This window comes from Triticum aestivum, chromosome 2A (assembly GCF_018294505.1).
Source record: "Triticum aestivum cultivar Chinese Spring chromosome 2A, IWGSC CS RefSeq v2.1, whole genome shotgun sequence".
In the NCBI taxonomy this organism is placed as follows: Eukaryota; Viridiplantae; Streptophyta; class Magnoliopsida; order Poales; family Poaceae; genus Triticum; species Triticum aestivum.
In genome coordinates, this window is record NC_057797.1 from 329524734 (window position 1) to 329596822 (window position 72089).

A 72089-nucleotide genomic window follows, 5' to 3' on the forward strand; every position below is an offset into this window, starting at 1 on the left:
TTAAAAGTCAAGCTAAACTGAATCGTAGACATGCTAAATGGGTTGAATTCATTGAGACTTTTCCTTATGTCATTAAACACAAGAAGGGAAAAGAAAATGTTATTGCTGATGCATTGTCTCGCCGCTATACTATGCTTTCACAACTTGACTTCAAAATATTTGGTTTGGAGACCATCAAAGATCAATATGTGCATGATGCTGATTTTAAAGATGTAATGCAGAATTGTAAAGAAGGAAGAATGTGGAACAAGTTCGTCGTTAACGATGGATTTGTGCTTCGTGCTAACAAGCTATGCATTCCAGCTAGCTCCGTTTGTCTTTTGTTGTTGCAGGAGGCGCATGGAGGAGGATTAATGGGACACTTTGGTGTGAAGAAGACGGAGGACGTACTTGCTACACATTTCTTTTGGCGAAAGATGAGACGGGATGTTGAGCGTTTTATTGCTCGCTGCACTACATGTCAAAAAGCTAAGTCACGACTCAATCCTCATGGTTTATATATGCCTTTGCCTGTACCTAGTGTTCCTTGGGAGGATATATCTATGGACTTTGTTTTAGGTTTACCTCGAACAAAGAAGGGGAGGGATAGCATATTTGTTGTCGTGGATAGATTCTCGAAAATGGCACACTTTATACCATGTCATAAAAGCGATGATGTTGTTAATGTTGCTGATTTGTTCTTTCGTGAAATTATTCGCTTGCATGGTGTGCCAAATACTATTGTTTCAGATCGTGATACTAAATTTCTTAGCCACTTTTGGAGATGTTTATGGGCTAAGTTGGGGACTAAACTGCTTTTTAGTACTACTTGTCACCCCCAAACTGATGGACAAACTGAAGTAGTCAATAGAACGTTGTCTACTATGCTTAGGGCTGTTTTGAAGAATAATAAGAAAATGTGGGAGGAATGCTTGCCTCATATTGAATTTGCTTATAGTCGTTCATTGCATTCTACTACTAAGATGTGCCCTTTTGAAGTTGTGTATGGTTTCCTACCTCGTGCACCTATTGATTTGTTGCCTCTTCCATCTTCGGAGAAGGTTAATTTTGATGCTAAACAACGTGCTGAATTGATTTTAAAAATGCATGAGTTAACTAAGGAAAACATTGAGCGTATGAATGCTAAATATAAACTTGCAGGAGATAAGGGTAGAAAACATGTTGTGTTTGCACCTAGAGATCTTGTTTGGTTACATTTGCGTAAGGATAGATTTCCTGATTTGCACAAATCAAAGTTAATGCCACGTGCTGATGGTCCCTTTAAGGTGTTAGAGAAAATAAATGATAATGCATATAAACTTGAGCTGCCTACAGATTTTGGGGTTAGTCCCACTTTTAACATTGCAGATTTGAAGCCTTATTTGGGTGAGGAAGATGAACTTCCGTCGAGGACGACTTCGTTTAAAGAAGGGGAGGATGATGAGGACATCAATACAATTGTTACACCCACAGCCCCTGCTGCTGTACATACTGGACCAATTACTAGAGCTCGTGCACGCCAACTAAATTACCAGGTACTTCCGTTTCTTGGTAATGATTCTAATGTTCATGAGAATATGATGCTGCCTAAATTGGATACATTTGTTTTGCTTACAAATGAAGGGCCTAGCTTGGAGAAGGATGAACATTGGAGCAAGAACAAGCATGGAGATGATGGCATGCGCAAGGGGAACAAGAACGGAGTTACAAGTGATGATTTCAGGACTTTGAAGCCACCATAATGGGTGCATGAAGCCTTGGACGAAATATACAAGATGCCACTTCATAAATTTCGTCCCGAGGCTATTTTAGGTGCTGCGTCACCTTATTATTGGGCCAGGCCCATGTAATTTCGAAATACATAAGTATAGGCTATTTTTAGAGTACGTATGTGTGGGGAAACAAGAGATAGGGTTGATTTCGGACTCCTCCACCAAGGGCCACGAAATTCCCCCCCTCTTCCTCCATATATACAGCCCTTAGGGCATCGTTTAGACTTCGGGTTTTGTTTAGATTAAAAGTTCGCCATAGCTGCAACTTCACGTACTTCGTTTGTGTTCAACGACCAGACAAAGGCGTCACAGAACCCCACCTTGATCAATAAAGCTTTCATCTTATATTCGCAATATCCAGATTGCAATCTCAGTTTCTTGCTTGTTCTTCGTTTGCTCGCAGGAAACAGACCCTCGTGGTCAGGTTGATCGTGCTCCGGCGTGGTTAATAACCTCTCGGAGTTGGTTTAGCGATTGCTAAGGCGCGACGTCCTCGCACGTTCGTAGTCGGATCGTCCAAGTCGACTGCCACCAAAGCGATATCCATCATCTCATCGAAAGACGGGACACCTTTGCCTCTATCACAAACTGAGGCTGATTGTTGATCTGCCCTTGACCTTGATTTCCTTGGTTGCCTTGACCTTGGTTGCGCTCTTGCAAGAGTTGCAAAAGCATCTGGGTGTTGGCGTTGGTGGTTACCATGACAGCTTGCCATGCCTCCGGAGGTGGAGGTGGTGGCAGAGGGTTCGCCTGACTCCCATCATTGCGTTTCGGATCCAGACGCGTTGAAGGAGCCATCCTGAAGAGGGTGACATCCGTTAGAATCTTGATAGACAGATAGACAAGCTGAATCAACAGATAGAAGTTGCAACATATAGTCTTCAAAATAAATATCCGAACAGAGTTGAATGAATGAATTCCAAAGTTAACATCACACTTCCATTATGGTGAGAAGCCACTTAGATAAAGGTTGATGAATTAAACAATGTAACATCCCAAAATTCTAAATTTTGGAATGTTATATTAAATAAACAACTTTGATTATTTGTTTGATTGTGAGTGATTGATTGTGTGGAACTGAGTGGAATTTGATACATTTTTGAAAAGTTGAATGAGAGGGAATGGAATGACTTTCCCAGACTTTCACTTTGCAATTTTGATCTCAATGAATTCGAATTTTATTTCACCACAAAACCCTAGAGTGAAGAAAATACGACTTCTTCCATTTAAAATGAAAAGGGTTTCGAAAAGATTTGAATTCCTTTTGGACATATTTCAAATTAAAAAGATTTATGCAACTCAATGATTTTCATGAGAGAAGATAAAATGACTTCTTCAAATTATATGAAATAGAGTTGGAAGTGGTTTGAAATTCAAATTCAAAACCATTTAGGAGTTATTTGACTTTTAATCAAATTATTTTTTCTCCTCAAATTCAATAAATGGAAATAAGGGTAAAATGATTCCCTTTAATGGAAAATTAGGAGAAAATAAATTTGAAATGATGTTGGTATTTTACAAATGATTTTTGTTGGGTTTTAGTGCAATAGTAGCACTGTTTGGTTTATTATTATTTTTTTGAATTTTATTTGTAGATGAAAATATGTTCATCTTTTAGGATTTCTTTTTATGAACATTTTGATATATATATGTCCTATATAAAAATACTATAGGTTTTTCTATATTTAGTTTTTTCCCTCTCTGCTTTAATTCAAAAAAAGGAAAAAAAAGCCCCAACAGGCCCAGCAACGCCGCAGCCCACCAGCGCGCCCGAGCCTGCCAGCCTAGCTCCGCCCAGACGCCCGGAGCCCCTTCGCCTCGGTCGCCCGCTCCCCTCTCGCTCGCCCTTGTGTCGCTGACCGCATGGCCCCACTGCCTGATCGCTCTCGCCCGCGACCTTCTTCCTCCCCACGCTAGAACCACGCCGCCGCCGCCGAATCCCGGATTCCTCGGGATCCTCTCCTCGATCCGCCCCCTCCTCCAAGCACCCTCCTCCTATATATACTCATCTCCCTCGACCGATTCCGCCCCGAAGCCCCCCCTCCGAGAACACCCGCCTCCTTCTCAATTGCTCGCCGGAGCCGAGCGCCACCGCCGCGCCATTACCGCCCCACCGAGCTACTCCGACCCCCTCGCCGCCTCCCGAGACCACCTCGGCACTCCCCTCGCTCATCTGCACCTCCCCGTGCGCTCGCGCGAGCCCGAAACTCACCAGAGCGCCGCCACCGCCGACGCCTGAATGCCACCGCCGCCTCGACCTCGCCGCCGACCGTCTCCGACCACCTCCACCGGCGCCACGACCACCGTTGGACTCGTCGTCGTCTGCTTCATCTCCCTGGCCACCCCACTGACGCCGAAGATCACCGGAGCGACGCCACCGTCGTCGCTCGATGCACTCGCCGTCGACCACCACCGTGGTGAGCTCTCTCTCCCTCCTGGTCCGTCTGATCTAGATTATACGGTCGTGATTAGATTAGATCGAACAGTTAGGTTTTTTTACTAGATCGGTTTAGCTTCGGTTTATTCACGGTTTAGATCTAATCGGTTTAGCCGATCGGTCTTTCTCTTTTGGCCCATACGTGTTTCGGTTATTTTCCGCCCGAGCGCTGTTTAGTTTCAGCTCACACACCCCGTAGTGCCCGTTAGTTTTTTTTTGTTTTTTTTGTTATTTTCGTTTCTGTTTTACAAACAGAATAGTTCTGATTTTATATTGCTTATAACTTTTATGTGTTAGATCCAAATTGATTGATTCTTTTTGCATTAGATTCAAAATTTGTTGAAGTTTCTGTTTGTACCATTGGATTTCAAATTTGAGTACTTTAAAAACGAATTTGATGAAATTTATCCAAATCACTATTTTGGCTGTATCTTTAGTTTTATGAAATATTTTTGATTGATTCTTTTTGCTACTGTTTATTATGGTTTTGTCTATCCAGTAGCTTATAGTTATTTATTTTTAGTTTATTTTAAACTAGGTTTATTGCAGAAACAGTATTGTTTTGCTTATGTAGTTGTTTTAGTTATATAATTAGTGCTTTTAATTATTTTTAGTTAATTCTTTTTGTAATTTTATTATATGTTGTCATTGATTCTGTTATTTAGGAGTAAATTAGTTTGATAATTATTTTAGTATTGTTTACTATTGTCTTGGTGTTTTTCTAGTTGTTATAGTTGTTTTGGTGTTAACTAGTCACTTACAATAGTTTTCGTACTAGTATGCTTTAGTAAATTTTTTTTTGTTGTTTCATTAGAATTATATTTTCTATGTTGTAGAAAAGTTATTAGAGCAATTTAGTTTTAATAAGAAAGTATTGGCTGTTATTGTGTGAGTTGGTTTCTCCCTTGTTTTCGTGAAGTTTTCTTTGGAATTCTATATGGTTTTCCTTGACTTCATTATTGTTTTATCTATGAATTTTTGATTGTCATTTTGATTGCTAGTATTGCTTGCTAGAATTATTGCTTATGTGAGTATAATGTTTGACTATATAGATTTTCTTGGAGTGACGAATAGTTTATCAAAGATTTTCGATAGCGTTATTATCTTCATCAAGTAATACCAGGAAAGTTCACTTTGACCATGTTTTTCATACCAATGTTTTATTTGCATGTAGTAGCACCCTTTCAACAATCCCTCCAATAGTGTTACTGATTCTTGTAGTTGAGTAGAATGCATGAGGTAGAAATCCATCTCCTTGTTACCAAGCCTGGGACCTTATATAGTTTTAATGCAACACTATAGTAGACGGGGTTTGGTATGAGTGCATGAGAGTGGTGTGAAGAAGGAGGTCTCTACGTCAATGGCGACAACTTCATGATGGCACCAGCAAGGACTGCATCTTCAGGACCCCTCAAGATTTCGAGACTCGAGACAAGAATTCAATACACACTACTGGGTGAATGACGGTTGACGGGCACCCTAGAGAAACCAGTGGTTGGCCGGGATGCATGGAGAAGTGCCATGACATCTTGTGGAAAGCTTCACCCAGACTCAAAGAGACGGAAGAATACTTCATGCCCGGAAGCTTGCCTGTGCAACCGCAAGTCACTATGGGCTCTGGCTTGGTTGACCTTAGTTGTGACTCTGGCCGGGACGGTGCTAGCAGATGTAGAACTACGGTAGGATTGGATGAGCACCGGATAGTGGTTAGAGGAACTCTTTAGAAGACCATGTTTCGGTCATCTTGTTCTCAAACACCCTGAAGTGCGAGAATGTAAAGAGAGGGATCGAATCTTGTGGGTAAAGTGTACAAACCTCTGCAGAGGGTTAAAACCTAATCGATTAGCCGTGTCCCCGGTTACGGACAATTTGAGCCTCTGGACTTGGATCTATCTCGGAACTCTCAACACCGGACTGGTAACTTAATTGTGGGCAACTTATGATGATTTGGGCTATGATACATCGATTGGCGGAACCATGTCATGATAGGAAATGCCATAGTACAGACTCTGGTTAGTTCCTTTGATGTAGGGAAAATAAAACCAACTTTTATGCAAGCAAAACTCAGTTACAAAGCCACAAAGCCATATTGCATATAGTATAGTTTATCATTTTTTTTCTCTGATTGTGATCTTTCCGGTACATTCAATGTACTAACCTACACGGCTGCAACATACCATGTTGCAGATATTTCTTCGACGAGTAAGACTTACGATACAGGGTTACGGTCTACACTCAACTTGCCGATGGCGTTGATGGGACTCCACACCCGATTGTTTGTTTCCGCTGAGACTTATGAGGTATATATCTATTTTACATTATTTATACATGTGATTGCACTTTGATATATACATTGATGTACTGTGTGTGCCAGCATACCGATCCAGTGATGGCACAGATACACAGAGGCTTAATCGTCTGAGGTCGGGTCGCTATAGATATGGTATCAGAGCACATGTTGACTGTAGGACGTGACCCTAGAAATCGGAAAGCCTCTAGGACAGGAAATCTCTAAAACTTTATTTTCAACAGAATCTATTACTTCTCATCTTTTCTAATTTTATCAAATATCCTCTATTACCTCAAATAGTTAGAATATACCCCTTTCCCAGTTGACCACACGGAGGATCAACTGAAGCCTTTCCAAGAAGGACAAGATGTCAGACAATCGATGACCATTTCAGAGTAAACAGGATTTGACCATGCAGTAGAAGACCCCGATGACTTGAAGAATCAGAATTATTTGATTGTTAGAGGACCAAACCCCTGTTATACACTTACGTTTGATGCGACGATTTGTGAGCTATCATTTGTTTGATGTTCTTCCGACAAGCACAAAATAAAACTCGTTTCTTCAAAACTATTGTTTGTATTGTGTGTATCCCTCCCCACCTCTCTCCTATCTCACCCTAAAACCCTTGGACCCAGTAGATGATGAATGAAGTTGGACTGGTATTCTCTGGACCAAAAACCAAGCCAGAGGTAGAGCTACGGATTCAGAACATGGAGAATCACTTCGGGAGCAATTTGGTTTCAAGGAAGAATGAAGTATCGTACGCTCTTCAGTACTTTGAAGGAAGTGCTGCAACATGGTGGCAGATGCATCAAGCTATACAGGGCTGGAATGGAGCAAGGACTTGGGAAGAATTCAAGAGGACTTTGACAAGATCCCGTCTTATCCGGAAGCACCATGATACCCCAAGAAATAAACCTTGTGCCTGCAAGATTTGCGGAGAAATAGGACACACCCAGGAGGAACACACAGATGGATGCCCTCATTGTAAGGAGAAACACCCAGCTGAGAAATGCCCAACTAGTCAAGTGACTTGTTTCTTGTGTGAAGGAACCACCCACTACCCAGCTCGGTGTCACATTTACCCCACGGTGCAACAAACTATTCAGAAGTAGGAAGAAGGAATGAAAGAAGCCCTCCGAGAAGTTATGAAAGAACCTGTGATTAAGGAAAGTGTAGAAGACCCTGATGGAGCAAGCCTCAACAGATTTTACTCCAATGCCTGTTATTCATGTGGAGAAGACGTACATTTTTCACAGTATTGCACCAAGGAAAGAAAAGAGTATATGGGATACTTCCCGACAGAAGCAGTGGAGTTTGATCCACAGGGAATAGAATGTTTGATCAGAACGAAGAAAACCAGGAAGGGAAAACAAAGACACCCTCAGAACAACCCAATTTCCGCAAAGAGGGACAAGAGTCATGTTACCCGTTTTGAATGTAAGGACGTCGGGCATTATGCCAATGATTGTCCCGAAAGGAAGCAAGGAACTCAAGGAGTAGGCACGATCACCAAGAAGCCTCGAGACATGCCAGAAGTTATTTGTTTTCGCTGCAAGGAAGCATGACATTTTGCTAGGGATTGTACAAATCATGAGAAAGCTGGAGCTGAGTAAAGGAGATGTTGATATCAGTAATAAGGGTAGTATGGGAAACACTTTTTCATGAGAATGCGGGGTTGAGTTATGTAATAGATTACTCAGAGATTGTAATAATTCACGACTCAATAAAGTTGATATGTCATATGCTGAAAGGCTTTAAGGAGTTGTTATGTTTTATCTTGGAAATTAATACTCTGGGTGAACATGGAAGAAAATGAGTTCTGATGCATAAACTGGACGTTGGAAATTGAGTTTGAAGTTTTGTTTGGATGATATGAATGTGTACCCAAGGAGATATGTACCTTATTATGAGCACCATTTTTTGTTTTACAACTGCAGATGACGACCCTTTATGAGTCTTTCCTTAAAGGCCCGGAAACAATCATGACCCTGACAAGTGATCATGATTACCCGAAGATCCTGAAGGACATGATGAAGCATATTCACCTTGAAGGAGATGCAGTCTACAAAGGCTACCCCTTCATGCAAAAGGGAGTGGAACTTTGGTATGTGGAGGTACACCTCCACCGTATGAAAGGAGTTTGCCCAAAGACGATGGGACAGTACTTTTACATCTCACGTGTACCACAAGCAACTTTCTTCGACGCTGTTCGTGAAGCAGCCATGGAAGCCATACGCCGGATCGGAGAAATACTTGAAGCAAGACTCCGTTATACTCAGGAATACCTAAGAGAAGTGCATGCATAGATGATGGAGATGAAGCTCAAGGCCACCATGATGAAACAGAATACTGAAGATTTCAAGGTACATGTCGCACAATTCTAGTGGGACTGAAGAATCCTCAAGGAGAAAAGATTAATAAACTTGGACGTAATGCCTGATGAGGGAGTCCTGGATTAGGGGGTGTCCGGATGGCCGGACTATACCTTCAGCCAGACTCCTGGACTATGAAGATACAAGATTGAAGACTTCGTCCCGTGTCCGAAAGGGACTTTCCTTGGCGTGGAAGGCAAGCTTGGCGATACGGATATGTAGATCTCCTACCATTGTAACCGACTTTGTGTAACCCTAACCCTCTGCGGTGTCTATATAAATCGGAGGGTTTTAGTCCGTAGGACAACATACACAACAACAATCATACCATAGGCTAGCTTCTAGGGTTTAGCCTCTCTGATCTCGTGGTAGATCTACTCTTGTACTACCCATATCATCAATGTTAATCAAGCAGGACGTAGGGTTTTACCTCCATCAAGAGGGCCCGAACCTGGGTAAAACTTCGTGTCCCTTACCTCCTGTTACCATCCGGCCTAGATGCACAGTTTGGGACCCCCTACCCAAGATCCGCCGGTTTTGACACCGACATTGGTGCTTTCATTGAGAGATCCTCTGTGTCATCGCCATCAGGAAGGATGCCTCGCCCCGTCTTTAAATACGGCATCGTTGCTAAGGGGGCTTTGGCTGTCGGCCAAACCCTCCAGCTAGGTGGTTTTCTTATGACCGCCTGTCCGGCTTCTGCGCCGACGATGACCTCTCGAGCCATAGAAAACAATCTTCATGTCAGCTCGGAACTCTTCGAGCAGTTAGATCCAATGGAGCTCTCCTCCATAAATGAGCTCTTGGATCGCTTCGCCGCCCTGGGAGTCGCTACGCATTACGACTAGATTGGGCCTAAACCCGATCTGAGAGAGATTAACTCTCCCCAAGTCACCCATCACGTTGCCGTGGTAGAGGGACAGTGCGGCGACCCTTCATCTATCTTAAGGACTAGTTACGTCCAGATTCCCGATCCCTCCAAGCCGGATACCCGCGGAGGGGAGGATATCACTCAAGACCTGAACTTAGAGTCAGGCGACGGCCTGGATTCATTGGACAACATCCAGGAATCCAAATTTTCGAGTTCAGAAATTCCTCGGCCTCTGAGCCTCAGATGGGGCGAGGCTTTGGATTTAATTCCGCCCACCCACCCGAACATAAGCGATCTATCCCAAATCAGGCAAGAGCCCGATGAAACAGTACATCATTACTGGGCCAGATTACTCCTGGTTAAGAACAGGGTAAAGGACTGCCGCGAGGAAGACGCAATCTCAATCTTCTGCAATAATTGCACGGACAAGGGAATTCTGAACGCCATAAGTCGCCGTGATATTACACGCTTCGCTGACTTGGCGTCCATTGTACGAAAGTACTGTGCTATGGAAAGCGCCTGGAAAACCGAAATTAAATTTTGGGACGATCCGGCCCTGAATAAAAACCCAGTCCGAAATAAAAGGGTGCATCATCGCGAGACACCCGGGTCAAACACCAAAAAGCAAAAACCCTCTATAGGGCATGGAACCGTACCGGAAGGATGGCTTAATGGACCCTGGAAAATTCACAGTACAGAGGACGCCACACCAACTCACAACCTTAGAGCATGTTGGATACTTCGGCAGGTGGCCAAAATTGGCGAAGATCTCCTAATTCCGGAGGCCACAGAAAGCCGCCCCAGAGACACCAATACGGTATTAACAGTTTTCGAGACTTTTGCATCAAATAATATGCGAAAAAGGACACTCCACAGCCTTGCCGAAGTCTACCAAGTAGCAACAATAAACCCATGGAGTGACACGGCTATTACCTTTAACGCCAGTGATGAACCTAAATTCTGAACAGCCCGAGCACCAGCAGCCTTGGTCCTCAGTCCAATAGTGGACGGCTTTCATCTTACCAAGGTACTCATGGACGACGGCAGCGGATTGAACCTCATTTATGAGGAAACCCTTCAAAAAATGGAAATAGACTGGAACCGCATTGAGCGAAGCAGCACAACCTTTAGAGGAATAATCCCCAGTCGGGAAGGGCGCTGCACAGGAAAAATTACACTAGATGTGGTGTTCGGCACACCGGATAATTACAGGTCCGAAGAGGTCACGTTCCATGTGGCTCCGTTCAGCAGCGGTTATCACGCTCTGCTAGGGCGGGAAGCGTTTACAATCTTCCAAGCAATACCCCATTATGGGTACATGAAGCTCAAGATGCCCGGGCCTAACGGGATCATCACTCTCGCTAGTGATCCGAACATAGCACTCCGCGCCAAAAACAAAACAGCCGCACTGGCCCTCGAGGCACTATCCGAAGTCCTAGCGGCTGAGGAACTGACTGCGCTGCGCTCTACGGTGAATAGGGACAATGTGGTACTCGACAAAAGATCTAAGTCCACCTCCTTTAAACCGGCGAACGAAATAGTCAAACTCCAAGTCCATCCAACGGACCCCAATAAAACAGCTTCCATCGGGGCACAGTTAAACCCTGATGTAGACGCCGCACTACGAGAGTTCCTACGTGAGAACTAGGACGTTTTCGCCTGGCACCCGTCAGACATGCCAGGAATCCCACGCAGGCTGGCCGAGCACATCTTAAATATCCAAACAGGATTCAAACCTGTCAAACAGGCTCTTCGGCATTTTTCCGAACCTAAGAGACAGGCCATGGGAGAGGAGCTAGCAAAGCTATTGGAGGCCAGATTCATCAGAGATATAAAACATCTGGACTGGCTAGCAAATCTGGTGATGGTACCAAAGAAGGACAAATCATGGCGCCTGTGCGTTGATTTTAAAGACCTTAACAAGGCTTGCCCAAAGGATCCCTTCCCCCTCCCCCACATCGATCAAATTATCGACGCCACCGTAGGACACGATTCGTTGTGTTTCCTCGACGCATATTCCGGCTACCATCAAATCAAGATGGCAGAATCAGATCAAGCCGCAACGGCATTCATCACACCATACGGCCCATTCTGCTTCAACATAATGCCCTTCGGGCTCAAAAACACCGGCGCAACATATCAGCGCATGATTCAGACATGTTTGGCAAACCAGATCGGCAAAACAGTGGAGGCATATGTAGATGATGTGGTCGACAAAACAAGACATGTCGAATCTCTAGTAGACGACCTGAGGCTCACATTTGATAACCTCCAAACATACGACATCAAGCTCAACCCGGAAAACTGCGTTTTCGGTGTTCCAGCCGGAAAGCTCTTGGGCTTCATTGTATCTGGTAGAGGAATTGAAGCAAACCCAGCCAAGATCCAAGCTCTGTCACAACTGGATATCCCAAAGGACCTCAAACAAATACAAAAGTTACCCGGATGCGTGGCGGCTCTAAGCCGCTTTATCTCCCGCTTGGGAGAAAAGGACCTACCCCTTTACCGCCTCCTTCGGCGCACCAAACACTTCGAATGGACGGATGCAGCCACAGCCGGACTCGACGAAATAAAAGCCATATTGGCAACAAACCCAGTCATGGCCACGCCAAACATTGGCAAACCAATGCTATTATACATTGCAGCAACACATCAGGTTGTAAGCGCATTGCTCGTCGTCGAACAAGAAACGAGCGGACACAAATTCCCCTTCAAAAGACGGTCTATTATGTGTCCACTGTCCTCACTCCGTGCAAATCACGGTACCTGCATTATCAAAAGATTGCGTACGCGGTATTCATGGCATCCCGGAAGCTACGACACTACTTTCAAGAGTGTTCAATGACAGTAGCCTCGAAAGTACCACTTAACGACATTATAAACAACCGTGATGCAATAGGCCAGATTGCAAAATGGGCCATCGAGCTCCTCCTGTTCGACATAGCTTATAAGCCATGGTGAGCCATCAAGTCGCAAGTCTTGGCCGACTTCGTCGCGGAATGGACGGAGGCCGAACTCCCTAAAGAGTACGGCACATATTCAAATTGGATCATGCATTTCGACGGCTCCAAGATGTTGGCCGGACTGGGGGCTGGCTTCGTTTTGACGTCCCCCACAGGAGACACAATTCAATACGTACTCCAGATTATGTACACGGACTCCAACAATGCAGCCGAATATGAGGCCCTTTTACATGGTCTCCGGATGGCAGTATCCATGGGTATTCAACGCCTAGAGGTGTGCGGGGACTCGAACCTTGCAATATCCCAAATAAATGGAGACTTCGATGCCAAGTATCCAAAAATGGCAGCTTACTGCAACATCGTCCTAAAATGTCAGCTCGGTTCTACGAGCTTGAATTCCACCATATAGCCCGGGAAAATAATCAGGCGGCAGATGTCCTGGCATGCATCGGCGCAAAATGCGATGTAGTCTCCCCCAACATCTTGTTTGAAAGGTTGTTCAAGCCATCCATAGTATGGGAAGGGGAGCCGAACAACAACAGCCTGGACCCAACCGCACTACCCGACACCGAACATTCTGACACAATCGGCGGCTCTGCCAATGAAATAACACCCTCAGCCCACGTAATAATGGCCGTCATCGCCCCGTGGACCAAAATGAGGACCAAAATGAGGCACGCTGCATAGTGCGGCGATCTAAAGCCTACAAAGTCCATGAAGGAGAGCTCTACCAGAAAAGCACTACGGGAGTCCTTCAAAGGTGCATCTCCGAAGAGGAAGGGCGAGACCTCCTGGCTGAAATTCATGCCAGACTCGGTAGTCATCACGCTGCAGCTCGGTCCCTTGTAAGCAAGGCCTTCCATACAGGCTTTTATTGGCTGACAGCCCGGGCAGATGCCCAGGACCTAGTCCAAAAATGCACCGGTTGCCAGCTCTTTGCAAACCAAAGCCATATGCCACCCACTGCCCTCCAAACTATCCCCATCACTTGGCCCTTCGCGGTCTGTGGACTTGACATGGTTGGACCCCTTAAAGGCGGAACCCACAAGCAAAAATACTTACTGGTCATGGTGGATAAGTTCACAAAATGGATAGAAGCCAAGCCCGTTAAGACGGCCGAATCCGGACTGGTGATAGACTTTATATCCGGGGTTGTACACTGTTACGCCGTCCCCCACAGCATCATCACTGATAACGGCACGAACTTTACTGCCGACGAGGTAAAACTCTGGTGCAAAAACATGGGCATCAAGCCCGACTATGCTTCCGTCTATCACCCACAAACTAACGGCCAGGTCGAACGTGCAAATGGTCATATCATGAGCAGCATCAAACCCAGATTAGTGTGGTCCCTCATGGAATCTAACATGCACTGGGTAGAGGAGCTCGACTCCGTACTCTAGGAGCTGCGGACCACGCCGAATCGCACCACCAGATACACACCATTCTTTATGGTGTACGGCGCAGAGGCAGTCTTGCCTTGCGACATAATTCATGACTCACCTCGAGTGCGCATGTACAAAGAAAGAGAAGCCGAGCTCGATCGGCAGGACAATTTGGACGCATTGGAGGAGGAGCGTGACCTGGCAAAAGCCCGTTCCGCATTTTATCAATAGCAGGCTCGAAGATACCAAAGCAGAGAAGTACGGGCCAAAAATTACAACGTTGGCGAATTAGTTCTACGCCTGCCGGACAAGAAAAAGGACAAACTCAAGCCCAAGTGGGAAGGTCCCTTCATAATCGACCAAGTCCTGACTAGTGGAGCGTACCGCCTGCGAGATGCATCGGATAACCGACTCGAGCCGAACCCATGGAACGCAACCCGTCTCCGAAGATTCTATGCCTAGCACTGGACTCTGTGTTCGTCTCCTTCCTCTGTCCATTTTTTATATACTGTCTGTCTTACATTTCTCTCCTTCTCCCTTTCCTTTCTCTTATAGCCCTTAAAGGCTCATCAAATGGCGTGCTATTCGCACTCATTAAACCTGGGGGCTTCTTTTAACAGAAGCTTATTTATACGGGCTTCATGCCCAACACATGTGTTACACTTCCGTATGTACCATTATATGCATCGATATGACTTAAGTTTTGGCAAGCTGGGTTGCCTGGCTCCTGTGCTTACCCCTACGTTCCCGATTGTTCGGCTAGGCGGTAAAGGGAGCACCTCTGCGATTGCTACTGCCGGATAAGCCGGATGTGTACCTCAGACTGGGTGAAGCCGAAAGCTAGCGTTCTTAAGGGAATATTCGGTCGGTGACCTAAAAGATGATATTTTTTATGTGCCCCCAGATGCTTTTTTGTGTCTTTTTCGCGGAATGGGCATGCACTTTAGGGCATGCCTCCCAGGGAAAGGAACCCCTGACGGAACTATTCTCCCTGGAGGATGTTTCTTACTAACCATGTAATATAACATAACTAGTCGGGCACTTGTCTGTTCACTTACTAATGACCCCTACGCCTGGTCTCCATGCATTCCCCGGTTCTTATATAACCGCATGGGAATTCGGAGACACTCCGGACCGTCAGGTCCCGAGGCTGAAGTGAAAAGGTCGGCCATGACAAACGATCTACAATCCGGCTAGAAGGCATTCTAAATGTCAATTACATTACATAGTCATTTTGACTGATTGTATTCCTCTTCAATACCATCTAACAGGTTGTCTAATTTACAGTCCTGCTGGGAATACTTTGCGGCCAATTCTACTTGGCCGTACACTAAGCTTACAGGGATCTCCTTCCCATCGGGCCCCACAGGACCGACATCGTCCATGTGATTGGGGTCAACCTTTGTGTACCGCGTCTTCACCATGGCCCAGGCCTCCCTAGCGCCTTGACGGCATGCCGATATCTTCCACAATCGAAAGCGCTGCCGTGCTCCCCTTAGCTTCTCCGCAAGCTCTCCAAGACCCTCGGGCATGGAGATGGATGGCCACAGGGCCTGGGCGACGCCTTGCATCGTCTGCCGAACTCGATTGAGCAGTTGCGAGAGCTCGAGAAGAAGGTCACCTGTAGAACCGGGCATCTCCTCTGCAGGACGACCTGTTAGCACACCTACAGACATTGCTCTATTAGTCGACTTCCCCGCCGAACTTTCCTTCAAAGGTTCGTTCAAGCACTTACTAAAAATGTCGCGCCGAAGCCGCTGATTCTCCTTAACGGAGTCTGACAACTGGGCACGAACATCTTTCAGCTCGACCCCCAGCTTGGTGTTGGCATCTTGGAGATCGTTCTTCTCCCGCCTCACCTTTGTCAGCACCTTCTCACCAGCCTTTAGCTGGCATAGGAGGTGTTGTTGTTCCGGATTCAATCCGGCGCCATCTGCAATTTCATTTGTCAGATTCGCACCCATGCCACGCTTCGCAAAATACTTATCTTTCGAAGTGTATATTACCAGAGGGGGTCTCCTTGGGCTCCCCCGCCGCGGCTAGTGCGGCCTCAAGTTGGGCTTTGCACTCTTCCAGCTCCTTGGACAGTAGGGAATTCTTTTCTGTAAGAACCTGAATAACAAATGATCCTTAAATCAGTTATTCTAACTGTTTCAAGTCTCATGGGCTACTGGTATATATATACATAATTACCAAAATTTTCTTACCCATATGTCTTTTACATATTGCTCCGTGGCTCTGGCTAGACCATTTTCAGCGGCACGTAGGTACGCATCTCCCGAATTAAAGGCATCTCATGCCTCTTGGGAGAAACAAGCGTCGCGGAGAATTGTCCGGCGACGCCTGTGGTTCATGGCACTCTCCACCTCAGAGTTGGTGGCAGACAACATGTCCACATCCTCCATCGGAGGAGCGTCCGGTGCACGCCTTGTGTTCGCCCCCGCCTCCGGACCAGGCTTTGGAGCCTGGCTGGTGGAGGCGCGGTTGGCAGCCTCTCCGGGTATAGTCCGGCGAGGTCTTTTTGTCCTGAAAAGAGCACGAGTGTTAATATGCCTCGCAGGTGTAACACCTGGGATAAGGGGGCGCGCCATACCTTTGCGCTGACGCCTCAGTCCGGACTGCACCTCTTTTCTGCCCACGGGGCCCGGCGGCCCCTCGTTGGCTTGACGCCGCAGGTTCGGCCTCCCGTCTCAAAAACCTCCCCTGCAAAGCTCGGTTGTAATCAAGAAACTGAGAACACTAGAGGGCGGACACCTATTTGGGGTACTGGGACTTCGATGTCAGTTACCTGGGAGGCCGGGATTAGCCCTGGATAATCGGCCGTGATGGCCACCAAGGCGTTGTCCTTGCTCAATTGATGGAACACTCCATCGATCAGCTCCACAGATATGTCCGGATCCTCTTGAGAGGCCGGGTCGAAGGACCTTCCTAGGTCCTCCACTACTAGGAAAAGGGCTATATATGGAAATGACACTAATGGCGCGCCAGACATGTGGTGCGCCATTACTATATACTAATGGCGCACCATCCGTTGGAGCGCCATTAGTGTGGAAGACACTAATGGCGCACCAGGCACACGGTGCGCCACTAGTAACAAAATGTTTTTTTTATTTTTTCAAACATACTAATGGCACATCTGGGCAGAGTGCGGCATTAGTAGTTAGAACTACAAATGGCGCACCAGCCATAGAGTGCGCCACTACTGTATTTTTTTTTTACTTTTTTGCAAAACTACTAATGGCGCACCGTTGCATAGTGCGCCATTACTAGTTTAAACTAGTAATGGCGCACTTTGCCATGGTGCGCCATTAGTATAAAAATTATTTTTTTTTACTTTTTTGCAAAATTACTAATGGCGCATGTCTGTGTGGTGCGCCATTAGTATGGTGGGTTACTAATGGTGCATGTCTCTGTGGTGCACCATTAGTAACCTGGGACCAGCTAGATATTTTTGGACAGCCACACCTACACACTCACTTTCCCCACTTCATTCCCCCCACCTTCTTCTCTAAGCTTGTCGGCTGCCTCATCCTCCTCACCTCATTTGCACCACATATTCATCAAAATTAAGTGTTGAAATTACCTTTTTTGATAAGGTAAGTAAGGGGAAAGCTATCTTCATGTTGTAGATCTACTTTTTTTTCTCCCTAGCTCGCTCCAACAACGTGCACATGCACTTTTTGTGGCCTAGCTAGATCTATGTATGTTTGTGGTGTTGCATATATGTTTGTGTTTGCAGGTACCGGTATTTGAAATGCGATAGTTGCCAATATTTTGCCGGAATGTTGATAAATTTCCGTTTCGGCAAGAATTTTGGCACTATGCATTCTTTTTGGTCCTATTTTTAGGGAAAGTCATGCCAAATTTTTTCTTGGTTCTAAAATATCGTTTTGCTCTACCCTGCAGGCGACCATGGTCCGCACGATGACCGAAGGCATCGTGAATAGGTTTTTGAGCTCCGCGAAGGCCGAGATGCTTTAAAAGAATGAGACGGAGATAAGATGTCTGTGTCGAAGATGGAAGCTGAAGAGCCTTATTGCGGACCCAGATTCCGGGCAGGTGCGGGACCACCTGCTCTTGCGTGGTTTCATGGATGGCTATTGGTGGCAAGGTGATGAAGATGACTATGAATTCGTCCATGGGGGCCGGGCAAGAAATGAGGAAGGGCAGCAAGACAACCACCGCGGCTCAGGCGGGCGAGAAGAAGAAGAATCTCCAGGACATGATCACGACGGTGATGCTGTACATAGTCATCATGTAGAAGATGTCGGACATGATGATGAGGAAGATGCCGGAGCAAACGAAGGGCATGATCATGAAGATCTAGATGTCAGAGGAGCATACGACGATGGACCATCGATGGGCTGGGTGCAGGACCCTCATATTCAAGAGCTGCTTCTCAAGCAGACAGATAACGCAAGAGCTGCCGCCTGAGAGAAAGCCAAGCTGGATCAACTGAAGATAGACGTGGTTACTCCATTGTATGAAGGATGCAGACCCGAGGATACCCGCCTGAAAGTAACGCTCATGGATTTGGAGATGAAGGTAAAACACAAAATGACCGACGCATGCTTCGATGAGAACATGTCATTCTGGCACGAACGTCTTCCCAAGGGGAACAAGTGCCCGACCAGTTTCGAGGAGGCAAAGAAAGTCGTGTGTCCTCTGGATTTACCGCACGTGAAATACCATGTGTGCATGAACAATTGCATCATTTATCGGGGCGAGCACGCGGAGTCTACCATATGTCTGGTGTGCGGCGTCACTCGATACAAGAAGAGGAAGAAAGCTCCTCGAAAAGTGGTGTGGTACTTTCCGATCACTCCTTGTCTGCAGTGGTATTTCGCGGACCCTAAGGTAGCAAAGCTCCTGAATTGGCACACGGATAGGGAGGAGAAGAAGCGAGAAGATGACGCAAATGATCCGGAGATAAATAAAAAAGACAAGATGCTAAGTCACCCTAAGGATGGGAGCCAGAGGCAAGCGTTGAACTTCGAACACCCAGAATTTGGGAAGGATCCAAGGAACATCATGCTGGGCGCGAGCACCTATGGAGTCAATCCGTTTGGCAGCCAGAGAAGCACACATAGCACCTAGCCTGTGTTTGTGTGGATGTACAACCTTCCCCCCTGGTTGTGCATGAAGAGGAAGTACATTCACATGAGTATGCTAATTGAAGGGCCGAAACAACCAGGGAACGACATCAATCTATATCTGGGGCTGCTGAAAGAGGAGCTAGACACGCTGTGGAAAATGCCAGCCAATACGTGGGACACCGCAGAGAAAGACTGCTCACGACGGTGCACGACTATCTCGGTTACGGATATCTCACGGGGCAGGTGGTCCATGGATTTTCTGGATGCGTTAGGTGCATGGATGACACAACGTATCGCCAGCTAGATAGAGACCCCGGGTCTTCGAAAACCATGTTCATGGGACATCGAAGGTGGCTTCGCGATGATGACCCGTGGAGGAAACGCAAGGATCTGTTCGATGATGAAACCGAACTCCGAAGACGCCCGTGTACGAGGAGCGGCGAGGAAATAGACGGGGTGTTGAAAAATTGGAAAGATTGCCCACTGCCAGGAAAGAAGCAAAAGGCGCCAGAGCCAGGAAAGAAGCGAAAGGCGCCAGAGCCGCTGCTGAAGGTATGGAAAACGAGGTCTGTTTTCTGGGACTTGCCGTACTGGAAGATCCACCGTGTGCCTCACAACCTGATGCCATGCATATCACGAAGAATGTGTGCGAGAGTCTGCTTGGTACCCTGCTCAACATGCCAAAGAGGACCAAAGATGGGCGGGCCGAAAGAAAGGGCAGACTTGAAATCAATGGGCATCAGGCAGGAGCTTCACGCTAATGATGATGATGATGATGATGATGAGGCGAAGCAGGACACAGAAAGTCGTCGCAAAGGAAAAAAGGCCAAGAAGACCGGAAATGACTACCCTCCCGCGTGCTTCACTCTAAGTCAGGAGGAGATCAAGCAGTTTTTCACCTGCCTCGTAGGAGTAAAACTTCCTTACGGTTACGCGGGGAAGATAAGCAGATACCTAGACCCAATGAAGCAGAAGTTCAGCGGGATGAAGTCTCACGACTGTCACGTGTTGATGACGCAGATACTTCTAGTTGCAATCCGTGGGATCATGGACGCGCACGTCCGTGAAATGCTATTTGGCCTATGCAAGTTTTTCGACGTCATCTCTCGGAAGTCGGTTGGCGTGAGGCAACTCAGAAGGCTACAGGAAGAGATCGTGGTGATACTATGCGAGCTTGAGATGTACTTCCTGCCCGCATTCTTCGACGTTATGGTGCATCTGCTGGTCCATATCGTGGAGGATATCATCTAACTCGGACCGACGTTCCTGCACAGCATGATGCCGTTCGAAAGGATGAATGGTGTCATCAAAGGATACGTTCGCAACATGTCACGTCCAGAGGGAAGTATAGCCAGGGGCTTTCTGACCGAAGAATGCATCTCCTACTGCACGAATTATCTAGGCATCGAGAACCCCATTGGTCTGCCCGTCAACAGGCACCTCGGCAGGCTCGCTGGATGGGGTCACCGTGAGGGTCGCCGCGAAATGCATGTCGACTTCGAGGGTCGACTCGCCGACTTTGAAAGAGCAAACCTAGTCGTGCTACAACACATAGACGTGGTCGATCCTTGGGTGGTAGAGCACACAACCTTTATTGAGAAGACGTACAATGACCAAGGCCAACAGAGGACGGACGGAGATATAATCAAAGAGCACAACTCATGTTTCACGCGTTCATTCAAGCTGAAGCTTCTGTTGTACCCTTTACATGAGGATTCTTCCGCGGAAGAACAACTCATATTCGCCTTGTCACAGGGCGCCGAGCACAACCTGATGACCTATGAGGCGTATGATATCAACGGCTACACATCCTACACCGAGGACAAGGACATGAAGAGCGATGGTTATCAGAACTCCGGGGTAACGATGGAATCCTACACCGGTAACAACAAGGACAGATACTATGGAAGGATCGAGGAGATCTGGGAGCTGAGCTACGCTGGAGAGAAGGTCCCGATGTTCCGTGTCAGATGGGCCAAGAGCGTCCTAAAAGAAGACCGGTATTCACCACCATGGTTATACCTGAAGCCAAATCCAAGACCTCGAGCGCAAATGTCACCGCGAAAAATGAGCCATGGGTATTGGCTTCCCAGGTGGACCAATGCTTCTTTATTACCGACCTGTCAAAGCCCAGTCGTGTTGTCGTGAGGAGAGGCAAAAGGAAGATCATCGGAATGGATGGAGTAGCCAATGAGCAAGACTTTGATAAGTACAGTGACCCGAAGATCGAACATGACGACGACGATGAAGTAGCAGCATACACCACAAGAAGAAGCAGGATCACCCTACCTAAAGGACGTCCATTCCATAGAAGAACTCCATTTGCGAAAAAGAAGGGCAAGAAGATTATGAACAGATAGCTAGCTAACATCGACTGTATTTAAATCGTAGTCTTCATTTCTCGGTTGTATTTCACGGGCACTTTTTGATATCATGAATATTTTTAAATTTCATGGGCACTTTTTGAATTCATGAATATTTTTTCAAATTTGATGATATTTTTTCATATTCAATATGATAAATATTGAATATTCATGAGGACACTCGATCTCGATCCCCTCCATCTCGATCTCGATTCCCCCTCCATCTCGATCTCGATCCCACCTACCCCCTCCCTGCTAGCTCCACCGCCGCTGACGACCCACCACACACTCCCCCACTCCACCACCACCGCCGACGACCCCCCGCACCCTCCCCCGCTCCACCATCGCCGACGAGCACCCCCCGCACCCTCCCCCACTCCACCACCACCGACGAGCACCCCCCGCACCCTCCCCCGCTCCTCGGTGAGCTCCGCCTCCTCTCCCCTCTTCATTTAAAAAATAATAATAATAAAAAAGTGTAGACTACAATTGTTGTTAAACAACAATTATTACTGTTTTTATAAAAAAATATTACTGTTTCTTATTCATATTCATTTTCTAAAAAATTATTACATGCAACAAAAAAAATTACTTATGCGCACCTCTGCCTGGTGCGTCATTGCTATATATATAAAAAAGATTACTAATGGCGCACCTCTTCCTGGTGCGCCATTGCTATGTAAAAAAAATATTACTAATGGCGCACCTCTGCCTTGTGCGCCATTGCTATGTAAAAAAAAGATTACTAATGGCGCACCGACTGCGGGTGCGCCATTAGTAAGATTCCCCCCTAGCTAATTCCCTCCCTCTCGCCAGATCCCCTTCGCCCCTCTCCCTCGCCCCCTAGCTAATTCCCCCCACTACCCGACCCACACCGCCGTCGCCCCCGCGCCTCCGTCTCCGTTGCCGCCCCCACACCGCCGCCGCCCCCGCGCCTCCTCGAGCCGAGCACCGCCTCCCTCGCCGTCCCCCCTCTGCCCGCGCTCGCGCCCTCGACGTCCTCCTGCCCAAGCGTCCCCTCCCTCCGCGGCCCCACCTGCGTCAACCTCGTGGTCGTTGTCCAACACCGCGCGGCCTGCCCAGGAGGACCGCCGTTGTCTTCCTCTTCGACTACGAGGACCCGGACGAGCTCGGACGCCCTCGGACGCCCGCCGATTTCCTCCGCCTTGGCCACCATCGCCACCGCTCGACGCCGAATTCACGCCGCCTCGACTAGCTCTGGCTACCCCGAGTCGCCCTCGACCTCCCAAGTGAGCACCCGAGCCGCTTCCCCCTCTCCCCCCTCTTGATTTCCTTCTGATGTGTTCTAGGGTTAGGGGTTGGAGAATTTTGGACAAGAAAAGGGGTTGGAGAATTAAGTAGCTAAGGAGATTATGTTTAGAGCATCAATGATGGGTATTGATATACCTCTGGATAATTTTGATTTTGTTCATGTTCTCAAGGAATTGGAATTATCCAGGGAACAAATTAGTAAGAAAATTGAACACTGTTTAGATATTCATGACTCAAATGGAAATGTCGCCTCCCTGTGTCTAAGTTGGCATGATACTGTAGTGGAAGAGGAGGAGAAATTTACTGTTGTTTCTAGAAGAAAGAAAAAGTCTCCTGCTAAGAGAAATGTCACTATTTCTTCTCTTACCTCCTCTTCTATACCTTGTACTAGAGGTCAGCAAAAGAATATCAGTTCTACTTTGCCCCCTAGTAGATCTGGATACTATTTCTGTTAGGAGATGGTGTTATATTAAGATGCATATATTGTTATGTTACGCAAATTGTATCATCTTGCCACTTAAGTCAGCCTTCCCTTTAAGCAGAAAATTCAGTTTGGAGCTACTATTAGGAGCTACTATCAAAAACTTGAGCTACTGTCAAAAAATTCAGTTAGGTACAGTTAGGAGCTACTGTCAAAAACTTGAGCTACTGTCAAAAAAATCAGTTAGGTACAGTTAGCATCATGTAAGAAAATGGCCATAATGTGCCCTGATAATGATGTATTTTGTCATAAAAATATATAGTGGACTGCCATGATAATGACATGCTGCTAGTAGTTACTTCCACCATGAGTTTCATTAACAGCAAGTCAGTTTCGTTTATAGTTGAAAGTAAGTGTGTGGTTTGAAAATCAAACAGAAATGTTTTCTTAACTCAGAAGCCTGTTACTGCACCTGTACTGCACATTACAAAGTCTCCTAGTACTTAACCCACCCAAGCTATGAGGCAAAAATTTCAGTTAACTATTATGGACAATTGTCAATTTTTTGTAATGATGATGGAACATTATAAAGCATTGTACTCCAGTGTATATGAAGGATACAAAAAATTTAGCAACTTCTCTGATTTTATAAAGTTGTTCTTATATGGGTGAAACTTCACTTGTTTTTAGGCTAGTGCAGGGTGTTGCTTTATTCTGTCATCATTTGTAACTATGTCACAAATAAATTGTTCCTTCTTCTGTATTTGAAGTAATGACTGTTCATAAGCTGAGGCATGGATTAAGTTGTTTCTTTGCTGTACCATTATATCTGGATGATTTTTTGTTGGAACAATTGTATTGGTGCCCCTAGTTGGGTCACACTCGACTGATTTGCCCCTAGTTTTTCAATAATTGCGGTTTTGCCCAGCTCACTTCACTCGCCTTGTGTTTTTGCCCTTCCGGGGTGGTTCCGACCAATGAGCAGTCGACACGTGGCGAACCGTGATTGGTTGGAACCGTCCTGGAAGGGCAAAAACATAAGGCGAGTGAAGTGAGTTGGGCAAAACCGCAATTGTTGAAAAACTAGGGGCAAATCAGTCGAGTGTGACCCAACTAGGGGCACGAATGCAAAAATCCCTTTTTTGTTTGGTGACCTATTATATCTAGAATGGAAGCTCACATAAGTTGAGATGATTTTTTTCCATATGAAAGTAGAGGACCATATGGTCTGTGGCTGGGTTTTGTCTCCGACCATTGTGTCGTGATGAATTTGCAGGTACCCTGAGAGGCCCTTGAGTTTGCTGGAATGTCGATTAACTTCCGTTCCGGCAAATTCGGGTACTCCATATGTCCTATTTTCAGCAAAGGTCATGCTGAAATTTTCCGTGAATTTTAGCATGACTTTGCTAAAAATAGGACATATGGGGTACTTGCGACTAATGCATGGGTCGGGGTATCGTAGTACTTAGTTAAGTAGGATCAACTGCCCCGCCATTCTTGCTGCATTAAACCATAGGTGGCAATAGAGCCAAGTGATTAGGCCCAACTTAGAATTCTCCTTAGCATCGATAAACCCTAGATGATAAACCCAACATAGGTGGCAATAGAGCCAAGTGATTAGTGCCAAGTGATTAGGCCCAACCTAGGGTGCCTCGGCATCGATAAACCCTAAATGATGAAAACTTAACTTGGCTTCTATAGGGTGCCTCGGTGTCGATGAGAACCTAAATGGTGTACGCTTAGGCTTTTAGGGTGCCTCGGCGTCGACAAAACCTAAATGATGAAAGCTTAGGCTTTTAGGGTGCCTCGACGTCGACAAACCCTAAATGATAAAAGCTTGGCTTTTAGGGTGCCTCAGTGTCGATAAGAACCTAAATGATGAAAGCTTAGGCTTTTAGGGTGCCTCAGCGTCGACAAACCCTAAATGATAAAAGCTTAGCTTTTAGGATGCCTCGATGTCGACAAACCCTAAATGATGTAGTTTTGAATTCTGAACATAGGATATGTCGTCATCATCATCGGACGACGAAAGTCTCCCGGCGGAGTGCGACTGGTGCCACGACGATCGAGGTCTGTGCGACATGCCTCACCTGGACGATGATCGACGCTTCAGCATTAAGCTCGAGGAGACCTTCGAAGTTGAAACGGTACACAACGGCGACAAGTGTTATTTTCATAATTAAGCATGACTTCAACTATTTCAACGTGTAATTTTCATCTTTTACAATTCGAGTATAGCTTATCCCATGCCATGCAAGACGCTATGTCTTGGAGAGGATGGATTTTGAAGACCATGAAATTTCTGAAACAAAGAAAATTCACCTAAGGACTCATCATGATGTGGACTTTGAAGTAAATCTATATAATTCTGAGAGCATAACCCATTTTGGTTGCAAAAATTGGGAAGCATTTTGCAAGATGTATGGTTTTTATGAGGGTATGCTTATCACCATGGATCTTGGTAATCCTGACATCAACCAAGACAATATGGACATTTGGGTCCTTGTTGATACGCCTCCAGTTCTACCGCTATGTGAGTTTCTCAAACATAGTTATTAGCTAATTTATATTGTTTATTTCAAAATAGTTGACAGCTTATTTCCATTGATAGCTTATTTTTATTGTTCAAAGAATGTGCGGGAGATGGTAGACAAAACCCACTACACCGATGGCTCTGAATTAACAACTTACAAGGAGAAAAATCATCTGGTCGGATTTTGTACTGACGTTGAGAATTACATTATCCACAATCAAACTCCTCAACATTATGGTAAATACGTGCCACTAGTGCATGTGTTCAACTACGGTAACTACCATGGAGATACCCTGGTAAGATTTTTACTATTACGACATCCGTGCATCTTTTGCATACTTCTAAAACTAGTACATCATTGCTAACTATGAAGTTATTACTATGTTTTTCAACAGATAATCCCAGAGAATTGTGTGCCTCATATGATGTATCAGAAAGGTAGTCTTAATGTTTTGAACATACAGCCAGGTCGTCCTACGAATCTCAACTGTCCATACGAGATTTCTAAAAGAAGTGGAGACATGAAAATCAAAGGATGGAAAAAATGTATGGATAGTCGTAAGGAGCTTCTTGGAAGCAAAAGGAACTGAAGCGCAAGAATTGGAGACAGGATGTTCTCCATTCTCCATAATGGAGAGTCAGGGTCTATATTGTTTTATGCTATTTTAGCTTAAATAGGGTATTTAGGTCCTGCCTAATACTGATGATCATGTGCTAAGAACAATTAGGTAGGGTTGGTTCGATGACTATCAAGATGATGATCGTATGACTTGTTATGAATAACGAGTAGAAGTTGTATGATGATGATTAGTAGGACTTGTTAGGATTAGTATTACTTCCGACAAACTCGATACTCGCGGTCTCAAGACTTGTAATGTTTTATCTTTGTTCGGTCTTTTGAATTCGGAGACTAATATGATGAATGTATTCGGAGACTAATCTTCTATTGTATTCAATGAATCTGCTGTTGCTGTGTGCTACTGTCTATATTCTGTCAAATAATATATTTTGTAACATGTGCAAAAATCAGAAAAGTAAAAAAAACCTAATATTCAAACTAATGGCGCATCACTACAGAGTGCGCCATTAGTATGCCAAGTATACTAATGGCGCATCCATCCGCAGTGCGCCATTAGTGTGCCAAAGCACATGGTTAAATATGGCCCTGGGAGGCATACTAATGGCGCATGGTGTTATATACTAATGGCGCACTGGGTGGTGCACCATTAGTATACCAGATACTAATGGCGCACAAGTGATGCGCCATTAGTAATAAATACTAGTGGTGTGATACTAATGGCACACCAGTGATGCGCCATTAGTAGGCAAAACTGGTGCGCCATTAGTAGGTCTTTGCCTAGTAGCGCTCGGGTTGTGGAGGAGGACTGTTTATTTCCATAACAGCCTGACACAGTTCCTGCGTTGAAGTCGTTAGACTAAATATTTAACAATGGGAATACAAAACAAATGGGCAAGTAAATGCGACCGCTTACCCAGCTTGGGGGATTGTGCATAGAGAATCCACCCTGTGGGTTGACGCAGAGAAATTCCTCCTCTTCTCCCTTATACAAAGTGGAAAAGATCTTTAGTAGAGCGGCAACTGAATCCGGCCCCTTACGGCCATAGAGGATGGCGTCGTCCTCCCCGTTGAAGTCCCACATGGGGTGGCTTCTATACTGAAGCGGCTGCACCCCCCGCATGGTGCATTCGGCCATAACCCCAATCATGGTCAGTCCGGAATGGGCTAACAATCTTATTCGGCCCATCAGCTAAATGATATCCCTGTCTCTTTCCCTCTGAGGGCTCCGTGGACGCCAGCTTAGGCGCTTCTTTAAGGGAGCACTGTCGAACTCAGGGAGGTCGATCCGAATAGGATCCGGCAGCGGGACATCCTCTATGTAAAACCATTTCGAAGGCCAGTCCTCGGACGCCTTCTTTGGGGTTCTGGATAGATATCCGGTCCCGGCGATGCACCACACTTCGGCTCTGCCCACTTGATACATTGACCACTCCTTAGAGCGGGGCACAAGGCAGAATAACCTTTTCCATAGCCCGAAATGAGCCTCAACACCCAAAAACAGCTCACAGAGGGCTACGAAGCCCGCGATATGCAATACGAAGGCAAGCGTGAGATTGTGTAGCTGGAGGCTGTAGAACTCCAGCAGCCCCCGAAGAAATGGATGGATTGGAAATCCGAGCCCTCTTATTAAATAAGGGATAAGGCATACCCGCTCTCCTTTGGAGGGATTAGGGGCACTCTTCGCTTGCTTTCCGCCGTTATAGATGGCAAGACCGGCTCGAACCGGGATCATATAGGCCGGGGGAGAAATCCCTTGGTTTGGAGCGTCACTAACTCTCTATGCGGGACGGAGCATCTCTCCCAATATCTAGGCTGAGGGCTGGAAGGGCGAGAGGAGGAGTTGCGATGGCTGGCCATGGTGGAATGGACATTTGTCGGATGCGCTCTGATGAACACTCACGAAGGGGGGAAGATGTGGTTTGGTTCACAATCCTCGTCCCCTTAAATGGGCAGTTCGTTTACGCGGCTAAGTGTGTGAATGAAAAAACACTCAGACTTTTCATATTCGTCTGACACGTGGGAGGCGGCCATTATTGGGCGTAGAAGCCAAGCAGCGCAACATTTGCAAGAAACCGGACTTTATTCAACAGGTACACGGAATTTGGAGGAGAACCCGCCTTGCAATGCCGAAGACAATCTATGCGCCAGACTCATCATCGTTGAAGCCTGGTTCGGGGGCTACTGAGGGAGTCCTGGATTAGGGGGTGTCCGGATGGCCGGACTATACCTTCAGCCGGACTCCTGACTATGAAGATAGAAGATTGAAGACTTCGTCCCGTGTCCGGAAGGGACTTTCCTTGGCGTGGAAGGCAAGCTTGGCGATACGGATATGTAGATCTCCTACCATTGTAACCGACTTTGTGTAACCCTAACCCTCTCCGGTGTCTATATAAACCGGAGGGTTTTAGTCCGTAGGACAACATACACAACAACAATCATACCATAGGCTAGCTTCTAGGGTTTAGCCTCTCTGATCTCGTGGTAGATCTACTCTTGTACTACCCATACCATCAATATTAATCAAGGAGGACGTAGGGTTTTACCTCCATCGAGAGGGCCCGAACCTGGGTAAAACTTCGTGTCCCTTACCTCCTGTTACCATCCGGCCTAGACGCACAGTTCGGGACCCCCTACCCGAGATCCGCCGGTTTTGACACCGACACCTGACCATACCAAACCATGTGGGTGGCAGCATTTGTAATAAAGTACTTTTTGGAATTTGGATCTGTGAAAAATGGTTAAGGATGTAATAAAAGATTTGATATGAAAATAATATGATTTATGGATAAACTAGTGCATTTCATTTTAGGTGTAGTAGTACTCCATAAAGCCACATGATCAATGAAGAATAAAAAGGGCGTTGTTCATGAAGGTCCATAGAAAGGAGCCGGACGAAATAAGTTGGAGTTTGATTATGATGGTCACCCCAAGAGTATCACAAAATGAAGTACTATTGGATTTAAAGGAGGTTTAATGTTGGAATATGGAACAACTGTAACTCCACGTATGAGTTAACACTATGCAAGCGCTGAAGTGGACCCATAACCAACCACAGGCCCAGGATTTGACAAAGGCACAAGCACACTCTTGCTGAAGGAAGATATTTCGGAAGAAAACTCTGAGTTAATCACCAACATTTTAGGAGGATGCGAAAACCCGAGGGTTGTGAAGAAACGTTAGATGTCTCGTTCAGCTTGCAAAAACAGTGTATTTATTCGAACTTAGTCCGTTGACAAGAGAAATTCTGCAATGCTTGTGAGTATGCCCAAGTGTTAAAATACGTTATTCAATGTCTGCATATGTAGTAATGGTTCAAGTACGGGATGGATTGGCCCCCATACCGGAGACTTCTATCATGAACTATCATATGTTGATGGAAAATCAGAGAGCCTTCAAAACCTTAGAAGAGTGTCGACACATCAAGCCATGAAACCATAGAATGATAGGATGATTGATCCATGTACCAGGCACCCGTTGCCAATCGTAGGATGATAGAGGCGGGGTGTCCCGATCTTTCGATGAGATGATAACTATCGATTTGGTGAAGATGACTTTGACGATCCGACTACAAACGTGCACGATGTTGCACCTTAGCAATCGCTAAACCAACTTCGAGAGGTTATTGACCACGCCGGAGCACAATCAACCTGATCACGAAGGTCTATTCCTGCAAGCAATCGAAGAACAAGCAAGAATATGATAAAAGCAATCTGAATATTGCGAGTATATATGAAGTATTGATAAAGGTGAGGATCCGTAAGCGGTCTTGGTCTGGTCGTTGGACACAAACGAAGTACACGAAGTTGCAATGGCTAACTTTTAACTAAACAAATCCCAAGGAAAAAGCTACTAGATGGATCTACTTATATAGGAGCAAGGGGTGGCGGCCAAGGAGATGGGAGGACGTCCCAAGGCAGCCTAAAACTAACCCTAGGTCGTACAAGGCCAATGGGACCAAGTGGAGGTGATGTAACACCTTTGGACTTGTAGTTTGACTCGGATTCTGGTGCAGCATCAGATTGTTTCGTCCATAACTCAACGCTCCGGACGGATTTTAAGGTGATTCCAATTGGGTTGGAAAGAGCATGAAATCTACTTTCCAACAAAAAAAGAATCACCCAATTCGGAGTCCGTATGAAAAAGTTGTTGGCATTTTGAGTCAGGTATGTCTGTGAAGTCCGAATCTGAATACAGAACGTGAGAGACTTGGACTCTATCTTCTCTTGGGCCAAAAGTGACGTGAGAGAACTTTTTGAACAGCAAAATAAACATCTCTTTCTTCCTTATCTTCATATGTGGATTGTACAAATGTCCCATACACCTGCAATTAGACAAAACACAAAAGTGTGTGAAGTATTTTTGTTCTGGATAACATAAATAGATTATTGAATAGTTTGCACTAGAAATCACCTGACAAATATGCATGTATGCAATATTTTTGGTCATATCCAAGGTAGTCATGTCCTCATCATAGGATATATGGTGAGATTCAACCAAACCCATTATTCTGCAGTAGAAACCATACATGGTTGACCACCATGAGAATTTCGATAGTTATTTAGTATTGGCGACAAACCAGTCAGCTAAGAAGACCCAGACTCGGAAGAACGTCACCAGGATGAAAGGACACGCGTTTGAGGAAAATGTTATGCCCCGACCGGAACAGCACCCATGAAAGAGCTATTCCGGAGTATATGAGAACACCGACACCAGTAACCCAAAAGGATGGAGTACATGAGTTTTGTCTAAACCATACCCATGCTTTTAAGTGTGGTAGCACACTAGACCCTTCCGACCAAAACATTTGCTAGAAGACCCCCAACCCCTATCCTTTTCTTGCTAGCCTCTTCGAATCTCGAGGATGAGATTCATTTTAAGTGTGGTAGGTTTGTAACATCCCAAAATTCTAAATTTTGGAATGTTATATTAAATAAATAACTTTGATTATTTGTTTGATTGTGAGTGATTGATTATGTGAAACTGAGTGGAATTTGATACTTTTTTGAAAAGTTGAATGAGATGGAATGAAATGACTTTCCCAGACTTTCACTTTGCATTTTTGATCTCAATGAATTCAAATTTTATTTCACCACAAAACCCTAGAGTGAAGAAAATATGACTTCTTCCATTTAAAATGAAAAGGGTATTGAAAAGATTTGAATTCCTTTTGGACATATTTCAAATTCAGAAGATTTATGCAACTCAATGATTTTCATCAGAGAAGATAAAATGACTTCTTCAAATTATATGAACTAGAGTTGGAAGTGGTTTGAAATTCAAATTCAAAACCATTTAGGAGTTATTTGACTTTCAATAAAATTATTTTTTCTCCTCAAATTAAATAAATGGAAATAAGGTTAAAATGATTCCCTTCAATGGAAAATTAGGAGAAAATAAATTTGAAATCATGTTGGTATTTTACAAATGATTTTTGTTGGGTTCTAGTGCAATAGTAGCACTGTTTGGTTTATTAATATTTTTTTGAATTTTATTTGTAGATGAAAATATGTTCATCTTTCAGGATTTCTTTTTATGAACATTTTGATATATATATATGTCCTATATAAAAATACTATAGGTTTTTCTATATCTAGTTTTTTCCCTCTCTAATTTAATTCAAAAAAAGGAAAAAAAAGCCCCAGCGTGCGGCTAGGCCAACAGGCCCAGCAACGCCGCAACCCACCAGTGCGCCCGAGTCTGCCAGCCCAGCTCCGCGCCAGACGCCCGGAGCCCCTTCACCTCGGTCGCCCGCTCCCCTCTCGCTCACCCTTGTGCCGCTGACCGCAGGGCCCCACTGCCCGATCGCTCTCGCCCACGGCCTTGTTCCTCCCCATGCCAGAACCACGCCGCCGCCGCCGAATCCCAGATTCCTCGGGATCCTCTCCTCGATCCGCCCCCTCCTCCAAGCACCCTCCCCCTATATATACTCATCTCCCTCGACCGATTCCGCCCCAAAGCCCCCTCCAAGAACCCCCCGCCTCCTTCTCAATTCCTCGCCGGAGCCGAGCGCCCCCGCCGCGCCATTGCCGCCCCACCAAGCTACTCTGACCCCCTCGCCGCCTCCTGAGACCACCTCCGCACTCCCCTCGCTCATCCGCACCTCCCTATGCGCTCGCGAGAGCCCAAAACTCACCAGAGCGCCGCCACCGCCGACGCCCGAACGTCACCGCTGCCTCGACCTCGCCACGGACCGTCTCCGACCACCTCCACCGGCACCACGACCACTGTTGGACTTGTCATCGTCTGCTTCATCTCCCTGGCCACCCCACTGACGCCGAAGATCACCGGAGCGCCACCACCATCGTAACTCGACGCACTCGCCGTCGACCACCACCGCGGTGAGCTCTCTGTCCCTCCTCGTCCGTCCGATCTAGATTATATAGTCGTGATTAGATTAGATCGAACAGTTAGGTTTTTTTACTAGATCGGTTTAGCTTCGGTTTATTCACAGTTTAGATCTAATCGGTTTAGCCGATCGATCTTTCTCTTTTGGCCCGTACGCGTTTCGGTTATTTTCCGCCCGAGCGCTGTTTAGTTTCAGCTCGCACACCCCGTAGCGCCCGTTAGTTTTTTTGTTTTTTTTGTTATTTTCGTTTCTGTTTTAAAAACAGAATAGTTCTAATTTTATATTTCTTATAACTTTATGTGTTAGATCCAAATTGATTGATTCTTTTTGCATTAGATTCAAAATTTGTTGAAGTTTTTGTTTGTACCATTGGATTTCAATTTTGAGTAGTTTAAAATTGAATTTGATGAAATTTATCCAAATCACTATTTTGGCCGTATCTTTAGTTTTATGAAATATTTTTGATTGATTCTGTTTGCTACCGTTTATTGTGGTTTTGTCTATCTAGTAGCTTATAGTTATTTATTTTTAGTTTATTTTAAACTAGGTTTATTGCAGAAACAGTAATGTTTTGCTTATGTAGTTGTTTTAGTTAAATAATTAGTGCTTTTAGTTATTTTTAGTTAATTCTTTTTGTAATTTCTTTATATGTTGTCATTGATTCTGTTATTTAGGAGTAAATTAGTTTGATAATTATTTAGTATTGTTTACCATTGTCTTGGTGTTTTGCTAGTTGTTATAGTTGTTCTGGTGTTAACTAGTTAGTTACAATAGTTTTCATACTAGTTCTTTTTGCTAGTAAATGCTTTAGTAAATTACTTTTTGTTGTTTCATTAGAATTATATTTTCTATGCTGTAGAAAAGTTATTAGAGTAATTTAGTTTTAATAAGAAAGTATTGGTTGTTATTGTGTGAGTTGGTTTCTCCCTTGTTTTCATGAAGTTTTCTTTGGAATTCTATATGGTTTTCTTGACTTCATTATTGTTTTATTTATGAATTTTTGATTGTTATTTTGATTGCTAGTATTGTTTGCTACAATTATTGCTTATGTGAGTATAATGTTTGACTATATAGATTTTCTCGGAGTGACGAATAGTTTATCAAAGATTTCCGATAGCGTAATTATCTTCATCAAGTAATACCAGGCAAGTTCACTTTGACCATGTTTTTCATACCTATGTTTTATTTGCATGTAGTAGCACCCTTTCAACAATCCCTCCAGTAGTTTTATTGAATCTTGTAGTTGAGTAGAATGCATGAGGTAGAAATCCATCTCCTTGTTACCAAGCCCGGGACGTTGTATAGTTTTAATGCTACGCTATAGTAGACGGGGTTTGGTATGAGTGCATGAGAGTGGTGTGAAGAAGGAGGTCTCTACGTCCACACCAATTAAATACCATTGTTACACCCACAACCCCTACTGTTACATATACTGGACCAATTACTAGAGCTCGCGCACACCAATTAAATTACCAAGTACTTTCGTTTCTTGGTAATGATTCTAATGTTCATGAGATTATGATGCTGCCTAAATTGGATACATTTGTTTTGCTTACAAATGAAGGGCCTAGCTTGGAGAAGGATGAACATTGGAGCAAGAACACGCATGGAGTTGATGGCATGTGCAAGGGGATCAAGAACGGAGTTACAAGTGATGATTTCAGGACTTTGAAGCCGCCATAAGGAGTGCATGAAGCCTTGGACGAAATATACAAGATGCCACTTCATAATATTCATCCATAGGCTATTCTAGGTGCTGCGTCACCTTATTAATGGGCCAGGCCCATGTAATTTCGAAATACTTAAGTATAGGCTATTTTTAGAGTCTGTATGTGTGGGGAAACAAGAGTTAGGGTTCGTTTTGGACCCCACCCTCAAGGGCCAAGAAATTCCCCCCTCTTCCTCCATATATACAGCCCTTAGGGCGTCATTTAGACTTTGGGTTTTGTTTAGATTAAAAGTTCGCCATAGCTGCAACTTCGCGTACTTCGTTTGTGTCCAACGACCAGACCAAGACGTCACAGAACCCCACCTTGTTCAATAAAGCTTTCATCTTATATTCGCAATATCCCGATTGCAATCTCAGTTTCTTGCTTGTTCTTCGTTTGCTCGCAGGAAACAGACCCTCGTGGTCAGGTTGATCGTGCTCCGGCGTGGTCGATAACCCTCGGAAGTTGGTTTAGCGATTGCTAAGGCGCGACGTCTCGCACGTTCGTAGTCGGATCGTCAAGGTCGACTCCCACAGAAAACGATAGCCACCATCTCATCGAAACATCGGGACACCTTAGCCTCTATCAAGTGGTATCAGATTTCCAGGTTGCTCGATGAGATTTTACAGTTTTTCATAGATTAGATCGAGTCTGTTCTTCATACCTACAGTCCATGAAGAAGCCAGAAAAAAAATTAGGGTTAGTTCATCATATCCGAACCAATCTGAGCCTTTGCATGATCTTTTTAGGGTTTTTGCTTTGTTGAATTTGCGGTTGCATCGTCGTGTCAAGTTGCTGGTCTTAGAGTCTAGTCTTTTAGAGTTTCGAGTTCTGGTCATAAGTTGTCACGCCGCCGCCGCACCATCATCATCGCCCATTGATGCGGAGCATCCTTCCATCATCCCCATGGACTCTATAGCAACACATCCAACCCCTCAAGGACCTATGACTCGAGCACGTGCAAGAGCTCTTGAAACCGAGGTGACATCACTCCTCTCACAATTCCCTTTCGATTCACATGAGACATGGTTGCTACCTCAAACAGAAACGCTATGCATACTCAGGTACCAAGGAGTTCACCGTGAAGAAGCTAGGAAGCAAGGAGAACCGGAAGCGGAAGACATGCATGAAGACGGAGAGGAAAAAGCACCAAGGACCAGGGTGGCCGGACGATCCGGACGGCGGCCCGGACGATCCGGACAGAGCCCGGACGATCCGGACCGCGGCCCGGACGATCCGGCTAATTCGACCGAAGACTACAGAAGCCTCCCCCCTGAAGCCGGATCATCCGGACCCCGTCCCGGATCATCTGGACCCTGCCCGGACGTCCGGACCGCCAGCCAGACATCCGGCCCTGCGCCTCCACCAGCCGAGTCTCTCGATCATCCGGGCCTCCACCCGGATCATCCGGACCAGCCCGGATCATCCGGCTTCGGACCCGGATCATCCGGCCAGCGCATGTGTGCGCGTGTTGGGCTGAGCCCGTGTACCCCTTCGCCCCCTAGCCTATAAATAGGACTCCTCCTCCTCCTTTTGAGACTTAGCATTGGATTAGCTCATGTTTGTGTGAGAGCCTTTGCTCATCCACTTGGATACTTCTCCTCGGAGATCAGGACCTCTCCGGAGAAGATCCCCAAGCGGATTCAAGACCCCTCTTTAGGGAAGAACATCAAGGCCTCCTCTTGGAGAAGAACGATTCCGTTGTATCCTTTCCCTTTGTTGATTGTGGATCATATGTATCACTTATGTGTGTGGTGATCTAGCACTTGTGTGATCGATTCCTTGTTGGTTGAGTGATTCTCTCTCGTTTTCCCCGTGTTTTCCCTTTGTGCTTCCGCGTGTTCTTCGTGTCTCCCCATAGGATCCACTCCAAACGTGAAAGATCGTCGCTATAGGGTTCCACCCTACATCATTATGGTATCATGAGCCACGTTGATCACGTTTTGGAGCCCCTACCCCTCTTTTTCTAGCTTGATTTTGTTGTTTTCGTCCTAAATCCGAAAATCACCACCAAAAATAACCCCAATTTTTTTCTGATTTGTTAGTTTTGATGATGTTTTGTTGATTTTGATCCGTGGATTCAGTGTGTAACTCGTGGATCTTGCTTTTCCCCACCTTCTCCACCTAGAAATCCATCCAAAATCCGCGAAATCATCAAATTTCTACTTGTTTTCGTGTTCTTCCCAAGCAGTTCCCGAGCGAGATTGACCTGCCCGGATCATCCGGACCTCGACCCGGATCATCCGGACACGCCCGGATCATCCGGCTCCTGGCCCGGATCATCCGGCTTCCTTTGCCGAAACTGTTGTTTTGCAGTCCTCCTCCCCCACCCCAACCACCAACACTTCCACCTGCCAAACCCCAGCAACACAACCTCCGTACTACCATTCGACTTTGGGTTCGAGAATTTGAGTGAGATTTCCGTGTCCTTTTGTGTTTCGGCTATTTAGGTACGGTGCGACGTCAACAACTACCACTCATTTTCGTTGACTACTCATCTTCTCTACGGACGGTAACTTCGACGACATCTTTGTCATACCTTGCAATTGCATTGATAACCATCATATACCATCTTTTGCGTTGCTTACCCATCGAGACTAGCCATTGAGTATTGCCGGCAACGTGACTTGTGCACATTAGTAAGCATACCCCATATCATATATATCATCGTGGTGCATATCTCGGAATCAACTGGTGTGTCACAAAGTTGTCATCGCATACACAATTGCTATCTTGGTCCGTAAAGTTTGCATAAGAAAAGAGCTCAAAAGAGAAAGAGCCACTCAAGCTTTTAAGCAAAGAGGAAAGATAAGCAAAGAGCTTATGAGCAAGAAGCATAGCATCATACAACATTAAGATTGTCATATAAGATCATCTTGGATCATTGCACCGAAATACCATACATATAGCATACTTGGGATAGAGATCGTTGCATTTTTGCCTAGTAGGTTGTGCACAAGCTCCGTATCCGCCTATTGTGCAATCGTGCTAGCGTCTCTCTAGTATTGTGCAACAAGAGCATTTTAGTGGATTCCACATTTTGGCTCACTTTTGGTTTGCACAATCCCATTTATCTATTTGCGTGTGTGTTTCCGTGTACCACTACTTGCTTGGTCTACTTGTTACATTTGCGAATTTGCGAATCCTTTTCAACATTTTTGAGTCAAGCTAACAATTGCAATCAATTTTGTGCCACCATCCTAACCAAGCTCCACAAAAAACTTTTACTTGTGTAGGTGTGAGAATCGACAAGGATTGGTACCAATAGTGCTATTTCATTGTCCACATTTGAGTGAACTTGATTCATCTTCAATTTAGGTCAAAGGTACATTGGTATTAGTTCTTCTCCTTCTACCACTCACAATTTTACTTGGTATGATGGATAGGCCAAGTTCTTCTACAAATCCACCTCTCATCGAGAACGGCGACGACATGTCATCATTCGTCACAAAGAGCCACCTCTTTGGTGCTCAAAGGGCGTTACACCAAGAGCAACAAGCTATGATCGACCGCATCGACAACCTCGCCACCGACTTGCGACTCTCCGAGCAACGTACAAGAGACTACTTCGACGACAAGTTCGACTCTCACAAGCAAGAAAATGATGCAAGAATGGACGAGATCCGCGCCTTGATGAGGAACCGGCATCATTCCACTTCTTGCTCCTCAAGACGGAGCCGCTCGAGTCGACACCCCGATGACACCTTCTCCGGCTCAAGTACACCGTCATCGACCATTCTTCGACGAGCCGCGCGTCAAGACCGTCATGCATCTCGGAACCCACTACAAGACAAGCATCCACAAGAGCAAGTCGATGAGCAAGTCCCTCGTCCTCCATCAAACCAAGTGGCTTTTGCTCAAGCTCAAGAACGACAACGACTACGACGACAAGAAGAAGAACGAGCGCGTCTACACCAAGAACAACAAGACGCCGAGGCTCAACGTCTTCAACAACAACAACGAGAAGCGCAAGCGCTTGAGGCGCAACGTGCCCTTCAAGAATCAAGTCGAGCCATCGCCAACCGCAATCGCGAATGGCGCAATCAAGAGGAAGCCCTTCGAGAAGAAATCCAAGAGAGGAACTACCATCCGCATGCGCAACGGCAAGCTCCACAAGCCCCTCCTCAAGCTCGTCAAGCTCCCCTTCAACCTCAAGTTCAACAAGAGCAAGTTGATCATGGACTTCCTCCGCGCCAAGAGCAACATGAGGATGACTACCCTCCACGCCAAGGACGTCATCATCACCATCGCCAACAACACAATGAAGAGCAACTCTATGGCAAGCTCAAGTTCACAATGCCCAAGTTCAAGGGAAGCAATGATCCGGAAGAGTACCTCTCATGGGCATTGAAGGTCGACAAAATCTTTCGTTTGCACAACTATGAGGAAGAGAAGAAGATCGCTATGGCATCACTTGAGTTCCAAGACTATGTGCTCATATGGTGGGAACAAGTCCTTGAATGCCGGGAAGCAAGAGGTGAACCTCCAACCACCACTTGGACTCAAATGAAGGATGTCATGCGAGCACGTTTTGTGCCAACCTACTACAACCGCGATCTCTTCAAGAAGCTACAACTCCTCAAGCAAGGAACAAAGAGTGTTGAAGAATACTAGAAGGAAATGGAGATTGCCATGATTCGAGCCAATGTCACGGAAGATGATGAGCAAACAATGGCACGATTCTTGAATGGACTCAATCATCCCATCAAGAAGATCGCCGACTTCCAACCCTACTCCAACCTCATTGAGCTCGTGCATCAAGCTACAAAGGCGGAACGTCAAGTGCAATATGACTTCAAGTACGCCAAGTACTCCTACAAGACACATGGCTTCTCCAACATCCAAGCTTCAACAACTCCTCCAACTTCGACATCAACCAAACCTTCTCCAAGCAACAACGACAAGTCAAGTTACAAGAAAACTTCCACAAGTTCAAGTCGTCTTCCTCCTACTACAAGCAACTTCAAGCCGCGTGCTTCATCATCTACTCCGACCGATGAGACCATCAAAACAAGCTCCTTCAAGTGTTTCACTTGCGGTGGCCGAGGCTACAAGTCCTATGAATGCACCAACAAGCGCACCATGATCCTCAACGACGACGGCACCTACAACTCAATGAGTGAAGATGAAATGGAAGCTATTGAGCAAGTGGCCATGCAACGGTGCGTGAACGAGGATGAAGATGATCAAGTCTTTTGTGATGAAGATACGAGCCCCGCTCTTGTTGTCTCCAAGGTCTTGACACTTCAACATCAACAAGAAGAAGACCAACGATGCCACATCTTCCACACAAAGGCCGGCATCAATGGAAGGTCCGTCAAGGTCATCATCGATGGAGGTAGTTGCCACAACTTGGCAAGTGAAGAACTATGCTCCAAGCTTCAATTGATCAAGAAGAAGCACCCGCACCCCTACAAGGTTCAATGGCTAAGTGACTCCGGCACTATACGAGTCGAGCATACGGTCCAAGTCTCTTTCCAAATAGGTGCTTATGAAGACTCTTTGGAATGTGATGTGGTCCCAATGACCGTTTGCCACCTCCTTCTTGGTCGACCATGGCAATTCGACCGTGGTGTCATCCACAATGGGCGAACCAATCACTATAGCTTCAAGATGAAAGGGAAGGAGTATGTGCTATGACCTATGTCTCCTAGTCAAGTGATAGCCGACAAGCAAGCCACCCACCATGGAGAGAAGAGTGAGAAAGTCACCCACCCAAAAGCGAGTGAGAGCCACAAGCCAAATATGAACGCCTCTTCGCCTAGAAAGAAAAACCTCATCCTATTTGCCACCAAAAGTGAGATAAGAGAAGTGTGTGAGAACCCATCGAGTGTGATGCACTTTGTCCTTGTGTGCAAGGATGGAGAACCAAAAACTAACACTTCTCACGAGCTACCTTTAGTGTTTCAATCTCTTTTGCAGGAATTCCAAGATGTTTTCCCCGATGAGCTACCTTCGGGTCTACCTCCTCTACGAGGCATTGAGCATCGAATCGACCTCATCCCCGGAGCACCACTTCCAAGCAAAGCTCCATACCGTGTCAATCCCGAAGAAACCAAGGAGATTCAACGGCAAGTACAACAACTCATCGACAACGGTCATTCTTCTCTTCGTTTGCTACTTTTGCAAGAGGCTCATGGAGGTGGACTCATGGGACACTTTGGACGCGACAAGACTTTTGCCACACTCTCCAAGAACTACTTTGGCCAAAGATGTTCCGCGACGTCTCACGCTTCACCACACGATGCTCCACATGTCGCAAAGCTAAGTCAAAAGCTCAATCCCATGGTCTTTACATGCCACTTCCTATTCCTTATCAACCTTGGGAAGACATTAGTATGGATTTTGTACTTGGTTTGCCTAGAACTCAAAATGGAAAGGATTCCATGTTTGTCGTTGTGGACCGATTTTCGATGGCACATTTCATTCCTTGCAACAAGATAGACGATGCTTCACATATTGCAAATCTCTTTTGTAGGGAAATCTTGCGCCTCCATGGAGTACCAAAGACAATCGTCTCCGACCGCGACGTCAAGTTCTTGAGTTACTTTTGGAAGACTCTATGCGCCAAGCTCGGAATCAAGCTCTTGTTCTCATCCGCATACCATCCTCAAACCGACGGCCAAACGGAGGTGACGAACCGGACACTATCCACTCTACTTCGCGTGTTGATCAAGAAGAACATCAAGGAGTGGGAGGCGTGTCTACCCATCGCCGAGTACGCCTATAACCACGCAAGACATACGACTACCGGCAAGTCCCCCTTCAAGGTCGTCTACGGCTTCAACCCATTGTTCCCATTGGACATTCTACCTCTTCCTCTACAAGCGCACACCAATCTCGACGCAATTGCCCGTGCAAGCTACATCAAGAAGATGCATGAAGATACAAGAAACACCATCGAGCACCAAGTACAACGACTAGCGACCAAGCTCAACATCAACAAACAACCCATGATCTTCAACATAGGCGATCTCGTGTGGCTACACCTTCGCAAGGAACGCTTCCCCAATGAACGCAAGTCCAAACTACTACCTCGAGCCGATGTGCCCTTCAAGGTGTTAGCACGCTACAACAACAACACCTACAAGCTCGACCTACCAAGCAACAAGTACAACGTGAGCGACACCTTCAACGTCAAAGACCTCTCGCCTTTCCATGGTGATGAAGATGTAGATCCGAGGTCGGATCCTTTCGAAGGGAGGGGATATGATGCGGAGCATCCTTCCATCATCCCCATGGACTCTACAGCAACACATCGAACCCCTCAAGGACCTATGACTCGAGCACGTGCAAGAGCTCTTGAAACCGAGGTGACATCACTCCTCTCACAATTCCCTTTCGATTCACATGAGACATGGTTACTACCTCAAACGGAAACGCTATGCATACTCAGGTACCAAGGAGTTCACCGTGAAGAAGCTAGTAAGCAAGGAGAACCGGAAGCGGAAGACATGCATGAAGACGGAGAGGAAAAAGCACCACGGACCAGGGTGGCCGGACGATCCGGACGGCGGCCCGGATGATCCGGACAGAGCCCGGACGATCCGGACCCCAGCCCGGACGATTCGGCTAATTCGACCGAAGACTACAAAAGCCTCCCCCCTAAAGCCGGATCATCCGGACCCCGTCCCGGATCATCCGGACCCTGCCCGGATGTCCGGACCGCCAGCCGGACATCCGGCCCTGCGCCTCCACTAGCCGAGTCTCCGGATCATCCGGGCCTCCACCCGGATCATCCGGACCAGCCCGGATCAACCGGCTTTGGACCCGGATCATCCGGCCAGCGCCTGTGTGCGCGTGTTGGGCTGAGCCCGTGTACCCCTTCGCCCCCTAGCCTATAAATAGGACTCCTCCTCCTCCTTTCGAGACTTAGCATTGGATTAGCTCATGTTTGTGTGAGAGCCTTTGCTCATCCACTTGGATACTTCTCCTCGGAGATCAGGACCTCTCCGGAGAAGATCCCCAAGCGGATTTAAGACCCCTCTTTAGGGAAGAACATCAAGGCCTCCTCTTGGAGAAGAACGATTCCATTGTATCCTTTCCCTTTGTTGATTGTGGATCATATGTATCACTTATGTGTGTGATCTAGCACTTGTGTGATCGATTCCTTGTTGGTTGAGTGATTCTCTCTCGTTTTCCCCGTGTTTTCCCTTTGTGCTTCCGCGTGTTCTTCGTGTCTCCCCGTAGGATCCACTCCAAACGTGAAAGATCGTCGCTATAGGGTTCCACCCTACATCACTCATCTACCACTTTTGCTTATCCGCCACCGCTCTGAATCCATATCCATATACCACCACCAATCCGTATCCATATACCACCACCAATCTGTATCCATATACCACCACCGCTACCATATACCACCACCGCTGCCATATACCACAACCATATATCCACCACCAATCCGAGTTCTTCTCATATTAGGTTTGTTCTTGAGATCAATCTAAATTCCGTTTTGTGTTTCCTTGCCTGCGTAGGTCTCGGAAAAAAAAGAGTCTGGAGACCCCCGGGCAGTTTTTAGGCCAAAATTTTCACGGGCAAATTTTTTTCCCTATCCTATTTTTAGGCTTTTCTGAGTCTTTTGAGCCACGTGCCATCATAGTGATTTTTTGTCGCACTTTTTCGTCGTCGCTGCCCTGATTTCCAAAAAAAGTGAAAAAAAATTTCGTGCCCATCCTATCAGTTTGACGAGGGAAGAGTTTTGAGACACTCGCCATTATAGTGATTTTTCGCATCTCTAGCATGGTCTAGCCTAGGACCAGCACAGTACCGTCGTTGAGCGTTTATTCAACTTTGCATCTCTGAATTGATTATTGCTGACCCTTTTTGCTACCATACTATAAGCCTTCCCAGCTCCACATACATGATGAGGACATCAATACAATTGTTACACCCACAGGCCCTGCTGCTATACATACTAGACCAATTACTAGAGCTCGCGCACGCCAACTAAATTACCAGGTACTTTCGTTTCTTGGTAATGATTCTAATGTTCATGAGAATATGATGCTGCCTAAATTGGATACATTTGTTTTGCTTACAAATAAAGGGTCTAGCTTGGAGAAGGATGAACATTGGAGCAAGAACAAGCATGGAGATGATGGCATGCGCAAGGGGAACAAGAACAGAGTTACAAGTGATGATTTCAGGACTTTGAAGCCACCATAATGGGTGCATGAAGCCTTGGACGAAATATACAAGATGCCACTTCATAAATTTCGTCCCGAGGTTATTATAGGTGCCGCGTCACCTTATTATTGGGCCAGGCCCATGTAATTTCGAAATACATAAGTATAGGATATTTTTAGAGTCCGTATGTGTGGGGAAACAAGAGATAGGGTTGATTTCGGACCCCTCCACCAAGGGCCACGAAATTCCCCCCTCTTCCTCCATATATACAGCCCTTAAGGAATCATTTAGAATTTGGGTTTTGTTTAGATTAAAAGTTCGCCATAGCTGCAACTTCGCATACTTCATTTGTGTTCAACGACCAGACAAAGGCATCACAGAACCCCACCTTGATCAATAAAGCTTTCATCTTATATTCGCAATATCCAGATTGCAATCTCAGTTTCTTGCTTGTTCTTCGTTTGCTCGCAGGAAACAGACCCTCGTGGTCAGGTTGATCATGCTCCGGCGTGGTCGATAACCTCTCGGAGTTGGTTTAGTGATTGCTAAGGCGCGACGTCCTCGCACGTTCGTAGTCGGATCGTCAAAGTCGACTTCCACCAAAGCGATATCCATCATCTCATCGAAAGACGGGACACCCCGCCTCTATCAAGTGGTATCAGATTTCCAGGTTGCTCGGTGTGATTTTACAGTTTTTTGTAGTTTAGATCGAGTCTGTTTTTCATACCTACAGTCCACGAAAAAGCCAAAAAAAAATTAGGGTTAGTTCATCATATCCGAACCAATCTGAGCCTTTGCATAATCTTTTTAGGGTTTTGCTTTGTTGAATTTGCGGTTGCATCCTCGTGTCTAGTTGCTGGTCTTAGAGTCTAGTCTTTTAGAGTTTCGAGTTCTGGTCATAAGTTGTCACGCCGCCGCCGCACCATCATCATCGCCCCTGCCATCTACCACCACCGCTTACCCGCCACCGCTTCGAATCCGTATCCATATACCACCACCGCTGTCATATACCACCACCGCTGCCATCTACCGACATATATCCACCACCAATCCGAGTTCTTGTCATATTAGGTTTGTTTTCGAGATCCATCTAGTTTCCGATTCGTGTTTCCTTGCCGGAGTAGGTTTCGAAAAAAAAAGAATCCGGAAACCACCCTCCGTTTAGGCCCAAAATTTTCGGAAAACGCACTTGACAAAAAAAATTCTGGCTATCCTAATTTTAGGTGTTTCTAAGCGTATTGAGACATTCGCCGTTATAGAAAGTTTTTTTTGACCCGTGTCCGGTTTTTGGGTCCAGGCAGTCGAAAAAAAAAACTGGTCGAAAAAATTTTGTGCCCATCCTGTCAGTTTGACCTGGGAAGAGTTTTGAGACACTCGCCATTATAGTGATTTTTCGCAAAAAAAAAGAGCAGCGCAAAAAAAAAGAGCAGCGCAAAAAAAAAGAGCGAAAAAAAAATTCCAGAGTGTGCTTTTCCCTTGTTTACGTGCAGCGCTGTGATTTTGTTAGTGTTCTAGGCTCGCGTCTCTAGCACGGTCTAGCCTAGGACCAGCACAGTACCGTCGTTGAGCGTTTATTCAACTTTGCATCTCTGAATTGATTATTGCTGACCCTTTTTGCTACCATGTTATAAGCCTTCCCAGCTCCACATACATCTACGTCGTGCGTTTGACTCTCCTTGGTAATCGCTCTATCCAAGCTTTGAGAGTTTTGACTACAACGGTTGCCGATCACCACCTGCTGCTGGGTAAGAACTGGTAAGAATTTGAGGTTTGCTTGACGGGTTTGGTATACACCACCACCACTTCTTAGTAGTCTATAGGATCATATTCTTGTGTGTTTCTATTTCCTGCTAACCATGGTAGGATCACAAGCCGATCAGACTGATAGGGAGAACCTGACGAACAAACAGCTACATGATAAATTTCAGCAAATGATGAGTGGACAGGTGCAAGATGTGTTAAATAGATTTGAAGAGGCCATGGAGAAGATAGATGGCATGGAGAAGACGTTTGAAACAAAGATCGATAACAAGTTTAATGAATTGCTCGCGCGTCTTCCACCACCACCACCCGCTGCACCTAACGCACCTCTCCAACAACAACAACAACAACAACGACTACCTCCACTTCACGAAACAGACCTCCGCCGAGCGAGCCGTGTCCCTCTTGCGTTTGGCCAAACTGTTGGTGCTGCTGTTGATACTTCTGTGGCTCCTGTTGTTGATGCGGAGGATGATGAGTATGCGGGCGATTATGAGGATGAGGTTGATCAAAATCCGAACTACGTGCAGCCACCAGCACCACCACCAGCAGGTCGACCTCAGGTATATATTCGTAATGGTAGGCCTGCACCACCACCTCGGGTACGAGATGATGTCCATATTCCTAAACTAAAATTGAATATTCCACCATTTGAGGGTAGATATGTTCCTGATATATATCTTACTTGGGAGTTAGAAACTGAACAACGATTTACATGTTTACAATATCCTGAGGAGAGACGGGTTGCTGCTGCTGTTTGTGCTTTCACTAGTTTTGCATGTGTATGGTGGTCTGAACATTGTAGATTATATCCTATTCCAACTACTTGGGCTGCTTTGAAAACTGCTATGCGTACACGTTGGGTTCCACCATATTATCAACGTGAGTTGCTTCAAAACTTGCAGCGTTTAAGACAAGGGAAAAATTCTGTAGAAGAATATTATCAGGAATTACAAACTGGCATGATTTGATGTGGTATTGTTGAGGAGAATGAAGCTATGCTTGCACGTTTTCTGGGTGGATTAAATAGAGAGATTCAGACCATTCTAGACTATAAGGAGTATACTAATATCACTCGTTAATTCCATCTTGCTTGTAAAGCTGAACGTGAAGTGCAGGATCGACAAGCATTGGCGCGAACTAACTTTTCTGCAGGCCGACCTTCATCATGGACACTGCGTGCATCTTCTACTTCAACTGCACCAGCACCTCAATCAGGTGCCTCCTCCAGTCGTGATACAAGAAAACAGACACAACCACCATTATCTGCCAAGGGCGCACCTGCCGGGCCTGCACAGAGTTCTTCTTCCATGGCATCAACAGGGCACACAAAGTGATATTATTTGTCGTAGTTGTAAGGGAGGAGGTCATTATGCGAGAGAATGCAAATCTCCACGTGTGATGATTGCTACTGCGGATGGTGGATATGAGTCCGCTAGTGACTATGATGAGGAGACTTTGGCTCTTATTACACGTGAAGAACATGGTGGAGATGATTCTGATCATGAGACGCAATACATGGCTCCTGAAGACGCTGACAGGTATGAATGTTTAGTTGCTCAACGTGTTTTGAGTGTGCAGGTCACACAAGCTGAGCAAAATCAGAGGCATAATTTGTTCCATACCAAGGGAGTTGTGAAGGAACGTTCTGTGCGCGTCATCATAGACGGAGGTAGTTGCAACAACTTGGCTAGCATGGAGATGGTGGAGAAGCTTTCTCTCACCACAAGACCACATCCACATCCTTACTACATCCAATGGTTCAACAACAGCGGCAAGGTTAAGGTAACACGTACTGTTCGTGTGCATTTTAGTATCTCTACATATGCTGATTATGTTAATTGTGATGTGGTACCTATGCAAGCATGTTCCTTATTACTTGGTAGACCATGGCAATTTGATAAAAATTTTGTACACCATGGTAGAAACAATTACTATACTCTTGTTCATAAGGATAAAAATATTACTTTGCTTCCTATGACTCCTGATTCCATTTTGAAAGATGATATTAATAAAGCTAATAAAGCAAAACAGGAGAAGAATAAGAGTGAAAATCAGATTGTGGCAAAAGAATTTGAGCAACAAATGAAGCCTAATAATAAACCATCTAGTGTTGCTTCCGAAATTAAATTGAAAAGTGCATGTTTATTTGCCACCAAATCTGATATTGATGAGCTAGATTTTAGCAAATCTGTTTGCTATGCTTTTGTGTGCAAAGAGGCATTATTTTCATTCGAGGACGTGCCTTCCTCTTTGCCTCCTGCTGTCATTAACATTTTGCAGGAGTTCGCTGACGTCTTTCCACAAGATGTGCCACCGGGATTACCGCCTATTCGAGGGATTGAGCATCAGATTGACTTAATTCCTGGTGCTTCACTGCCAAACCGTGCACCATACCGTACCAATCCAGAGGAGACGAAGGAGATTATGCGTCAAGTACAAGAGCTTCTCGACAAAGGTTATATACGCGAATCCCTTAGTCCTTATGCTCTTCCTATTATTCTAGTGCCGGAAAAGGATGGTACATCACGTATGTGTGTTGATTGTAGAGGCATTAATAATATTACTATTCGTTATCGTCATCCTATTCCTAGGCTAGATGATATGCTTGATGAATTGAGTGGCTCTACAATATTCTCCAAAGTTGATTTGCATAGTGGATACCATCAAATTCGTATGAAATTGGGAGATGAATGGAAAACAACATTTAAAACTAAGTTTGGATTATATGAGTGGTTAGTCATGCCTTTTGGGTTAACTAATGCACCTAGTACTTTCATGAGATTAATGAACGAAGTTTTACGTGCTTTCATTGGACGATTTGTGGTAGTTTACTTTGATGACATATTGATTTATAGCAGATCTTTGGAAGAACATTTGGAACATTTACGTGCTGTTTTTATTGCATTACGTGATGCACATTTGTTTGGTAACCTTGGGAAGTGCACCTTTTGCATCGACCGAGTATCTTTTCTTGGCTATGTTGTTACTCCACAGGGAATTGAAGTTGATAAAGCCAAGATTGAAGCTATAGAGAGTTGGCCGCAGCCCAAAACGATCACACACGTGAGGAGTTTTCTTGGCCTCGCTGGATTCTATAGGTGTTTTGTGAGAGATTTCAGCACCATTGCTGCACCTCTCAATGAGCTTACAAAGAAAGATGTGCCTTTTCTTTGGGGTACCGCACAGGAAGAAGCCTTCTCGGTATTGAAAGATAAGTTGACACATGCTCCTTTACTCCAACTTCCTGATTTTAATAAGACTTTTGAGCTTGAATGTGATGCTAGTGGAATTGGATTAGGAAGTGTGTTATTACAAGATGGCAAACCTGTTGCATACTTTTCTGAAAAATTGAGTGGGCCTAGTCTGAATTATTCTACTTATGATAAAGAATTATATGCTCTTGTTCGGACTTTAGAAACATGGCAACATTATTTATGGCCCAAAGAATTTGTTATACATTATGATCATGAATCTTTGAAACATATTAAAAGGCAAGCTAAACTGAATCGTAGACATGCTAAATGGGTTGAATTCATTGAGACTTTCCCTTATGTCATTAAACACAACAAGGGAAAAGAAAATGTTATTGCTGATGCATTGTCTCGTCGCTATACTATGCTTTCACAACTTGACTTCAAAATATTTGGTTTGGAGACCATCAAAGATCAATATGTGCATGATGCTGATTTAAAAGATGTAATGTAGAATTGCAAAGAAGGAAGAATGTGGAACAAGTTTGTCGTTAACGATGGATTTGTGTTTCGTGCTAACAAGCTATGCATTCCAGCTAGCTCCGTTCGTCTTTTGTTGTTGCAGGAGGCGCATGGAGGAGGATTAATGGGACACTTTGGCGTGAAGAAGACGGAGGACGTACTTGCTACACATTTCTTTTGGCCAAAGATGAGACGGGATGTTGAGCGTTTTATTGCTCGCTGCACTACATGTCAAAAAGCTAAGTCACGACTCAATCCTCATGGTTTATATATGCCTTTGCCTGTACCTAGTGTTCCTTGGGAGGATATATCTATGGACTTTGTTTTAGGTTTACCTCGAACAAAGAAGGGGAGGGATAGCATATTTGTTGCCGTGGATAGATTCTCGAAAATGGCACACTTTATACCATGTCATAAAAGCGATGATGCTGTTAATGTTGCTGATTTGTTCTTTCGTGAAATTATTCGCTTGCATGGTGTGCCAAATACTATTGTTTCAGATTGTGGTACTAAATTTCTTAGCCACTTTTGGAGATGTTTATGGGCTAAGTTGGGGACTAAACTGCTTTTTAGTACTACTTGTCACCCCCAAACTGATGGCCAAACTGAAGTAGTCAATAGAACATTGTCTACTATGCTTAGGGCTGTTTTGAAGAGTAATAAGAAAATGTGGGAGGAATGCTTGCCTCATATTGAATTTGCTTATAATCGTTCATTGCATTCTACTACTAAGATGTGCCCTTTTGAAGTTGTGTATGGTTTCCTACCTCGTGCACCTATTGATTTGTTGCCTCTTCCATCTTCGGAGAAGGTTAATTTTGATGCTAAACAACATGCTGAATTGATTTAAAAAATGCATGAGTTAACAAAGGAAAACATTGAGCGTATGAATACCAAATATAAACTTGCTGGAGATAAGGGTAGAAAACATGTTGTGTTTGCACCTGGAGATCTTGTTTGGTTACATTTGCGTAAGGATAGATTTCCTGATTTGCGCAAATCAAAGCTCATGCCACGGGCTGATGGTCCCTTTAAGGTGTTAGAGAAAATAAATGATAATGCATATAAACTTGAGCTGCCTGCAGATTTTGGGGTTAGTCCCACTTTTAACATTGCAGATTTGAAGCCTTATTTGGGTGAGGAAGATGAACTTCCGTCGAGGACGACTTCATTTCAAGAAGGGGAGGATGATGAGGACATCAATACAATTGTTACACCCACAGGCCCTGCTGCTATACATACTGGACCAATTACTAGAGCTCGCGCACGCCAACTAAATTACAAGGTACTTTCGTTTCTTGGTAATGATTCTAATGTTCATGAGAATATGATGCTGCCTAAATTGGATACATTTGTTTTGCTTACAAATAAAGGGTCTAGCTTGGAGAAGGATGAACATTGGAGCAAGAACAAGCATGGAGATGATAGCATGCGCAAGGGGAACAAGAACGGAGTTACAAGTGATGATTTCAGGACTTTGAAGCCACCATAATGGGCGCATGAAGCCTTGGACGAAATATACAAGATGCCACTTCATAAATTTCGTCCCGAGGTTATTATAGGTGCTGCGTCACCTTATTATTGGGCCAGGCCCATGTAATTTCGAAATACATAAGTATAGGCTATTTTTAGAGTCCGTATGTGTGGGGAAACAAGAGATAGGGTTGATTTCGGACCCCTCCACCAAGGGCCACGAAATCCCCCCCCCCCTCTTCCTTCATATATACAGCCCTTAGGGCATCGTTTAAACTTTGGGTTTTGTTTAGATTAAAAGTTCGCCATAGCTGCAACTTCGCGTACTTCGTTTGTGTTCAACGACCAGACAAAGGCGTCACAGAACCCCACCTTGATCAATAAAGCTTTCATCTTATATTCGCAATATCCAGATTGCAATCTCAGTTTCTTGCTTGTTCTTCGTTTGCTCGCAGGAAACAGACCCTCGTGGTCAGGTTGATCGTGCTCCGGCATGGTCGATAACCTCTCGGAGTTGGTTTAGCAATTGCTAAGGCGCGACGTCCTCGCACGTTCGTAGTCGGATCGTCAAAGTCGACCCACCAAAGCGATATCCATCATCTCATCGAAAGACGGGACACCCCGCCTCTATCAATACATCTACGTCGTGCGTTTGACTCTCCCTGGCAATCGCTCTATCCAAGCTTTTGAGAGTTTTGACTACAACGGTTGCCGATCACCGCCTGCTGCTGGGTAAGAACTGGTAAGAATTTGAGATTTGCTTGACGGATTTGTGACACCCGCCGCCACCACCACTTGTTAGTAGTCTGTAGGATCATATTCTTGTGTGTTTCTATTACTGCTAACCATGCCAGGATCATAAGCCGACGAGACTGACTGGGAGAACTTGACGAACAAGGAGCTTCATGATACGTTTCAGCAAATGATGAGTGGACAGGTGCACGATGTGATAAACAGATTTGAAGAGGCCATGGAGAAGATAGATGGCATGGAGAAGACGTTTGAAACAAAGCTCGATAACAAGTTTGCTGAATTGCTTTCGCGTTTTCCACAACCACCACCGGCTGCTCCTACCGCACCTCTGCAACAACAGCAACAACATCGACTACCTCCACGTTGGGAAATAGCCCTCCGCCGAGCGAGCCGTGTCCCTCTTTAGTCGGGCCAAACTGCTGGTGCTGCTGTTGATACTTCTGTGGCTCCTACTGCTGATGTGGAGGAGGATGATTATGTGGGAGATTATGAGGATGAGGTTGATCACAATCAGAACTACGTGCCACCACTAGCATAGCAACCACCAGGTTGTCCACATGCAAATAATGGCAATGGTAGGGCTCACCCTCAGGTACGAGATCATGACCATCTCCCTAAACTAAAATTGAATATTCCACCATTTGAGGGTAGATATGTTCCTCATATATATCTTACTTGGGAGTTAGAAAGTGAACAACGATTTACATGTTTACAATATCCCGAGGATAGACGTGTTCCTGCTGCTGTTTGTGCATTCACTAGTTTTGCATGTGTTTGGTGGTCTGAGCATTGTAGATTATATCCTATTCCGGCTACTTGGGCTGCTTTGAAAACTGCTATGCGTACTCGTTGGGTTCCACCATATTATCAACGTGAATTACTTCAAAAATTGCAGCGCTTAAGACAGGGGAAAAATTCTGTAGAAGAATATTATCAAGAATTACAAACTGGCATGATTAGATGTGGTATTGTTGAGGAGAATGAGGCTATGCTTGCACGTTTTATGGGTGGATTAAATAGAGAGATTCAGACGATTCTAGAGTATAAGGAGTATACTAATATCACTCGTTTATTCCATCTTGCTTGTAAAGCTGAACGTGAAGTGCAGGATCGACAGGCATTGGCGCGGACTAACTTTTCTGCAGGTTGACCTTCATCATGGACACCACGTGCATCATCTACTTCCACACGTTCTGCTACACCGGCGCCTCCGTCGGCTGCCACCTCCAACCGTGATACAATAAAGCAGGCACAATCACCACTATCTGCCAAGAGCACACCTTCTGGGCCTGCAAAGAGCTCTTCTTCATCCATGGCATCAACAGGGCAAACACATGATATTATTTGTCGACGTTGCAAGGGTGGAGGTCATTATGCGAGAGAATGCCCATCTAAGCGTGTGATGATTGTTACTGAGGATGGTGGGTATGATTCCGCTAGTGACTATGATGAGGAGACCTTGGCTCTTATTGCACGTGAAGAACATGGTGGAGACGATTCTGATCATGAGACGCAATACATGGCTCCTGAAGATGCTGACAGGTATGAATGTTTAGTTGCTCAACGTGTTTTGAGTATGCAGGTTACACAAGCTGAGCAAAATCAGAGGCATAATTTGTTCCATACAAAGGGAGTTGTGAAGGAACGTTTTGTGCGTGTGATCATAGATGGAGGGAGCTACAATAACTTGGCTAGCATGGAGATGGTGGAGAAGCTATCTCTCACCACAAGACCACATCCACATCCTTACTACATCCAATGGTTCAACAACAGCGGCAAGGTTAAGGTAACACGTACTGTTCGTGTGCATTTTAGTATCTCTACATATGTTGATTATGTTGATTGTGATGTGGTACCTATGCAAGCATGTTCCTTATTACTTGGTAGACCATGGCAATTTGATAAAAATTCTGTACACCATGGTAGAAACAATCAGTATACTCTTGTTCATAACGATAAGAATATTACTTTGCTTCCTATGACTCCTGATTCCATTTTGAAAGATGATATTAATAGAGCTAATAAAGCAAAACAGGAGACAAATAAGAGTGAAAATCAGATTGTGGCAAAAGCATTTGAGCACCAAATGAAGCCTAATAATAAACCATCTACTGTTGTTTCTGAAATTAAATTGAAAAGTGCATGTTTACTTGCCACCAAATCTGATGTTGATGAGCTAGATTTTAGCAAATCTGTTTGCTATGCTTTTGTGTGCAAAGAGGCATTATTTTCATTCGAGGACGTGCCTTCCTCTTTGCCCCCTGCTGTCACTAACATTTTGCAGGAGTTCGCTGACGTCTTTCCACAAGACGTGCCACCGGGATTACCACCTATTCGAGGGATTGAGCATCAAATTGACTTAATTCCCGGTGCTTCGCTACCCAACCGTGCACCATACCGTACCAATCCAGAGGAGACGAAGGAGATTATGCGTCAAGTACAAGAACTGCTCGACAAAGGTTATATACGCGAATCCCTTAGTCCTTGTGCTGTTCCTATCATTTTAGTGCCGAAAAAGGATGGTACGTCACGTATGTGCGTTGATTGTAGAGGCATTAATAATATTACTATTCGTTATCGTCATCCTATTCCTAGGCTAGATGATATGCTTGATGAATTGAGTGGCTCTACAATATTCTCCAAAGTTGATTTGCGTAGTGGATACCATCAAATTCGTATGAAATTGGGTGATGAATGGAAAACAACATTTAAAACTAAGTTTGGATTATATGAGTGGTTAGTCATGCCTTTTGGGTTAACTAATGCACCCAGTACTTTCATGAGGTTAATGAACGAAGTTTTACGTGCTTTCATTGGACGATTTGTGGTAGTTTACTTTGATGACATATTGATTTATAGCAAATCTTTGGAGGAACATTTGGAACATTTACGTGCTGTTTTTATTGCTCTACGTGATGCACGTTTGTTTGGAAACCTTGGAAAGTGCACCTTTTGCATCGACCGAGTATCTTTTCTTGGCTATGTTGTTACTCCACAGGGAATTGAAGTTGATAAAGCCAAGATTGAAGCTATTGAGAGTTGGCCGCAGCCCAAAACGGTCACACAAGTGAGGAGTTTCCTTGCCCTCGCTGGTTTCTATAGGCGTTTTGTGAGAGATTTCGGCACCATTGCTGCACCTCTCAACGAGCTTACAAAGAAGGACGTGCCTTTTGTTTGGGGTACTGCACAGGAAGAAGCTTTCACGATATTGAAAGATAAGTTGACACATGCTCCTTTACTCCAACTTCCTAATTTCAATAAGACTTTTGAGCTTGAATGTGATGCTAGTGGAATTGGATTAGGAGGTGTGTTATTACAAGATGGAAAACCTGTTGCATACTTTTCTGAAAAATTGAGTGGGCCTAGTTTGAACTATTCTACTTATGATAAAGAATTATATGCTCTTGTTCGGACCTTAGAAACATGGCAACATTATTTATGGCCCAAGGAATTTGTTATACATTATGATCATGAATCTTTGAAACACATTAAAAGTCAAGCAAAACTGAACCGTAGACATGCTAAATGGGTTGAATTCATTGAGACTTTCCCTTATGTCATTAAACACAAGAAGGGTAAAGAAAATGTTATTGCTGATGCCTTGTCTCGTCGTTATACTACGCTTTCACAACTTGACTTTAAAATATTTGGTTTGGAGACCATCAAAGATCAATATGTTCATGATGCTGAATTTAAAGATATATTGCAGAATTGTAAGGAAGGGAGAACTTGGAACAAGTTCGTTCTTAACGATGGATTTGTGTTTCGTGCCAACAAGCTATGCATTCCAGCTAGCTCCGTTCGTCTTTTGTTGTTGCAGGAGGCGCATGGAGGAGGATTAATGGGACACTTTGGCGTCAAGAAGACGGAGGATATACTTGCTACACATTTCTTTTGGCCAAAGATGAGACGGGATGTTGAGCGTTTTGTTGCTCGCTGCACTACATGTCAAAGAGCTAAGTCACGACTCAATCCTCATGGTTTATATATGCCTTTGCCTGTACCTAGTGTTCCTTGGGAGGATATATCTATGGACTTTGTTTTAGGTTTACCTCGAACAAAGAAGGGGAGGGATAGCATATTTGTTGTCGTGGATAGGTTCTCGAAAATGGCACACTTTATACCATGTCATAAAAGCGATGATGCTGTTAATGTTGTTGATTTGTTCTTTCGTGAAATTATTCGCTTACATGGTGTGCCAAATACTATTGTTTCAGATCATGATACTAAATTTCTTAGCCACTTTTGGAGATGTTTATGGGCTAAGTTGGGGACTAAGCTGCTTTTTAGTACTACTTGTCACCCCCAAACTGATGGACAAACTGAAGTAGTCAATAGAACATTGTCTACTATGCTTAGGGCTGTTTTGAAGAATAACAAGAAAATGTGGGAAGAATGCTTGCCTCATATTGAATTTGCTTATAATCGTTCATTGCATTCTACTACTAAGATGTGCCCTTTTGAAATTGTGTATGGTTTCCTACCTCGTGCACCTATTGATTTGTTACCTCTTCCATCTTCAGAGAAGGTTAATTTTGATGCTAAAGAACGTTCTTAATTGATTTTAAAAATGCATGAGTTAACTAAGGAAAACATTGAGCGTATGAATGCTAAATATAAACTTGCTGGCGATAAGAGTAGAAAACATGTTGTGTTTGCGCCTGGAGATCTTGTTCGGTTACATTTGTGTAAAGATAGATTTCCTAATCTGCGCAAATCAAAGCTAATGCCACGTGCTGATGGTCCTTTTAAGGTGTTAGAGAAAATAAATGATAATGCATATAAGCTTGAGCTACCTGTAGATTTTGGGGTTAGTCCCACTTTTAACATTGCAGATTTGAAGCCTTATTTGGGTGAGGAAGATGTGCTTCCGTCGAGGACGACTTCATTTCAAGAAGGGGAGGATGATGAGGACATCAATACCATTGTTACACCCACAGCCCCTACTGTTACATATACTGGACCAATTACTAGAGCTCGCGCACGCCAATTAAATTACCAGGTACTTCCGTTTCTTGGTAATTATTCTAATGTTCATGAGATTATGATGCTACCTAAATTGGATACATTTGTTTTGCTTACAAATGAAGGGCCTAGCTTGGAGAAGGATGAACATTGGAGCAAGAACACGCATGGAGTTGATGGCATGCGCAAGGGGATCAAGAACGGAGTTACAAGTGATGATTTCAGGACTTTGAAGCCGCCATAAGGAGTGCATGAAGCCTTGGACGAAATATACAAGATGCCACTTCATAATATTCGTCCATAGGCTATTCTAGATGCTGCGTGACCTTATTAATGGGCCAGGCCCATGTAATTTCGAAATACTTAAGTATAGGCTATTTTTAGAGTCCGTATGTGTGGGGAAACAAGAGTTAGGGTTGGTTTTGGACCCCACCCTCAAGGGCCCCAAAATTCCCCCCTCTTCCTCCATATATACAGCCCTTAGGGCGTCGTTTAGACTTTGGGTTTTGTTTAGATTAAAAGTTCGCCATAGCTGCAACTTCGCGTACTTCGTTTGTGTCCAACGACCAGACCAAGACGTCACAGAACCCCACCTTGATCAATAAAGCTTTCATCTTATATTCGCAATATCCCAATTGCAATCTCAGTTTCTTGCTTGTTCTTCGTTTGCTCGCAGGAAACAGACCCTCGTGGTCAGGTTGATCGTGCTCCGGCGTGGTCAATAACCCTCGGAAGTTGGTTTAGCGATTGCTAAGGCGCGAAGTCTCGCACGTTCGTAGTCGGATCGTCAAGGTCGACTCCCACAGAAAACGATAGCCACCATCTCATCGAAACATCGGGACACCTTAGCCTCTATCAACTTCATGATGGCACCAACAAGGACTGCATCTTCAGGACCCCTCAAGATTTCGAGACTCGAGACAAGAATTCAATACACACTACTGGGTGTAGGACGGTTGACGGGCACCCTGGAGAAACCAGTGGTTGGCCGGGATGCATGGAGAAGTGCCATGACATCTTGCGGAAAGCTTCACGCAGACTCAAAGAGACAGAAGAATACTTCATGCCCGGAAGCTTACCTGTGCAACCGCAAGTCACTATGGGCTCTGGCTTAGTTGACTTTAGTTGTGACTCCGGCCGGGACGGTGCTAGCAGATGTAGAACTACATTAGGATTGGATGAGCACCGGACAGTGGTCAGAGGAACTCTTCAGAAGACCATGTTTCGGTCATCTTGTTCTCACACCCTGAAGTGCGAGAATGTAAAGAAGGGATCGAATCTTGCGGGTAAAGTGTACAAACCTCTGTAGAGGGTTAAAACTTAATCGATTAGCCGTGTCCCCGGTTACGGACAATTTGAGCCTCTGGACTTGGATCTATCTCGGAACTCTCAACACCGGACTGGTAACTTAATTGTGGGAAACTTACGATGATTTGGGCTATGATACATCGGTTGGCGGAACCATGTCATGATAGAAAACTCCGTAGTATAGACTCCGGTTAATTCCTTTGATGTAGGGAAAATAAAACCAGCTTTTATGCAAACAAAACTCAGTTACAGAGCCACAAAGCCATATTGCATATAGTATAGTTTATCATTTGTTTTCTCTTATTGTGATCTTGCCGGTACATTCAATGTACTGACCTACACATCTGCAACATACCATGTTGCAGATATTTCTGCGATGAGTAAGAGTTACGATACGGGGTTACGGTCTACACTCAACTTGCCGATGGCGTTGATGGGACTCCACACCCGATTGTTTGTTTCCGCTGAGACTTATGAGGTATATATCTGTTTTACGTTATTTATACATGTGATTGCACTTTGATATGTACATTGATGTACTGTGTTGGGGATAGAGGGAGGCTTGATCGTCTGAGGTCGGGTCACTACAAACAACAAGGTACGACTGGAACAAATAAGTGGTAAGAATAACTAGAGCTACATGAATACCCACCTATAAACTCCCGAAACTTTCTGGTTATGCAATCTGGTGTTGGGGGTACAGGGAGGCACAATATATATCACACAACTAACAAGCAATACGCTCCAACTGTATCCATCCATCAACACATAACCAAGAAAACTCCGAAAATCATGTACCTCAACCTTCGAAAAGCATCCGTTATACGAGTTACGACAATAATCCCGAACTCCTGCCCCAGTACTGGGTGCCGTCGAGGTTAACTCACCAATAACTGCATAAAAGATATTTTTGATGTCGGCAAACTCAGGTATTCCAGAACTTCCATGATAAAATTGTGACGACAACACCTCGGAGCTCAACTCCCCGAGACATTGACACAACCCCTAAATGTTAGGAGGCACCAAGAACAATGTTCTAGTCACAAGACTATCGGAACGATCCCAATATACCCGCGTGATCCTAATTTTTTCGTGAAATTTGAGGTGAGGAAAGACAAAACATCTACATCAGGAGGCCTCACCCGAGCGACGAAGGGACTGAGGAGTAAAAAGAATCGTAATCTCTGATATATATAATCCTAAGACTCAAATAATTTTTGTTCTAGACTCAACAACGTCATCGATTCGATCAAGCAGGGGGCTCCTAAGTTGGGGATGGCTCTGATTACCAACTTGTAATGCCCACGATGCGGCTATAGCTCCCACGTGTCGAGGCACTACTTAGCGGCATAACTGCATAATGTTTTTGTTGCAAGAAGGGTCATCTTCACAACATCCCATGTAATGAACAAGAAAGGGATAAATAGAGTTGGCTTACACTCACCACGCCACACAATATTCAAATAAGTTCATACATCATCAAAGTACACTCATAGACCGACTACGGACAACCAAATGAAAAGAAGATAACCCAACTGCTAGATTCCCGATCGTCACAACTGGGTGCCAATACTGATCATCCGGAAACAAAACATAGTAACGATCAAGGTCTTTGTCAAACTCCCACTTGAGTTCGGTATCATCACCTGCACTGGTATCATCAACACCTGCAACTGTTTTGGAAGTATCCGTGAGTCACGAGGACTCAGCAATCTCAGACCCGCGAGATCAAGACTGTTTAATCTTATGTGTAGGATAAGGTAATGAGGTGGAGTTGCAGCAAGAGCTAAGCAAATATGGTGGCTAACATACGCAAATAAGAGTAATATGAGAAGCTACGCAACGGTCGTGAAGCAATAAGTGATCCTGAAACTACTTACATTCAAACATAACACAAGACCGTGTTCACTTCCCGGACTCCACCGAAAAGAGACCATCACGGCTACACACGCGGTTGATTCATTTTAATTAAGTCAAGTGTCAAGTTCTCTACAACCATATATTAACAAATTCCCATCTGCCACAAAACTAAGGGCACTGTTCTTGAAAGTTTATACCCTGCAGGGGTGTCCCAACTTAGCCCATCACAAGCTCTCACGATCAACGAAGGATATTCCTTCTCCCGGAAAGACCTGATCAGTCTCGGAATCCCGGTTACAAGACATTTCAACAATGGTAAAACAAGACAAGCAAGACCGCGTGACTGTGCTGACAAATACCGATAGGAGCTGCACATATCTCATTCTCAGGGCACACCAGATAGGTCAAGCTACGAGTAAAACCAACCCTCAAGTTTCCCCAAGGTGGCCCCGTAGGCTGCCGATTCAGACCAACACTGAGAGGAGCACTGGCCCGAGGGGGGCCTTAAAATAAAGATGACCCTCGGGTTTGCAGACCCCAAGGGAAAGTTGTAGGTTGTTAGGCAAATGTAAAAGCAAGGTTGGGCCTTGCTGGAGGTGTTTTATTCAAAGCAAAATGTCAAGGGGGTCCCATAACCCCAACCACGTAAGGAACGCAAAATCAAGGAACATAACACCGGTATGACGGGAACTAGGGCGGCAAGAGTGGAACAAAACACCAGGAAAAAGGCCAAGCCTTCCATCATTTACCAAGTATATAGATGAATTAATTAAAACAAGAGATAATGTGATATCCAAACATATCCATGTTCCAACATGGAACAACCTGCAAGGCACCTACAACTAGCAATGCTATAAGAGGGGCTGAGCAAAAGCGGTAACTTAGACAAACAACAGTTTGCTAGGAAGGTGGGTTAGAGGCTTGACATGGAAATATGGGAGGCATGTTATAACAAGTGGTAGGTAGCGCGACATAGCGATAGAACGAACAACTAGCAAGCAAAGATAGAAGTGATATCGAGGGTGATGGTCATCTTGCCTGCAAAGTTCTCAGAGTAGTCGAAAGCTTGCTCCTCATTAGCGTACTCAACAGGTTCCTCGTTCACGTAATCGTCTCCCGGCTCTACCCAAAGTAAGAACACAGGCAATGGGACAACAATCAATCATGGTGCAATGCACAAGCAACATGATGCAAGACATGGCATGTCATGCAAGGTATGATGTGCAATGCGCATGGGTACTCTGGAAGGGAATAGATGATCAAGGCATCAACTTGTCAAAACAAGTATGCTGCCAGAAATATGAGGTGATTTCGGTCAAAATCGATATAAGGATCGTCGGAAACGGATGCACGGTTTGCAAATGATAAGCTAAAACTAGAATGATGCAAATCTGCGATTAACAGCATCATAGCACTTAGAATGCAACAAGAAACTATGCTACAGCACTCCAACATAGCAACAAAGCACATGACCATAAAGTACACATGAAACTCTAAAAATCATGAACACTAAGCTCCTGCGAGTTCTCACTAGAACAAGCTCAAAATAGCATGGCAAAAATGAAAATGATATCAGCTTCACAGACTTAGAGCAAATACTAAGCATGGCAAAACAGCATCATATAGCAATGTTTGGAGCAAGCAAACAACATCCTACATGAACATATCATGGCAAACAAAGGCATGACATGCTAGTACTAAAGACATAGATCAAAACTCTCTTACTGAACTTTAACTAAAGAGGCATGGAAAATGATGTGCACCCATGCAAACATGGCAAGTTATATTAACAGTTTCATACTTGGAAGTAAAACAGAGCATGGCAGGAACAAATTCATGATAGCAACTTTGCAAGCTCAATCCACTCACCATAAGGCATTTCATGGCATGACAACGTAAACAACATGAAGTAGACATATTCAAGAAGCTAAGCATGGCAAGAGCAAGCATGGAGGGTACATGCATCACTAGCAAAACCCATGGTAAAGTTGAATAACATGTTAACAATCTGCCAGGAACAATATTTAGCAAAAGTCGAGCAAGGAAATTACATTCTAGAGTACTCGATAATTGCAAACAGAGGCATGAAGGAAGAGAGAAATACCACATCTATGAAACATGTTTACTTAACTATATCAAAATGTGCATGGATCTCATGGTAGCAACAAGTTTACATGGCATCAAAATGTAATAGGAAAAGGACTTAGCAACATCACGGTGTCTGAAACCAGCAACATTATGAAGCCTACTTTGCATGCTTGTTCTAGTCACCACATAGATCACAAAAATACAAGGCTTGCACCTCTGTAAAGATGGCATGAAGGATCTCATAAAACATGTAGACATCATGCCCATAGGGTGCACACACAGAATGCAACGAAAATGACAAATCGTCAAGTTCTGTTAAATTCCCGCAGACAACATCATATATCACTTTTGTAACAATGATAATGGCATCCATATGGATAGTAACATGCATGAAAATGACACTAACATGAAGAACATCACGAGACGAACATTTTGATATATCATATGCATGAATCGGAGCACCGAGCACGGAGATATAGCATGTTGAACAGGGCATAAAAATATCACAGGGATAAGGACTTGGGGCGATTTTTTACCCTCCGGATCTGGATCTAGGGTTTTGGCAGCATAGATAACGAGGATGGCCGGAGCTTCACCGGATCTTCGTCGGAGATGGACGGAGACAGCGGGGAAGGGGACTCCGGCGAGGGGGCGGTGGGATCCGGGCAGCACGAGGGCGGCGCCGGCCGGAGGCGGCGTCAGAACCGAGGCGCGGCGGAGGTTGGTGACGCCGACGAGGAGTGGCGTGCGGTGGCGCTGACGGCGGTGGCAGGCGGAGAAGGGCGCGGGACACGCAGGCGACCGCTCGGGCGGGGGCGGGGCGCGATGCTAGTGGCTGAGGGCGGCGGTGGAGGCTTGTCCGGTGAGGTGGGATGTGTCCGGCGGAGAGGGGAAAACTGCTAGGGTTTCATCCGAGATTTTTGGGGGGAGACACATATTTATAGGTAGAGGGAGCTAGGAGTGTCCAAACGAGGTGCGGTTTTTGCCCACACGATCGTGATCCAACGACAGAGAGCATGGATGGGGTTTTGATGGGTGAGTGGGCTGTTTTGGAGGGGTGATGGTCTGCAACACAAGTAGGGCTTTTGCGATTACCCGGTTAACCGTTGGGGCATCAAACAACCTCCAAATGGAATGAAATTTGACAGGCGGACTACCAGTGATGTAACAAGGTCACTCGACTAATCTTGACCCATTCCGAGAACGTTTTTCTCCCGCTCACAAAACAAGATTAGAGGGGTGCAACGGGGCACGAGAGAGCGTCCGATTGCGAAACGGACAACGGGGAAAATGACCAGATGCATGAGACGAACACGAATGCAAATGAGATGCACATGATGATTTGATATGAAATGCATGACATGTACAAAATGCAAAACGAAGACAAAAACCCAACCACGAAGGGAATTTCATATCGCATACCGGAAATGGCGAGAGTTGGAGTTACAAATATGGAAAGTTACATCCGAGTGTTACACATATCATGCAAAGTGAACATGGCAAGATGGGCATAGAATATGTATTGGCCAATATCCCATAATCATATGAAAGACAATCCACGGGATCCGAAGTCATCATTGTTCTCTAGAGCTTGTTTTGTCAACACGTGGGATTGCGATGTTGACAAGTATTCATGGGTACCTACACAAAAGAGACACAAACCAAAGAAATTGTGTTCGTGGTAAATGTACACATCGTCCATCATGATGTGTATGTGCATGTGTGAGTGAGCACAAGATAAGCATCACTCAAAGAAATTGCATGCATGGTACAAGAACATGTCATCCATCGTGAAAGAATAGTTATTGTGTATAACATGATGGGGACACACATTGAGAATGCAATTATATGGCACATCAATATCATTATAATTCATGGGGAGAATATTATGCACATAATTATTGGGAACATTGATGCGGAGCATCCTACAATCATCCCCATGTACACTCGAGCATATGCCATTGGACCTAAGGTGAAATCTCTCCTTTACGAATCTTCCCTTTCCGCATGTAATACATGGATGCTACTTCAATCGCGGACCTTGTGCATACTCAGGTACACCCTAGGAGACCATGGAGATCCCAAGGACCAAGGCGAAGCATGCGCGGAAGCGAAGGAAGGAGAAGGAAGAAGAGCCAGCTGCTACAGCGGCTGGACATCCGGCCATTGCCCCAGAAATATGGCATCGGCTATCCAGAGAACACCGGAAATAACCAGCGCAGCCCAGACATCCAGACATCACCCCAGACATCCGGCTCCTCCCGAGGTACCGGACATCCGGCCCCTGCCCTAGAAATCCGGCCTGCCATCACCGAATGCAACTGGAAGACCCAGGCCAGCCCGGACATCCGGCCTCCCAGCCCGGACATCTGGCCCGTCGCGAAGCCCCGGACATCCGGCCCCCAGCCCGAACATTCGGCGCCTATCTACGCACAGTGAACGGGCCTAGGGCCCATGTATCCCCCCTCTCACTTACCCCTTCATGGGCTAACACTATATATAGACCCCTCCTCCTCCTAGATAAGGTTAGCATTGTGATAGCTCATATTCGAGATGGTGCCTCGCTCATCCACATCTGATCTACTCCACGAGAGAGACCACGGCCCCTCTACGGAGAAGATCCACGTTGGATTCAAGACCTCCTCGCGGAGAAGACCATCAAGACCTCCTCACGGAGAAGAACCGGTTACCCCTTGTATCGTCCCTTGTTGATCGTGGATCATGTATCTCCCTTTGTGTTCATGGATCTAGCACATGTGTGATCATACTTGTTGGTTTGAGTGTTTCTCTTGTGTTCCCCTTTGAGACTTCCCCTCGTGTTCTTTGTGTTCTTCACGGGATCCGCTCCTTTCGTGAAAGATCGGCCATATATGGTTCCATCCTACATCATCTTGGATCAGAGCCAGCTTGCTCATGATCATTTTAGTATCATGAGCCACGTTGATCACGATTTCGGAGCCTCCTCGTTGTGTTTTCTAGCCTTGTTTTGTTGATTTTGTCCCTAATTCGAAAATCCCCACCAAAAATAGCCTCAATTTTTTTGTGATTTGTCGGTTTGATGAGGTTTTGTTGGATCTGATCCATGGATTTTCTTGGTTTTGAGTGGATCTAGCATCTCCCCAAGTTTCTCCACTTCCCATCCACGAAATCTCTGCAATTTTGCCCCCAAAATCATCAATTTCCGTCCCAAATCGAGTTTCAAAATCCAAATCTCGATCTGGAATCGTCGGGCCGGACATCCGGACCACAGTCTAGACATCCGAGCCCCAAGCCGGACATCCGGCTCCTGGAGCGCATTTTCATGCAGTGTTCTGGACATCAGGTCTCGGATATCCGGCCCCGACCCCAGATGTCCGGCCCCTGGGAATTCAGTTTGTCCAGTTTCACCATTTTGTCCATAACTAACTCATCCGGAGTCCGATTTTGACGTTCTTTACCTCATTTTGAAGCTCTTGACATCCCCCATCCCACAAAAATACTACCATCACCATTTGACTCCATCAAATTTTCGGAACTTTGGCATCTTTGCCTAGGGCTTCCACTATATCATCTGCATAACCACCACCAACTTCCGCAACCTAACCCATATTGGTCCCCATAGCATTAGTGGTTGTTTGAGTTGTGATTTGAGTCTCCTAACGTGTTTAGGATACTTTGGGACGGTTGCTTCTTCATCAAGCACCACCACCACCATAAGTTCCACATAGGCTTGCCCACCATGCATTTCCGCCACCCCAACTTAACCCAAATTTTTTAGTGTTGTGAGTTGTGTCTCCTAAGGTCTTTCGGCTACTTAGGGACCATGCTTCCAACTCTGACACCGTGTATAGTCCACCACCTTACCCTCCACTTCCGCATTGCGTCTCAAAACCCATCATTGCATTTCTGCAATCCCATTGAGCTTCCGTAACCACCACCGCTTTCCCGCTACCATCATTTGACATTTGTCTTTTGAGATCTTGAGTTCGTGGATTTTCTGTTTCCTAAGGTGCTTCGGCTACGTAGGGACGAGTCTCCATCATCTTGGTATCTCCATCAAGATCACCGCCACTCATCATCTCCATGGACGGTAACCTCCATATCATCTTGGTATCGTGGTATCCCTCCTTTGTATATTCCCCTTGCAATTGCATTAATAACCCCTAGCCCATTTTGCGTTACTTGCCTATCGAGAGTAGCCATTTGAGTATTGTCGGCAATGTTACTTGTGCACATTAGAGGTCTACACCTTCCATTACATACATACCATATCATATTGGTATCATCATATCATCTCTTGTGCCACAAGTTTGTTCCCGCATATATACAATTGCTATCTTGGTTTGTGCATTTCGCATTGTGGCCATAAAAAAATAAGAATAAGCTTTTAAGCAAAAGAGAGAAAAACAAAAGAGCTTGTAAGAAAGTGCCATAGCATCATACCACATTGCATATAAGATTGTCATATCCGATCATCTTGGATCATACCACCGGACCATACATACATATCATACTTGGGATAGAAGTTTATCCATTTTGCAACTTACAGGTTGTGCACAAGTGTGGTATCCGCCTATTGAGCAATCGTGCTAGTGTCTCTCTTGAGTTGTGCAACACAAGCGTTTTCCGTGGATTCCACATTTTGTGCTCATCCTTGGTTGCACGATCCCATTTAGCTATCCGTGTGTGCGTTTTCGTGTGCCATTCATTGCTATTGGTCTACTTGTTCCACTTGCTAATTTGTGAATATCTTTCAACATTATTGACTCTTGCTCACATTTTGCATCAAATTTTTGTGCCACTATCCTCACCGAGCTCCACCAGAAGCCTTATTTGTGTAGGTGTGAGAAACCGACAAGAATTGGTACCAATTGTGCTATTTCCCTATTACATCATTGAGCGATCATTGATCCATCTTCAACATTGGTCAAGGTACATTTGGTATAGTTCTTCTCCTTTCTCCACTCATATTTGCTCATGTATTTGATGGATAGGCAAGGCATTTAATCTCTGGTCTTCGACAACAACAACGGCGTGAACAACTACATCACCAAAGCGTCAATCTTTGATCTACAACGACAAATGCAAGGCCCACAATCAAGATTGCAAGAGCGCATCGAGAAGCTCTCCATCGACATTCATCACTCCAATGCAAGGAAAAGGGGCTACATTGACAACAAGCTTACCGCACAAAAGGAGGAGCAAGATGCAAGGATGGAGGAGATTCGGACCTTGTTGATCAATCGTTCTTCCCCTTCATCATCCTTAAGGCGGCAACGTTCAAGTCACAATTCTCCGGAGCACAAAAATGATGCAAGCGCAAGTCGTCCACATCTCCATGGCAACCACCATCACGTTCGTGATCCACATCATCATGAAGGGCAAGTCACCTCCAAGCACGATGTGCACGACGATGACGAACCCCATCGAGCTCAAGCACGACAACGACACCATCATTCTGAAGATGCTTGCCAAGCGCAAATCCACAAGTCCCAACAAGCCCTACTTCATGCCAAGGCCAACCTTCATGAGCATAAGAGAAGATAGCGAGACGAGCACCACCAAGACGGAGCTACGACTGCACCAACCACTTCGGCATCTTCGCCAAGTGTTCTCAAGGCATCTTCGCCTTCAAACGTACGTCATCTTTGTCTACTTCCCATGAGTTCGCCTACATCGACATCCTCACCAACGAGGCTACCACCTACGAGCGAGGGCGACACCTCCATCTTCGGAAGCCCATCGAGGAAAATGGCCGAACATGGGAATTTCCCTTCGGTCATGGAGATGAGTTATGAGGTGCCACATCATATGGGCCTCCAACAACAAGACGGTGACAAGAAGCTCGAGCTAGGGCCATCCCCTTCGACCACGGCGACGAGCATGAACCTCTTCAACAACATGAAGACGACGCCCATATTGGACTCATACTCTGAGTCAAGCTACGAGACCGCAAATGAGACCTTATCTTTGGTCTTAGAGGAGAGTGATGATGTGCCATCTTCGGCCTTCATCCACGGCTACGACTACGATATGATTGAGCATGGAGACATTTTCACCTACATCTCTCCGACAACCACATATGATGAGATGTCCCAATTGCGATGTAAGGAGAGCCACCACCCCATGAGTGAGATGAGTGACTCCACCATATGTGACATTGAGTGCAGTTCCTATGAGAGGATGAGTGTGACCACCACTAGCCCCATACATGAGAGCATGCCACACACCCTATGTGAGGTTGAAAGCCATTTGAGTGACTCCACCCACCATACGAGTGAGAGCATCGAAGAGGGAGTGAGTGAGCCACAACACTTAGTGAGTGAGGTAGTTGGCGTGAGGCCACTATGATTTCTAATGAATTAACCTCTACTCCGAGTGTGTTTTCTTCTTTGGTTCTAGGTCTCCTACATGATGACATGCCTATCCTCGACGAGTCCATACCTCCAATGGAGACAACGATGGCCATGGTGGTAGAAGATGCACCCCACATGGTTCCATCAAGATGAAGATGACCATGACTTGGTCTTCGACACCTCACCTACAACACATGAGCGATGCTCTAAAGGTAACATAGGTGATGGTGATTTTCTTGTCCCACTAGTGGACTATATTACCAATGATTGTTTGCATGATGTTGACACACCTATTACCATGCTTGATGCTAGTGCGACTTCCTCATGTCATGACTTACCAATTTATGATGAATATGATGATGAGCATGTTGGGTTTCCTAGTTATGATGCTATGCTCCATAGGATATCATGTGAAAATTCTATTGGTCACTTCATGTTTGATAATCCTTTAAACTTGTCATATGCTATGAGTGAGATATCCCATATTGCATCATTTCAAACTCAACATAGTAGCTATGCATGCCCCATTAAAATAAATCCCATTTGCACTTATGGCATAGATGACGAGATGATGGTCATTGCCTTTTGTTTCTCTTGTGATGATATTGCCATGCTTCCTTTACATGATTTGCACAATTCATCTACTATGCCATGCCATGATCGCATAGAACCAAATATGCTATTGAGAAACCGTCTCTCTATGACATCATTTTGCACCGTGGTTGCATTGATCACATTCACAATACATTTGTGTGGACAATGAATGCTTTTGCTCCCATGAATGCTTTACATCTCATTCCATATCATCTTGCTAAGCTTCATGTGTTTTGTCACGGACATTCTTGCCGCACGGACTCATACTTCCTTGATGGACACTTTGTGTGCACTAACCATTGTATTTTCGAGTGTCATTTGTGTTTGCTTTTCTTGCATGTATACCACTACGGTGACACCTTGGAGTACTTGGATTGCGCAATGTCTTCAACTCCGTCCAACTACAAGTCCGTCCGCAACAACCGTTTCCATAGTGATGAGGATCATGATCCAAGGTAGGATCTTCACCAAGGGAGGGGAGATGATGCAAAGCATCCTACGATCATCCCCATGTACACTCGAGCATACGCCATTGGACGTAAGGTGAACTCGCTCCTTTATGAATCTTCCCTTTCCGCATGTAAGACATGGATGCTACTTCAAGCGCGGACCTTGTGCATACTCAGGTACACCCGAGGAGACCATTGAGAGCCCAAGGACCAAGGCCAAGCGTGCACGGAAGCGAAGGAAGGAGAAGGAAGAAGAGTCAGCTGCTACAGCGTCCGGACATCCGGCCCCAGCCCGGACATCCGGTCTAGCCCGGGCATCCGACACTTGCCCCAGAAATCCGGCATCGGCTATCCAGAGAACACCAAAAAGGACCAGCACAGCCCGGACATCCGGACATCCGGCTCTTCCTATAGTCCCGGACATCTGGCCCCTGCCCCGGAAATCCGGCCCCTCCATCACCGAATGCAAGTGGAAGACCCAGGCTCTCCTGGACATCAGGCCTCCCAGCCCGGACATCCGACCCGTCGCGAAGCCCCGGACATCCAGCCCCTAGCCCGGACATCCGGCGCCTGTCTGCGCATAGTGAACGGGGCAAGGGCCCATGTATCCCCCTCTCACTTATCCCTTCGTGGGATAACACTATATATAGACACCCTCCTCCTCCTAGTTAGGGTTAGCATTGTGATAGCTCATATTTGAGATAGAGCCTCGCTCATCCACATCGGATCTACTCCACGAGAGAGACCGCGGCCCCTCTACGGAGAAGATCCATGTTGGATTCAAGACCTCCTCGCGGAGAAGACCATCAAGACCTCCTCACGGCGAAGAACCTGTTACCCCTTGTATCGTCCCTTGTTGATCATGGATCATGTATCTCCCTTTTTGTTCATGGATCTAGCACATGTGATATCATACTTGCTGGTTTGAGTGTTTCTCTTGTGTTCCCCTTTGTGATTTCCCCTGGTGTACTTCGCGGGATCCGCTCCTTTCGTGAAAGATCGGCCATATAGGGTTCTGAAGGAAATATGCCCTAGAGGCAATAATAAAGTTATTATTTATTTCCTTATATCATGATAAATGTTTATTATTCATGCTAGAATTGTATTAACCGGAAACATAATACATGTGTGAATACATAGACAAACAGAGTGTCACTAGTATGCCTCTACTTGACTAGCTCGTTGAATCAAAGATGGTTAAGTTTTCTAGCCATAGACAAGAGTTTTCATTTGATTAACGGGATCACATCATTAGAGAATGATGTGATTGACTTGACCCATTCCGTTAGCATAGCACTTGATCATTTAGTTTGTTGCTATTGCTTTCTTCATGACTTATACATGTTCCTATGACTATGAGATTACGCAACTCCCATTTACCGGAGGAACACTTTGTGTGCTACCAAACGTCACAACGTAACTGGGTGATTATAAAGGTGCTCTACAGGTGTCTCCGAAGGTAATTGTTGGGTTGGCGTATTTCGAGATTAGGATTTGTCACTCCGATTGTCGGAGAGGTATCTCTGGGCCCACTCGGTAATGCACATCACTATAAGCCTTGCAAGCATTGCAACTAATGAGTTAGTTGCAAGATGATGTGTTACGGAACGAGTAAAGAGACTTGCCGGTAACGAGATTGAACTAGGTATTGAGATACCGACGATCGAATCTCAGGCAAGTAACATACCGATGACAAAGGGAACATCGTATGTTGTTATGCGGTTTGACCGATAAAGATCTACATAGAATATGTAGGAGCCAATATGAGAATCCAGGTTCCGCTATTGGTTATTGACCGGAGACGTGTCTCGGTCATGTCTACATAGTTCTCGAACCCGTAGGCTCCGCACGCTTAATGCTAAGATGACAGTTATATTATGAGTTTATATGTTTTGATGTACCAAAGGAGTTCGGAGTCCCGGATGAGATCGGAGACATGACGAGGACTCTTGAAATGGTCGATACGTAAAGATCGATATATTGGACGACTATATTCGGACATCGGAAAGGTTCCGAGTGATTCGGGTATTTTCGGGAGTACCGGAGAGTTACGGGAATTCTTATTGGACCATAATGGGCAATACGAGAAAGGAGAGAAAGGCCTCAAAGGGTGGCCGCACCCCTCCCCATGGGCTGGTCCAAATTGGACTAGGGAGGGGGCGCCCCCTTCCTTCCTTCTCCTTTTCCCTTCCATTTACTTCCCTCCAACTCCTACTACATGGAAGGGCTCCTAGTTCTACTAGGAAAGGGGGAATCCTACTCCCGGTGGGAGTAGGACTCCCCTAGGGCGCGCCATAGAGAGGGCCGGCCCTCCCCCTCCTTCACTCCTTTATATACGGGGGTAGGGGGCACCCCAAAGACACACAAGTTGATCAAGTTGATCGTCTCTTAGCCGTGTGCGGTGCCCCCCTCCACCATAGTCCACATCGATAATACTGTAGCAGTGCTTAGGCGAAGCTCTGCGTCGGTAGAACATCAACATCGTCACCACGCCTTCGTGCTAACGAAACTCTCCCTCAACACTCGGCTGGACTGGAGTTAGAGGGACGTCATCGGGCTGAACGTGTGCTGAACTCGGAGGTGCCGTGCGTTCGGTACTTGATCGGTCGGATCATGAAGACGTACTACATCAACCGCGTTGTGCTAACGCTTCCGCTTTTGGTCTACAAGGGTACGTGGACACACTCTCCCCCTCGTTGCTATGCATCACCATGATCTTGCGTGTGCGTAGGAATTTTTTTGAAATTACTACGTTCCCCAACAGTGGCATCCGAGCCAGGTTTTATGCATTGATGTAATATGCATGAGTAGAACACAAGTGAGTTGTGGGTGATATAAGTCATACTGCTTACCAGCATGTCACACTTTGGTTCGGCGGTATTGTTGGATGAAGCGGCCCGAACCAACATTACGCGTACGCTTACGCGAGACTGGTTCTACCGACGTGCTTTGCACACAGGTGGCTGGCGGGTGTCAATTTCTCCAACTTTAGTTGAACCGAGTGTGGCTATGCCCGGTCCTTGCGAAGGTTAAAACAGCACCAACTTGACAAACTATCGTTGTGGTTTTGATGCATAGGTAAGAACGATTCTTGCTCAGCCCGCAGCAGCCACGTAAAACTTGCAACAACAAAGTAGAGGACGTCTAACTTGTTTTTGCAGGGCATGTTGTGATGTGATATGGTCAAGACGTGATGAGATATAAGTTGTTGTATGAGATGATCATGTTTTGTTGAAGTTATCGGCAACTGGCAAAAGCCTTAT